The sequence below is a fragment of the Erpetoichthys calabaricus genome, chromosome 7, assembly GCF_900747795.2.
Source record: "Erpetoichthys calabaricus chromosome 7, fErpCal1.3, whole genome shotgun sequence".
Classification (NCBI taxonomy): domain Eukaryota; kingdom Metazoa; phylum Chordata; class Cladistia; order Polypteriformes; family Polypteridae; genus Erpetoichthys; species Erpetoichthys calabaricus.
Window position 1 is genome coordinate 115,494,951 of NC_041400.2, and position 72,089 is coordinate 115,567,039.

General features: G+C 38.1%; 1 protein-coding gene across 1 annotated transcript; it reads left to right on the forward strand.

Moving 5' to 3' along the window:
• Nucleotides 1–7,539: 7,539 nt before the first annotated feature.
• Nucleotides 7,540–53,471, forward strand: cdo1 (cysteine dioxygenase, type I). Its single transcript, XM_028805268.2, has 5 exons — nt 7,540–7,777; nt 31,227–31,304; nt 35,046–35,203; nt 44,216–44,385; nt 52,792–53,471. Exons 1-5 carry the CDS (start codon nt 7,608–7,610, stop codon nt 52,819–52,821), a joined length of 606 nt encoding a protein of 201 aa, XP_028661101.1. The 5' UTR covers nt 7,540–7,607; the 3' UTR covers nt 52,822–53,471.
• The last annotated feature ends 18,618 nt before the right edge of the window (nt 53,472–72,089 follow it).

Below are 72,089 nucleotides of genomic sequence, written 5' to 3' on the forward strand. Positions count from 1 at the left end.
GAGGGTTAGTATCCAATTCTAACTATCATGTTACTTATGTTTTAGTGCTAATGACTAACAGCAGAGATGCAGCATGTACAGTTAATCAGCAGCTCTAGTCAGGATATGCTAAACTGAAGTAGTGAGTCTTCAGCTGGGATTTAAAAGCTGAGACCGAAGGGGCATCTCTTATAATAGCAGGCAGACCATTCCACAGTTTAGGGGTCCTGTAAATAAAAGCTTGACCTCCCATTGTTATTTTATTAATCCTTGGAACTATAAGCAGACCAGCATCTTGAGATCTTAATGTGCACTCTGGTTTGTAAGTCATGATAAGTTCAGACAAGTAAGCTGGACCTCGGCCATTTAATGCTTTATATGTTAAAAGAAGGATTTTGAAATCTGCCCTAAACTTATCCGGGAGCCAGTGTAAGAATTTAAGAACTGGAGTTATATGTTCGTATTTTCTTGTTCTTGTAATAATTCCTGTAGTCGCATTTTGTATTAAACTGGAGGCTGTATAAAGAACAGTTTGAACATCCAGTGAACACTGCATTGCAGTAGTCAATCCTACTAGAGATAAATGCATGAATTAATTTCTCAGAATCCTGTTTATTTAGAAAGCGCCTTAATTTCCTAACATTTTTAAGATGGAAGAAACATGTTTTGGACAACTTTGTAATATGTGCTTTAAATGACATGCTAGAGTAAAAGATAACTCCTAGATTGCGGGCTGATTCAGTAAAATTAATTGGGATTCCAAATGAGTTAAAAGATGACAAAATATTGTTATGATCAGCGTCATTCCCTCCAACAATTAACATCTCTATTTTATCTGTATTTAGAGACAAGTAGTTCTCATTCATCCACTCCTTTAATTCGCTAACACAACTAATTAAAGACAACATCGGAGAAACTTCATCTGATTTAAATGAAAGGTATAACTGGGTGTCATCTGCATACGAGTGAAAATTAACATTATGTTTCCTAATGATAGATCCCAGTGGAAGCATGTAAAGTGAAAACAGTAGAGGTCCCAGTACTGAGCCCTGCGGGACACCATATTGAACTTCTCTGTATAATGATGGAGTACTGTCAGCACATTTCTGTACATATTGGAATCGATTTGATAAATAAGAACTAAACCAAGCGAGCATGGTGCCTGTAAGCCCAACATCATTTTCTAGCCTGTGTAGTAAAATAGAATGGTCGATGGTGTCAAATGCTGCACTTAAGTCCAACAACATAGTTACAGTGGAGCTTCCTTCATCGGAGGATATCAGAATGTCATTTACAACCCGCGTTAGTGCTGTTTCTGTACTATGACCAGTGTGAAAACCAGACTGGAATTTCTCAAATAAATTGTAATGTGTAAGGTGTGACTGAAGCTGATTGGAGACTACTTTTTCTAGCATTTTAGAGAGAAATGGTAGATTTGAAATAGGCCTATAATTATTTAGTATGTGTGGGTCTAGGTCTGACTTTTTAAGTAATGGTTTAATGACTGACACTTTTAGTGTATCAGGTACTGTGCCATGCAATAATGAACTACTGATAATGTTTAAAATAGGCGCTGCAAGAACATTCATTGCACTTTTTACTAGTTTTGTTGGCACTGGATCTAGGGAACAAGTAGTGGGCTTCATTTTAGAAATTAAAGTTAAGACTTACTGCTCAGTTACAGGATTAAAATTACTAAAGTGCTGAGTGAAATGTGAGACAGGGTCTGCTAAGCCAGTATTTGGTTTGTAGTGTGATGCAGAAATCTGGGATCTTATATTTTTAATTTTCTCATTGAAGAAGTTCATAAAGTCTGTACTGCTAATATCTGTTGGTATTTTGCACTGTTGATCTGAATTTCCATTTGTTAATTTAGCCACTGTTCTAAACAGTACCCGAGGATTTTTATTATTGTTATCTATTAATGTAGAATAGTATTCTGAGCGAGCTTTAAAGAGGGCTTTTTTATATTTATTAACACTCTCTGTCCATGCAATTTGAAAGACATGTAGCTTTGTTGTTCTCCATCTGCACTCCAGTTTTCAACACTCTAATTTAAGAGCTCGAGTGTTTTCATTAAACCAGGGAGAGTTTCTATGTGCTTTTATCACTTTTGTTTTAAGGGGAGCCACTGTGTCCAGAGCATCTCTCAATGTCACATTATAATGTGATGTTAGCTGATCTAAATTGTTTTCCATGTTTACATTTGATGTTAACTGATCTGAATGGTTTTCCGCAGTTACACTCGACTAACTCAAAGTATCTATAAATTTTGAAGCAAAATTACAATCTAGATGTCGCACTGTCTTTGTTTTAATCTGGGAGTGTGTTGACAAGGGCAGGACTAAATCAAATGTAATTAAGTAGTAATCGGAAATAACTTCATTTAATGGAGTGATATTTAAATTTTGAATTTCAACTTTGTAAGTTATAATTAAATCTAATGTGTGGTTATGATTATGAGTTGGACCTTTGACAATCTGACAAAATCCTACTGAATTTAACAAATAAGTAAAACATTTGCTAAAAGTGTCAGTTTCCACATCAATGTGTACATTAAAATCCCCCATCAGTACTACGTGATCATAATTTATAGCCAAATCAGATAGAAGGTTGCTAAATTCAGTCATGAACAATGAATACGGCCCTGGTGGTCTGTAGACTAGTACTATAATTGTGTTGGAATCTGTTTTAATATTTAAAATGAATGCCTCAAAGGATGTAAAGTTGCCTAAATTTTTAGAAGTGATTTGCATTTTGTTACAATGAATTATTCCAAGGTCTCCTCCTCGACCAAAATCTCTAGACTTATGAAGGAACGAGTAGCCATCGGGTGACGCCTCAGCTAGGGGGACAGTGTCAAATTTACTAAGCCAGGTTTCAGTGAGTAGACACAGATCAGATTTTGTACTTAATATAATATCATTTACCAAAACAGCTTTAGTGCCAAGAGAGCGAATGTTCAATAAGCAGCATTTAAAACTGCATGGTTCTTTCTGAACTGCCGATATATTTTTTGTTTTAATTTGAAGTAAATTTTTATTACAGATGCCCCTGGTGGAGGGTCTGGTTTTATCCCTTGGTCTAATTATACACCTTATTTTTTGGTTATCAATTAATTTAAGGCTTGTATCAAGACTAAATTTACTGGATGCCCCATGACAAGGATTATGGGTAACAGCTTCAGGAAAGTAACAGGTGGGATAAACAACAGCCTATGATTTAAGATCACATGACTGCGGCCTGGATGGTGCTCTGATCAGTCAACTCAGAGGACTTGCAGCACAATCTCTGACCAGAGCCTTCAGCTCACTGAACATTTTATGGCAGGGGAAGAAAAGAGCCTTCCCTGATGCATACCAAAAGCAGAAAAAGCCTCTCAATGGCTATGGCTCAAGAGAAGCATTGGGGGTAAAATAGCTAACTGGAGTCTGACCAGACCCTGATGGGTCATCTGGAGGATGCATGATGTTGAAAGATGCGAAACACCCAATGATTCCAGGAACATCACTGAAGATGTGTCCAAATGTGAATCAGTAGATGTGTTAATAACCAATTTATTTTATATTTACATAATTTTTGTTACTTATGGTGTATTATAAAGTGTGCCACTGGAATTTTTCCTATCTGTCGCTATGTTATTGATTTATTAGTTGTTTATTTTTATCATCCCGCAATAATGGATTACTAGCAGTGAAGCATGATTAAAGCAGCAATGGTTCTACAAAAGAGTGTATTCCTTTCTTTATGATATAATTATATTAAACTCATTTGGAGAATCTTAAACTTTGTAAAATTATTTTCGTTTTTTGAGACGACGCATGTCCCTACCACTTCAACGATCCTTTTAACTGTTTGCGCTTCATTCGCTAATGGCGCAGTGAACTTAAGGTGATTTCGACAGAAACACGAGTCGATGGTTAATCATTCATTTTGTGTACACAGTGTGCGTGAGTTAAATCAGCAAATCTGGGTGGTTTGTCCACCCCTTCTCACTGTGTAAACGTTTTAAAGAATACGGTTAACTGTAGTATTATATACAGCACAGCTTTATATAAGTAAATCAAAAACAGCACCATTGTGTCTGATCGCTCATTCACGATCACTTCTCACAGTTACAAGTCTTACAAGTTCCGTCCTTCCATGCAAGCACGACACGGAGAAAGACTCAGCTCTGTATCAAAATTACAGATTTAAGTAAAACGTCTATGATTTGATGAGAATTGTATACACCGTGGATGAAAGCCAAACGAATTTGTACTTCTATACGTGATATATACTATTACGACTGCTGAAATCTTAAAGTAAACCAAGATTTTTCTTTCGAATTATCAGCAAAGGATTAGAATAATTTTCAAATTACTATTATTTATGCATGTGGATGATGTGCAGGAGTAACTATAATGCAAAGGTCCTTTGACCCTGTCATTATAGTCATCATTGGTTCGTCTTCTTACGCGGTTTTCAACAGAAATGAAGAGTTTGCCTGCTGTTGACATTCTCATTCCGTGGGGGAAAGTTGAAAGTGGCGAAAGATGAAGTTAAATACCTTACCTTAAATATACACGTCATTTTCTTGTTACACTGTCCTCCTTCTTACATTACATATTTTAAAATGCGTGATAGAGAGTTATCTCGTATTATTGTTTGCTAGTAATTTTAAGAGTAATGTCTCTTTTGTATTTTGTTATAATCAATGCGTTTTTTCAACCTGATTGTAGTATTCGGTTTCATTTTCCGAATGAGCTGCTTACGATGTGTGCTCCACCATGTTCGAGCTGTTGAAGACTTAGCTTTCTTCCATAGTTCCAACTCTTGCTGATAGGCCTAAATTACAGTTCCACACTGGCCATTGATTCTGGTAGTACCTTCGATGGTCATGTCCAGTTCCGGGTTGGTTTCGGCATTGCTTTTTATTATAACAGCTTCACGTAAGCAGTACTTAAAAAGCAAGTTCAAATGAAGATGAACTGGTTTGTCTTCCTGGGTCAGATAAACCGTAAAATAGCCGCGTCTCTAGCTACTTCATCCACGCGTAAATCCGAGATTAGATTTGTCAATTAGGAATACGGGTTTTGAGGACTAGCTACAGTGAATCAATTTAACTCTTAAAGCTGCTCCCCACAAAGCTTTTATTAAGTACTTTTTACACGGCACCAAAGCACTAGATTCACTATAACTTGTCCTACTCTAAATTGCCACTGGTGCTATTATATTTTCGATTAAGTCTAAAGAGTATTTATTAAGATTTTGTTATACAGAAATATCTGACTACTCGATGAACTTGGGTGGTCTCATTAAATAGTTATCTTAATTTATTTTTCGTTGTTTCTACTGCAATTACATGTATTTAGGTGCGCGCTTCTTTTTAATGTATACTTAGCTATATACAGTAAACAGATTCGGTATGAATGTAGAAGTTCGCCAATGTGCCCCCCATATATTTTGTTAAACTAGCTAAATAAAAAGCAATCCATAATAAACTGATCACTTAGTGGGGACTATTCAAAATAGTTCCATTAGTACTGCTAACTACAGCTAGTCAAAATGCTGTGAAATTACTTTTATGTTAATTCATTTAGTTCATTCTACTAAAAATTAATTGGTCCAGCAAAGTAAAATGATGTTGAGATTGTGTTAGTTTAATTTGTTGAACATAAAAACATAACTTCATCTAATTTGACCACATTATGTTGACTGAGTGTAAGTCGTTTAAGTAGAAAATGCTACAAAATATTATTCTCAGTTTACACAACTCAGTTGTGTGTAAATTGTTGACATAACTCTGTTGAGTAAATTCAGCAAGACATTTTTTTGAGTGCAGTAAAGGACTTGCATCCCAATCACGGATGTCTCAAACCTTGAGCCTAATGCTGCTGCTGCTGCCTGGTATGGTACAGTGCGAAGGGTGGATAGATAAAGAATGTGTCTGTCCTGCGTGCAATAATAGAACATTTGGCAAATCAATAAAGTATATAATATGTGTGAAGTTCATTATGTTAGTTAAATTGATATGGAGTAAATGTAAGGGCGTGCGTCTGTGTCCAGTAATGGACCAGCGCCCGGTCAAGTGCGGATTCCTGTTTGGGTAGCGGTGAGGAAAGATGGAAAGAAAGGTATTTTGTGTGAAATCTACTACGGAAACTTCCAAATTTCTGGAAACAATTAACAAAGACGTTATTAAAGTTAATAAACAAAGCGAACTCCGCTTCGGAAAGAGCATTGCACTTTGTACACATTTTTGTTTTATTTGAAATGAAATACATGTTTTTAAACACTTCTTGATTGAAAACGAACCCAAACCTGCTACATTAACCAATTCCTCAAGTTACTGAAGGGTCGTCTTACCTATGTCGGCCTCAAATTGGGTACGGGAATGCTTGTGTTTGTATCTAGGCATTGCTTTAAAAACTCCTTTAATTTAGCGTTGCTTAACTTTCCGAAAAGCGTTATTCACTAAGTATGAGACAATCGGGTTAAATCTAAATATTCATTGTTCAAACTATTTGTTATTTTTTAAAATAAATCTTTGTAGTACTAGGGTGTTGTACCGTGTTAGCCATTATGAATGTAGAGAAAAGCCAAGCAAAATGACACCTTTTATTGGCTAACTAAAAAAGATTACAATATGCAAGCTTTCGAGGCAACTCAGGCCTCTTCTTCAGGCAAGATGTAATCAAAATAAATCTTTGAAAAGCCACGTTTTGAATTGCTGACATACTTCAGTAGCACTCTGGTCAACCGTGTTGCGGTAACTATGAGGCAAAGTAATCGCCAAGTACAAATGATTTCTTCTGTTAATAAATGTACTCGTAGCCCATACAAAACTAGAGCGTGACCGCTGTTTGCTCGCCATCAACATAGAACTGAATCATTTGCTTTTAGTTACTGCGGTCAACAATAAAGTTACGCTTTATAGATATAGTCTTGTTCGAAAATGTTATGTAATATCCTTAAATGTTTATCTCTGTTAATTGTTGAGTGTAAAATCAAAGCACTTTCTCTTAATGTATTCTCCAGATGAAATTCCCGAATTTACCACAAATAGCGAATAAACGCGCATTACAATTTAAAGTGTGGACACTGTACATTGGCCGAAAATTCAGAAGCGCTGAATTATGACCACAGAGAAATGTTTTAGGGTGGTAAATAAACCTAATGGATGCATACAGCAAAAGCTCATAGTTAAAAGAAAATATGCGACAAGGAATGAATATGATCTCATTGAAAGGAAAGCAAAATGAGACAAAAATGCATCGCTGATGTCAGTCGGCTCTCGCCAGACCCCTTTGCAGTGCCTCAAGATATTTCACTCACGCGGCGACCCGAAGGGAGGAACAATTTGCAAAGTTAATATCCCAGTAAAATCCATGCAATTATTTCCCAAGTGCTGGCAGTAACATAACTGAATGCCACATATAATCATCTACGAGGAGCGTAATGTTACTTTTATCAGAAGAGACCACTATGTCCCTAAGCCTTTAGAGTTGTTCCTTTCCTTAAGTGTGAGTTGGTACAGTCCAATTAAACTTTCAACGTCGATTGTATAAATACAGTGCAGCTTAGCTTTCTTTGGACTGCAGCGAAGGCGCCCGAGTGGGTCAATAAAGATTACCTGCACATTAACTATGGAGCACACTGAATTGATTAAACCAGAAACCTTAGATGACTTAATTAAGGCTTTGCATGAAAAGTTTTCCGGAGATACAGTGAATGTTGAAGAAGTGCAAAATCTTATGGAATCGTATGAGAGTAACCCTCATGAATGGATGAAATACGCCAAATTCGATCAGTTCAGGTAGTGTTTTTTTATCAATAGTGTAAATATTATACTAACTTGTTAGTCGGGAAGAGTGTTTAATAGAATTAAGCTGCTTTACAATCATACTATTTTGAGAGACATTACAATATAAAAATGTTTGCTTATTTAACTGGTAATAATGTATCACACTTGTCTAGATGAGTACTTTTATTACGGACAATGTTTTCTGTACAGTGAAGTAATTGGTAACACGTTTTTCACTTTTTGTCATAATAAATTGTATCAATTTTGGCATCCCGTTTAAATATACAGCAAGACACATTCTTATTTCACCACTTATTTAAGTGTTGCTGTTTGTTGATGTTGCTGTTTTCTGATACGTATTTTGCAGCTGGACAACCAGGGATTCTTATGTGAACAACTAGGTGACATGAATATTTAAAACAGAATGGACTCTGACTACATGCTACGTGCGCACTTTAGGATTCTCGCTTGTTCTGTATTTGCTGAATACTTCATAACTACTAAAGAGAGAGAGAGAAAGGGGAAGAGTGAGCAGGAGAGCAGTGAGTGCACAGTCCTCTCACTCCCCCGCCTCACTCGGGCAGAAACGAGGGTGGGTCCCAGAAGACCAATCACGATTTAGGGTAGGCGCACACCCTCAACCCTGGTTAGTGACCAGTTTAGATCAGCTAAAGGGAGTCGATTTACTTTTTTAGCAAGACGTTCTTTTACAGGCGCAACACGTTTTTGTGCTGAGCCAATAGTTCTGCAGTGTTAATCAAATAGGCTGAGGTAACAGTCGTTAGTTTTAAATTCCCTTTTATTCTTAGTAGAAATGTGATTGTAATGTCACAGATACCGTAATTTTGATTTACTTAATCTCATATTTCTTGTTTTAGATTGCTATAGTTGCTAATGATATTTTTCTCAGGTGATGCATACCCATAGGCTGTTGTTGCATACCATAGGCGACATCTGCACATAACTCTTAACTGCAATAAAAAGTAAATAGAGGGCTAGTTATTTCCTTACCTTATTATTTCTTACAGATATTTGTTCTAAGAGTTGCACAGTGGTGCAGAGGCTAGTACAGCTACCTCACTGATTCAGTGCTCTGGATTTGAATCCTGCACCTGGATGTTGTCTATGTGGTGTTTGTTCTTCCCCTGTCTCTGTCAGGTTTACTCTCGGTAATCTGGTTTTACTCCCACATGCCAAAGATGTCTGGGTTAACTTTACTGGTAGTTGCACATTATTTCTGTTGCGTGAGTGGGCTTGCGATGGATCAGTGCTCTATACAGGGTTTGTTATGGCCTTGTACCCAATAATGCTGGACTAGGTTTCAGACCTTTACAATAATAAATTTATTTCAATTTGAGAACAATATGTCCCTTTATAATTTTCAATTAATATACTAGGGGGCTTCGCCCCCTGCTCGCTTTGCTCGCCAACCCCCGTGTTTGGTTTTCGTAAACTTAAAGTTAGGTTTTTTTTGGAGTAACCCCCTTTACTTTATACATTACAATGTCCTAACTGTAATTCAGATAATGTCCTTTAAACACTCCTTTTTTATATTTGTTCTAGTAAGCAAAATTTTGTAATAATTTAGTATTGGATTCCTTAATATTTCATCTCTCCATTACAAAAACTGGTGGCACGACATAATAAAAAACATAAAAAATAGTTTTTGAGCAGTATATCCAGAGATGTTTTGTAATATATGTGCAGTCTAAAATTCATAATTGTTTTCATTATTTATTTTTTCTTACACTTTGCTGAAGTGATTGGGACAATCTACACATCTTTTGTGGATTTTTTATAAGCAAAGACTTCGATTATGATTATGACATTTACTTTTATGATACTAGGGGGCTTTGCCCCCTGCTCGCTTCGCTCGCCAACCCCCGTGTTTGGTTTTCCGGATACACACTTTTAAGATTGTTTTTTCTTTGAATTGTTGCTATTTCATTAGTTTCACTTTTATTTCTGAACTTCTTTAAAAACAATATTTGGAATCTTTAGAGTCCCAACATGCTAAATCTTTTAAATGAGGTCCGTGAGACGTGTTTAATGACTTTGTACCATAATTCAGGATAGGTTTCTGTATTTGAAATTTCAGCACAGACAAAACGATCTACATCATCAGCAGTTAATTTTTTTTGCAAAGTAACCAATAAATGCATGTAAGGTAACCTCCATTTTTGAAATTCTCTGGCTTAAACTTCAAAGCCTTACTATATGTACATACTTCAGACATATCATCACAGGGTAACGGGGGTCTGCTGGAGCCCATCCCAGCCAACACAGGGCGCAAGGCAGGAAACAAACCCCGGGCAGGGCGCCAGCCCACCGCAGTCAGACATATCACCTATGTCCATATATTCGATCTCTATTCGCCTTTTTGTTATTTCTCCGAGTAATTTGTGTTTGTTTGCGCTAATGCGGTGTTTACTTTCTTTGTTTTGACACTTTCGTTTTTTTCTACTTTCATATTCTGTATCTTGCTCTGCATGTGTTTCGAGCCTATTTTTTCTTTAGGTCTTTTGAATTTCACTGTTTTCATTATCTCTAACCTGCTCTGCATGTGTTTGGCCCCCTTGTTTTTTAACCTCTTTATGACATTTTACTTTGTTTTATACTCTTTGTCTTCTATTTCTGACCTCGCTTTGTCCTGCTATTTTTTCAGTTACACCTAGTCCGTGATGATTATTTTCCCCGTTTTCAAGTAATTTCCTTTTGTTTGTGCTAATGTGATCTTTACTATTTTTTTTTTGATACTGTAGCGATCTCCACCTCCGGCTCGAAAATAGAAGTAAAAAAAAAAAAAAAAAACACGTAGTAAAGTCTCACAAAAGTTTTACTTGAACAATCAAGAAAAAGAACACCGACTTCGTAACCCCAAACACAACCTTCTAGCACCCTCTCCAACCCCCTCCTCCCATCCCTGGCCCCCTGACCACATCAATCAATACCCCGCTGTCAGTCTTGCGTGATGTACTCCGCCCTCCCTCAATCGAACCTAACAGTCACTCAAAAAAAAATAAAGGCTTCAACCTGGAAGAGACGCTACAATACTTTCGAATTTTCCTGCTTTCATATTCTTTACCTTTCTCTGCATGTGTATCGTGCCATTTTTTTTTCTTTTTTGCATTTTTTTCTCTCCCAACGCTTTTGAGTCTCTTTTCTCCGTGCTGCTCTTTCTTCTTCACTTAGTCATTGACGTTTCATCTAGAACGTATTGTCCTTATACGCTCTGTATGCTCTGAGAGCCCTGGATCTGTGTGTGCTCAAAGCCTTGACACGACTGTGTGTTTTGCTGTCCATGGTCTTATTTGATATTGGTTGTAAGTAGGGCATGTCTTGCGAGAATCTCGTGATCTATGTTCCCGCGAGATGGTCCTGGGTCAATCTCTTGGCACAAAGTCTCATGTTTAAGGTCCCCGCGAGATGCTCCGTGGCCAATCTCTTTCATCTTGTGGGTCTTTTAAGTGTCTTCCATGATCTTCACGTGAAGATCACGTCTTGTCTCCCTAGTCATTCTCTCCCAGGATTTTTTTTATAATAGAGAGATATAAAATTGCATGTTCTGCACTATGTTGGCAACAAGGAGACCACTGTTCAAGTGCCAGGTGCTCACTGCATAGAGTTTGCATGTTCTACCCTGTATCCATATGGCTTTCCTCCAGATGATTGAGTTTCCTGCCACAGTCCAAAGTCATGTGGATTGAGTGGATTGCTGTTGCTAAATTGGCCCCAAAGTGTGTGTGTTCACCCTGTGATGGAGTGGCACCCTTTTATGGGTTGTTCGTGGCTTGCACCACATTGTTTGATAGGATAGGCTTCAGGTTCCCTGTGGTTCTGAACTGGATAAGTGAGTTTGGAAGATGGGTGAATGTAAGCTACATGATTGTGACTGCATCACAGACTGAAAATAAATTCTTGGCTGCCTGCAGACCATGAAGCCCCGAAAAATCCAGTCTCACCAAAACATTAATTTACATATGAAAAATTTGGAGATAACAATGATGCTTTGCAAACAACAGTCAGAAAGAGCAGTCTTAGTGCCGGTCTGCAGATGTTGCAGAATAGCATTAATGGTAACATGTCTGTCCATGATTTATAGATAGATAGATAGATACTTTATAGGCATCATGGTTCCATTCCCGCTTGTATCCTTTTTTTGTCTTCATCTTATTTATGTTTTCAATTGAAAAAAACATGATCTTTGAAGTTTTTCTTTCCTGTTATCTGTATTCTGTCATTTAAACTGATTGTTACCACTGTTCTTTAAGAAATCAGAACTGTCACAGTCTCTGCCTATCCTGTATTGTTTTTTGTTAGTTCACATGTCTAACTGGTTTGTGCACAATTATTTAGGTGGGAGTTCTTAAGTATGTCATTAATGTTCTATTAATTTCTCTGTTCCTATAAGTAGTATCATAACTGTATTATTCATTCAATGAGAAAAAAATAAAACAACCATTATTAATAAAGGTATTTAACTTTTTTAAGATTACCTACTTACAACACAAACGTTAAAAGCTGAAATTTCAAAATTTAATCAAAATGCATTGGGAAATGTTTTGGAAGTAAGTGTTCTGCACACGAGGGGCACAGTAGTAGGCATTGTGAATTTCCCCTTGGGATTACAGTAATAAGGTATCCTATCTATCTATCTATCTATCTATCTATCTATCTATCTATCTATCTATCTATCTATCTATCTATCTATCTATCTATCTATCTATCTATCTATCTATCTATCTATCTATCTATCTATCTATCTATCTATCTATCGTCATCCAGCAGACTCCACATTTCACATGCAACACTTGGATTATTTGGCTTTTGAATTAGCATTTTTTTTTTTTTTTTTCCTTTCTCTTAGTTGTTTTTCTTAGTGTTTTGTCTTAGAATTGTTTTTTTTTTTATAGTTTTTACTGTTAAGACGCGGCTTTGGCGGTTATCGCCATGGCCGTGTCCAAAGGCAGGGCTCCTGGTTTGTTACCAAAGGCATTTGAAAATCTTTCACGCCGTCATGGCGCAAAGGTCCTGGTGGACCCCCAGGTTTCTGCCGAAGCATGTGTGGTGGGAGTAGGAAAAGTTGTCGGCTATAAAAATGTCCTATCCGCCTCCAGAATGAACAAGGCTGTGGTTGTTTTTTTAAACGACGAGTCTCTTGTAAATACACTCGTTGAAGAAGGGGTTGTTATCAATGGCGCATTAGTTCCTGTCCTGCCGTTATCAGCGCCTGCGAAGAAAGTTATTGTTTCTAATGTTCCACCTTTTTTAAAAAATGATATTTTACTAAGGGAATTGAAACGTTATGGGCAGATTATGTCTGATATAGTATTGATCCCACTTGGCTGCAAGATGCAGGAATTAAAACATGTGGTCTCCTTTCGGAGACAAGTTTATATGATTTTAAATAACATGAATGAGGAAATAAACGTGGCGCTCAGGTTTAAGGTAGAGGGCGATGATTATGTAGTATTTGTCACTTCAGATACAATGAAATGCTTTAACTGTGGCAGAGCTGGACACAAGGCGGCACAGTGCAAACATGAACCTGGGGTGCTGCCGGGCGGCTCCGCTCCGATTAAGGAGAACAATGACGGGGTTAACGATGAAAACTGCGAGTCTGAGTATGAAAGTGAGGTGGACAATATGGAGGATGATGGTTCTGAGTGTAATGATCGGTTGGAGGGTGCGGGTGTTGTGTGTGATCGGCCTGCAAGTTTTCTGTCTGTAGACGCTCCAGAGAAGAGCGCGCTTCTTGCTGCCGATGAAAAGCCGGCTGAAGCCGACAGTGCAGTGTGTAAAGTAAGCACAGAGCCTGAGACCAGTAGCAGTGAGGGGACGACATTGAACGCTCTTTCCGAGGGAGCTGCGCCAGTCGCCACTGCTGTGAACGGGTCTCAGGTAACCGATGAAGCTGCACAAGTTCAGGCCGCTGAGAACGCACTGCTGACGAAGCAGAGCTCGGCGCAAGTCGTGGAAAGGCAGATGAGTGAGAGGCCGATGGACGAGGTGTGTGCCGTGGAGAGTGGGAGTGCAAGTGTGAGCGAGAGGGATGAGAGTTTCAAAGTGCCCCGTCATAAGCGAAAGAATAAATCGGAGAATACGAAGTCTGCAAAGAAAAGCCTCGTGTCCAGCGAGCCATCCAGTGAACGCAGTCACTTGTTTAAAAGTTACAATGACTGTGATGTGGGTGACAGGGAGGATGAGGGCAGTGACACTGACGCCTCCGTGAGAAGCGAGTCCTCATCAAGGTATACACTCGGAGGCGGATACAGCACCGCAAGTATTCGGTATTTCTTGGAATTTATTGAGGGCAAGAGAGGAGTTAAAGTGGAGGAGCACTTCCCAGATGTTCAGCTCTTCCTGGTGTCAGCACAGAGGGTGATGCGCAATGCCGTACAGCTTGGCATGGACCAGAAAGAGTCCGTGAGATTAAAGAATCTGATCAGTAGGGTTAGGAAATCACTGCTTTAATCATGATGGAGGTAGCTCTACGTTGCTTTTATTCGTTTGTGTTGTGTAATTTATTGGTCACTCCCTTGTGTTTTGTATTAATGGACTCTTTACATATTGGGAGTCTAAATGTAAATGGGTGTAGGGGAGACGCAAAAAGGGCTGCTGTTTTTGATTATTTAGGGCAAAAAGGCCTTCACATAGCACTACTTCAGGAAACACACACCGATACTAGGAATCAGTCGGACTGGCTACGTGAATGGGGGGGTCAGGCTGTGCTTAGTCACGGATCCCATGTCAGTGCTGGGGTAGCTGTGCTGATTTCCAAAATTGTAAATTTACAGATTACTAATATTAGTGAGGTGGTGGCTGGGCGCCTGCTGGTGGTGCAGATTAAAGATGGTGATCAGGATCTCGTGTTCATTAATTCTTATGCACCAACAAATGGTCGAGAGAGGATCTGTTTCTTTGATTCATTGAGAAAGGTGGTGGAATCGTTTATTAATGGGGAAATCCTTCTACTAGGAGGGGATTTCAATTGTACAGAAAATGCTCAACTGGATCGAAATGGTGCTGAGCCTCATCCAGCTTCTGTCAGAGTATTACATACTTTATTACAGCAGTCAGATCTGGTGGACGTATGGCGGAATAATTTTCCTACAGATAGACAATACACCTGGGTAAAAGGGGGGGGTGGCCGCATTTCAATGGCACGGTTAGACAGGTTTTACTGTTCACGGCATCTTCTGAATACAATCACCACTACTTATATCTGTCCTTTCGGTCTTTCTGATCACTCGCTAGTAGCATTAAAGCTCACCTTTTCTAAAAAACTTTTATTCAAGTCTTTCTGGCAATTCAATGTTTCCCTGTTGGATGATTCGAACTTCCTTCAGTGCTTTGAATTTTTCTGGCAGCAATGGACCCTCACTAAATCCAAATTCACTTCCCTCAAACAATGGTGGGATATCTCAAAAGTACAGATCAAAGCTTTTTGCCAACAATACACCAAGCAAGTGACGAAGAGGAACGTGGACCATATGAAAAGCCTGGAGGAGGACATCACTGAACTACAGGCTACTCTTCAAAAAACTTTTGATAAGGATACTTTTGAAATTTTAACAGCAAAAAAACATTCACTGTCTCAGCTTCTGGAGTTGCAGGCTCAGGGGGCTTTAGTGAGGTCTCGCTTCCAGAATCTGAATCACCTGGACGCACCCACAAGGTTTTTTTTTAGTCTTGAAAAGAAGGAAGCACAGAGCAAGACAATCCATATGCTCCGTGACACCAACGGTCAAGAACTGTGTACTACAGGGGAGATAAGAGACTTTGCTGTATCGTTTTACAAGAATTTATTCAAGGAGGAAAGCATCGATGAGGCTGCAATGTCTGAGTTCTTGGAAGGTATGCCATCAATTTCGAAAAAGTTAAAATTACATCTGGACACCGAGATTACTCTGCAGGAACTCTCTGACTCGCTGTCTAATTTAAATGTTGGAAAGACTCCGGGGATTGACGGGATTCCAACAGAATTCTATAAGCAGTTTTGGCATCTGTTGGGACCAGACATGCTTACAGTGTTTCTGGAGAGCATTACGGTTGGTGAATTACCACTGAGCTGCAGAAGAGCCGTCATCGTTCTGCTACCAAAAACAGGGGACTTGTGTCAAATCAAAAACTGGCGTCCTGTGAGCCTATTGTGTACAGACTACAAGATCTTTTCAAGGGCCTTGGCCAACCGCCTGAGGAATGTAATGTACTCTATAATTCACCCGTGTCAATCATACTGTGTGCCAGACCGGTCAATACATGACAATATATTTGTATTGCGGGATGTTATCTCAGCCTGTAATCTGTGTGGGGTTGATTTGGGGATTCTGTCTCTAGACCAGGAAAAGGCTTTCGATCGAGTAGATCACCGATATTTGTTTAATACATTGAAAAGTTTTGGTTTTGGGGACAGTTTTATAAATATGATAAGGCTGTTATATACTAATATTTTTGGAGTTTTAAAAGTCAACGGTTCGCTGAGTGCCCCGTTCTCAGTAAAGAGAGGAATTCGACAGGGCTGTGCTTTATCTGGAATGCTATATGCTTTATCAATTGAACCATTTTTACGTCAGATAAGTCGCAGACTGCAGGGTGTGGTTTTTCCTATGTGCCCAACTGTTAATTTTAAATATTTGGCCTATGCTGATGATGTTGTCATCTTTGTCACATCAAACGATGACATAAAAATGTTAATTTCATGTCAACAAGTATTTGAGAAAATATCTTCAGCAAGAATCAACTGGGCCAAAAGTACCGCTTTTTTGGTTGGCTCCTGGACAGCATGTTCACCACCAGATCTGCCCTTAGAAATGAGGTGGGACAGAAGGTGTTTTCGATATCTCGGGGTGGTGATGGGTGCTGAGGGGGTGGACAACAGTAATTGGGAAGGATTTTTAGATAAAGTAACTATGAGACTGAACAAATGGAAGTGGATTGTGTCTAAGCTGTCTTACAGGGGACGTGTGATTATAGTTAACAATTTGATAGCCTCAATGCTCTGGCACAAACTTGTGAGTGGGGACCCTCCTCCTGGGCTTTTACACAGAATCCAGAAACTTCTGGTTGATTTTTTTTGGGGGGGCCTACACTGGATTAAACAGAGTGTACTGTTTTTACCTTTGGAAGAGGGTGGTCAGGGGCTCATTGATGTTGTCTCTAAAGTTGCACAATTTCGACTTCAGGTTCTGCAGAAGGTTTTTTTTGTTTCTCATCCTCTGAGTTGGAGAGAGATGGCGATGGGTTTCTTCCGCCGAGTGGGAGGCTTCGGTTTTGATAAACAACTTATGGTGATGAACATTCACAAAATGGACCTGTCCAGCCTACCCCATTTTTACAAGGGAGTCTTATTAACGTGGCACTTTGTCTTTAAAAGAAACTTTGCTACATCTGGTTGGTTGGCTGATGAGCCTTTAGTTTTCAACTCTGTTTTTTCATGTCCTCTGCTGTTAAGTGATAGTTTTGTTAAAACACTCATCACACATCAAATACTTACACTGTCCCAAATTTATGATGACAGCAAGAAGTCCTTTATTGACCCAGCAGTGCTATCTTCAATACTGGGGGTCAAGTCAGTCAGAATGCTTCAGAGTTTTTTATCATTCATGGCCAAAGATTATCATCGGCTGAACAACTCGATCAGAGCAGTGAACACGGAGATGGAGGTCTGCCCTGCTGTTGATCTGTCCTCACTCACCGATAATACAATCGTGTCATTCCATAAAGGGGAAGTCGTGAGTTTTAAGTCTCTGTCAAAAGGGGACCTTTATAAATATTGTGTTAAAACTGTACACTTTGCAGCACTAAATACAGCATGTGACACACCATGGAGAGAATATCTGGGGGTGGAAGGTGGGTGTGCACCTGCTTGGAGGGAGATATATAAGCCCCCGAATAAGAAAAGAACAGCAGACTTACAATGGAGAGTCCTGCATGGAATTGTTGCTACCAATTCCTTTTTAAAAATAATTGAGCAGAAAGAGGATGATACTTGTGTATTTTGTGGACAAAAAGAAACTATATTCCACTTATTCTTGCAATGTATGAGACTTAGTTTTTTTTTCATTTTTTTTAGTGAAATATGTAGTAGGTTAATGGGGAAATTTAACAATATCATGTTCATTTATGGAACAAAATATAATAAGGAAAATCGTCAAAAAGTTCAACTATTAAACTATTTATTGGGTGAAGCAAAATTAGCAATTTTAAAGAGTAGAAATAATAAACAATCTGGGACAGGGGCTACTGATGCTGTGATGATTTTCAAGATAAATGTACGCTCCAGAATAATAATGGAATATACGTATTATAAATTGATGAATACATTAGATTTGTTTAAAAATGTGTGGGGGATTAAAGGGGTGCTTTGCTCCATTGATGATGGAGAACTAAAAATGATTGTATGAGAAATTATTGAAGTTCTCCTTTTTTGTGTTTTCTTATAATGATGTAAAATAGATGAGCTAATCGAATGGTGTAACATCATAATATTTCTGTTGAAGTTATGATTTGGGACTTTTAAGTGCTTGTTTGTTACGGGCTCAGGGGGTTTAAATTGTAAATTAGAAGAATGGAAAAGTTTTTTTTGGGTCATTTCAAATTAATATAAGAAATAGTATATCAAATATCGACTGCAAGGGAATTGATTCTCATTTGATGCAGCAACCTGTAAAATATTGGTTATTTGTTACCTGTTATATATTTGATTTATTGCTATTTGATCAATAAAGGTCTTTTAAAAATAAAAAAAATATCCTATCTATCTATCTATCTATCTATCTATCTATCTATCTATCTATCTATCTATCTATCTATCTATCTATCTATCTATCTATCTATCTATCTATCTATCTATCTATCGTCATCCAGCAGACTCCACATTTCACATGCAACACTTGGATTATTTGGCTTTTGAATTAGCATTGGGTATGCCAAAACCAGAAGGGAAGTGTCATTTGAATTTTTAGTAATACCATATTACCAAATAATTGAAGCACTGAAATCTTATTGATACTGTTGCCAAATGAGTTGTACCTACTTTTATTTTAAATGCACGGTTAAAAAGAATGTGCAGTTAATGAGGCTCCTCAGCAGTGCTAGGAAAGCTGGCAATGCCTAATGAGCTCTTCTTTTTCAGTTCCTATAATGCCATTTTGGAAACACAGTATTTTACACCATTTTCAGAATTATCAATTAAAGTTGGTGTTTTTAATTTTTATTTCTTCATTTTTCAGTCAGCACTGAATTCTGAATTTATCAACTACTCAGATTCCTTCTTTCCATTTATGTAGTTTGAATGTTCTTCTCGTGTCTCTATGGGATTTCCTCCCCACATCCTAGAGGATAAGTTGGTTAGGTTAACTAGCACCTCCAAATGTGCCATGTGTAGTGGTGAATATGGGTGTACATATGAATGAGCACTTTGATAATCTGGCACCCTGCTTAGTGCTAGTTCCACCCTTACGCCTGATGCTTCAGTGAATGGGCTCTGCTCACCCAGCCATTCTGAAGGAGATTGCAGGGATTTAGTAATGCTATATTACTACAGATATTTGTAAATTTGAAATATCAGTATTGGTAAATATTTACTGTAATCTCCCCTTCTTCCCTGTAGTGTTTAGACTGCAACCAAAAAGCTTCCAGATTATGCCACAAACACAAAACTAAATGCACTTCTAGTACTCTTTTACATTCTAACAAAACGTTTTGAAGAAAATATCAAAAGGTCTTATATTCTTTCCTAAAAATATTAACATTTTTTTTTTTTTTTTAATGTGTATCAGACCTGCTCATGGACAATTTAAGAGGCACAACAGAAATCACATGTAAAGTTCTGTTAAAGAAAGCCTGGATACCCTTTCAGACAATACTGTGTATTTTTCATGTTGTAGATATTTTTCCAACCTTTATTATTCTTATTCTTATTATTATTGTTGTTATTATTATTAATATCTCTCTATTATATAAAAAAATCCTGGGATCAGGCAAGACTTTTTTCAAGAGATTTTTTGAAGTCCCACGAGACAAGACTTTGGCCATGAGATTTTTTTAAAGTCACACCCTCCTCTCAACCAAATTCAACCACGCACATGGTACTCTTACCTCTCATTTGTGTGAATGCTTTTGACAGACAGTCTCAGCTCTTACAAATTTTAATGTTTTCCTCACTTTAAGTTCCCAATTAAAGAAGATGTATTATGTCCAAATCTTAATGAAGAATTTCATCACAAAGGGTTATCAACAGAAAAAATGAGTACACGCGCAATCCTAGCAGCGAGAAACTGCGAAGTCAAACGAATTAACGCCAAAAATGTTGATTAATTACACGGCAAATTGGTTAAATGCGTATCAATAGACTAAACTGAAACAGTTGGTGGTCATCATGCGGAAGATGAAAACATCAATTTACAATATCCCGAAGAATATCTACATCCATTAACACCAGCCGGTCTTCCACCACACGAATTACTGTAGAAAGAAGAATGTATCCAAGAAAGGTAATGTAGTACATCTTCCATGGATAACATTAGAATTTGAAAAAGTCATTTTATTTAATAGAGAGAGAAACAAAATTCAGTCACGGACAGTTATACATTGCTTTGTCGCGATTAAAGTCCAAACACAGAATTAAAATTCAATGCGATATTGATGAAAATTTAATTCAAAAAATTGTTTTTACTGAAGTTTTACAGTAAAAGTGTAAGTTTAGAAATTATTTTCTTGTTAATTTCAAAGCCAAAAAACAAAATTGTATTACGCAATGAATAACTCGTAACGCAACATGAAACATAATTTACTTTCAAATTATTACATTTTACTATTTTTAAATATGGTTAATTACTTGCTATAATGTAAAATAGTTAGTTCTATTGTGTATAAGTAACACTTCCCATGAAAATAACAATCTGTTGAAATTGTGCATCCAGAAATGCAAAGATGCTAGCGAGTAGCGCAGGCCCGGGGGTTGGCAAGCAAAGCGAGCAGGGGGCAGAGCACCCTAGCTGTTATATAAATATGAAAGTTGATACCATTTATTGTTTCACAGTTGTTAAAGTATGGTTTTACTCCTCTTGGAGAATTTTCCTAATTCTGTCTGTGATTATTGCAGAGTCCTCCTTGGATTCCAGTTTACCACCTTGCGCCCATTTTTGCCATGTTCTTGCTTTAAATGACTTTGTTCTGACTTAAACAGATCAAAAAATAACACAACCTAACATCTTCAAACCTCCTGATCCAATTCAGAGTCACTGGTGTAGTCAACAAGGACTACAGCCAGGCATAGGATTTTAACACAGTTCACTATATTGGCAGCTACATAACACATGGCACTGATTTTTAAAGCACTGCATAAAAGTGACATTCATGATATGAGACTTCTTGAAGTCCCACTCCTAAGTATGACTGCTTCATGTCACAGTAGCCAAGCACAAAATGGTACCACTTTGAAAAAACAAAATAGCTTTGTAGAAAAATACCAAACATAACATTAAGAAAAGTCAGCTTTGACTTACACGAAATATTCCTAAGTAATTATTATAAATGTATTCTCTGAGATTCAGAATCCATAAATGAACTATTTTGAACCTCAGAAAAAATGTATGTACTGTACTTTGTAAAAAGTTTTAAAGTTTGTCTAGACATAACAAACATAATGATACTGATCTTGATATTGCCATATAATGTGTTTTGAGTGGCAGGAAGAAGCATCTTGAGCATGGGAAAGATGCTATATAAATAAAATATATTGTTTTTATAGTTACTAGGGGGCTCTGCCCCCAGCTTGCTTCGCTCGTTCACCCCCGGGTTGGTTTTACCAGATTTACAATTTAAAGAGATTGCTATTTTCGTGGGAATTGTTACATATGCATTATTTTCACTTTTACTTTAAAACTTTTGTAAAAACATTACTTGTCCTTAATTTCCAGCCCAGGGCATGGTTAAATCTTTCTCGCAGGACGTATAATAATAATAATAATACATTTTATTTATACAAGGCACCTTTCTGAGAACTCAGGGACACCAAACAAACAATAAATAAATAAATAAGACCCATTATAAACAACTTAAAACATCAGAAAATATAAAAAATAAAACCAAACAAAGCCACTGTAATCATAAAGAAAAAGCCATTTTAAACAGATGCATTTTAAGTTTACACTTTGAAGGATGAAAATGATTTGGTATTTCTAAGCTCGGTAGGTAATGAATTCCAGAGCTTGGGAGCAGAACGGCTGAATGCTCTGCTCCCCATGGTGGTCAGATGGGCGAGAGGGACGGTGAGATGGATGGAGGAAGAGGATCTAAGTTTACGGGAGGGAATGGCAACATGAAGAAGGTTGAACAGATATGGAGGGCAAAGGTTATGAATGGCCTTAAATGTTAATAGCAGAATTTTAAAATCAATTCAAGACTTAATCAGGAGCCAATGAAGCTGCTGCAAGACTGGAGTAATATGGTGAATAGATGTGGTTCGAGTAATAATGCGTGCTGCAGAATTCTGGACTAGCTGAAGCTTTTGGAGAGATTTATTAGAGAGACCAAAGAGGAGTGAATTGCAATAGTCGAGACAAGAAGTAACAAGACTGTGAACAAGAATGGCAGTGATATGGGGAGTGAGGGAGGGGCGGATGCAATTAATATTACGTAGGTGGAAGTAAGCAGACCAGGTGATGTTATTAATGTGAGATTGGAAAGATAGAGTACTGTCGAGGATGACACCCAGACTCTTGACCTGAGGTGAAGGGGAAACAAAATAACGCTGCTGGTGTTGTGAAGGGGGGAGGCTAAACGCATGCTAAGGAGATGCCGTCAGATCAGCTGCTGTCTTCCTGCTGCTGCTGCTGGCAAGCTGCATGTTCTGCTCGTTGCGCTGCATGTCGATCATTTAAAAGCCTGTACAGCAGCTGTCCTTTTGCCAATTCGCGTCTCTGCCGCTCGCGTTGTGAAGGGGGGGGGGGGGGGGGGTTGTTGGGGGGACTGAACGCACACTAAGGAGAAGCGGTCGGACCATCTGCTGGCTTGCTGCTACTGATGAGCTGCATGTTCTGCTTGTCGCTTGTCGATGTTTTAAGAGCTGGGAGCACATGAAGTGTGTCTGCCAAAAGCATTACAACAACTGCCAGGTTAGATGTCCGTGAAGTTGTTTTAAATGTTGTTTCACTCCCTTGTCTTGCGTTATGTTAAAGTGTCTCTCACGGGACATCAGATTGTCTTCCGAGTAGATCACGTGTCGTCTCCCTAGTCTCCCTCCCAAGATATTTTTTTTATAATAGAGAGATATAAATGAAAATTTGATGCTGATTTAAGAAAGTGTGGGTATGTGCTTGAACAGTTACTCCAGACTGGCCCTGTGTAAGTTCAGTTGAGCATTTGAATGTGACTGGCTCCCATCCAAGTTTGATTACTGCCTTCTGCTCAGTATTGCTGAGATGAACTGGATTAGGCAGGCTTGATAGTGTATAGCTAGATGTATGGTTGTCTGACATCTATCTTTCTTATCTTGTTTGTTTTTGGTTCATTTTGAGTTTTATGTCTAACATCAAATGACCAAAATATGTGTGTTTCTCAACCATATCTAGTATACTTACTTAATGATCAGTGGTTTTTAGATATAGTTGCTTGGAAAATACACTCAAAGGACTTTAATTTTACAGGAAGAACATAGTCCATGGTGCTCCTTTATGTTAAGACTGTCTCTAAAAGACATCTTTTCCTGAGAATCTGTTATCATTGTTGATTGCCATTGATGAACAGCTTATTGGTATGCAAGATTATCAAAGATGAAAGAAAAAGTGCTTTGTGAACTGACCCTGTATGATATCCAAAAAAGAACTTCTTGCTGACCAGCTGTAGAGGTCTGATTATTCTTATCAGCACTGATGAAGGTAATTGAGTGTTTTAGAAGAATATTGAGATTTAACCATTAATGTTACATAACTGAACGTTTTCCTTAAAAAGCAAAAGAACAAATGAAAAATTTGCTATACTATAGAACTGTCATCGTGTAATATCAACACATATTGGAAGCGATCCCTTTTAGGGGTTTATTTGAATATTTTATTTGTGACATGAGTTAACAGAGCTAAACATCACACTAAATATAGTTTACATATTACATGAATGATTAACTTAGATGACTGGTAAAAATAACATTTGAATTAGTGCTGTCTTCCACCCATTCTATGGAGAGGTTTGGACTGTATACAAGATAACGAGTGAAGATGCATGTCTGCTGTACTTCTCAGGACTGTCCTAAAATGGGCAATCTGTGTAAGGGCTGAGGCTGATAGTCATGGGTTGAGCCTGTTAAGAATGCCTGTTTGGATAAATGGAGCAGTGGGAGCTGAAGTTGACATGTACATGTTCAGATCAGCTGGAGGTACTGAAAAAGCCACTTCTAAATAGTCCAAGTTTCAAAAGTGAACCCATGAGGAGGAGAAGGAATTAGAATAGAAGCTGAATATTGTATAGGGAAGGGTGGGCAAAGCAACAGTCAGCACTGTAGTTTCAGAAGGCTTAAGGTCTGTGCCTGATTCCTAGCTATTTTGGTTCATTTTTAGTTGACTTTGCTTGTTGTTCCACATGGTCATGTTAGTCTTCTTCAGATTGTTTGGTATCCTTTCAACAGTGCAAAAACAAACTGCTTAATTGATGTATTGTATGTGCCATAATACCACTACATGCCTTCGGTTGAGCATCATAGAATGTGCATGTTCACTTAGTGAAAAAAAATATTGAGCAGATGACAATTGAGAATAAGCAGGACTAGATTTGGAGGTGAAAGAAATATAGAAGATATGCTGTAGAAAGTATGTAACAAATATTAAAAAATCAAGAAAGTGACAGAATACATTGGAGTGAAGACACCATTGGGAGCTTCCTGTCAAGCAAACATTCTAAACTGGTGCTTTTTGATAGTAGCTATTATTACATCTCTTCATAATCCTGAATCAGACAGAGCAGGACATTATTAAATCATTTGAAAACCAGTATTCTGTGAATATTTATGGGTTGTCATGTGTAACCAGTAAACTGTGATATATTTTGTGTTTCATTATTTGATTCTCCATTTCAAAAAAAAAGAAAAAACTTGGTTGTGAGTTGTGGTGGTCACATAGATGGCTACTGTATATCCATACTGTATTTAAATTGTTTATGGAACCTGCAATCTTGAATTAAAATATAGTGTTAAACTATTCACAATAAGCAAATACTTTGCCACAGGCTTTCCCGGATTACTGTTGTGTAGATTCAGTCTTAGAGAATATTGGAAGCAGCTTAGAACAGTTAAGTAACATGAATTTAGTTTCAAGTTGCACATGTTAATTTGATCAGTTCCAAGTCTACTTTTTTTTGGCTGTTGCTATTTTTACTTCTAGTAGGTTAAATAAGGAAAGTTTTTGAAATTTGCAAAAATGAGTAGAAGACAATCTGCTAAGTTTCCTAATTTAACATATTTTCCTAGCTTTTCTATAACCAAATGAAGCAGGATACATGAGGCCAAGGTGGCCAGAATATTAAAAAATACAAATTTTATTGGAGTAAAAGTGAGAGAGGGATGAATAAAAGAATTAAACACAATACAGTTGCACAATGCGAAAACAAAAAACCAATTGACTCCCTTGGAGTATCATAAAAGGTTTTGTCAAACCATTGGGTTGGCTGCCTACTTACCCAACAAAATGTTATTTCTAGCATCATATCAATCTGTCTCCCTCCCCTAGTTCAGGCCTCTCTTATTTCCCGTTATTGCAGAACTCCCCAATGAATCACAATCCAAATCTGTTTTCAATTAAACGTTAAAGACATGGCTTTGTGCTGCCATCCTGAGACCACTTCTGGGACAACTCTGGGAACCACGTGTAGGCTCATGTATACTGTGCAGAAGCCATGTGGCCATATGGCTAGAACTCCTTCTGGTAGACCCAAGTGTTCCTGCACTCAAGTCCCAAATGAGATTTAAAGTAGGTACAATGTCCACTATACTGGGCAGCCAGCGTTCTTGCATAATATGTTAGATCACAAAGCTGTCCTCCAAGAGATGTACTTCTATCCAACTGAATGTCTTCAAAGTACTATAAATACTATGCAATACTATAAAGTACTGTATATATTTAATGCATAGTTGGCAGACTGACTCAATCACTCACGTACTCATCAACAAAAACACTATTTCCAATTTATTTAAAGCTGAAATTTGGTAGAATGGAACATCTAGTTCACTAGGTATCTGTTAAGAAAGGTTATTTCGATTTATCAGTATTTAGGGGTAAATCCTCCTCCAAGATTAGAAAAATAAAATACCTGAAAATCTCAAAAATACTTTGGCAAATTTGGTGAAGGGCTTTATTCAAATAAAGCACACAGCAGAAGTGAATGGCGGGCTTTGTGAATACCACCACTAGCCAAATGGGTGGTCAGACAGCTGAAGACGGGGTAGTGTAATGGACAGGAAAAAAAATGTGATGACATTCTAAAATGGAAAGAGAAAGTATGGTGAAGCTCAAGGAAGAAGCATCGCTCAGCACTGTTTTTTGCTGTTCACTACTGGCACTCTTAGAGTACTGGCTTTCCAGCCTTGGGCCCGGTCGCGGCACTCAAAATTGAAATGGTCTTCAATTGTGGTGCTGCACACCCCAACGGAGAAATGTCAGCACTTGAATTTCTAATGTGAAATGCTCTGAATTCCTCAATCTTCATGTTAATACATCAGTATAACACATAGGCTATCGGCACTTATGTACTGTATACCCACTTCAAACACTGCTTTGCATATACATTGAAATCTGTGGACTTTAAAGGGGGGCTACATACAAATGATGAACACAAAAAGAAATACTGTACTTGAGTGAACAGTATAAACAGGTGAAAGCTGTAAACATATAATAATAATAGGTAAACCTGAAATGCTTCCTTATAAAACGGCATTATGAGATGCTGGTCAGCAGTGTTGTTCTGGAGGAAGTGTTGAGAAGGATGGCTAGTGGGCATGATATATGCAAATATTGGCATCCAGAAAGTTCGAAGGATGGAAACCTCCACAGGAGACTGCGCAAAATGTCAAAGTATACTGTATCTCTCTGCAGCTGTCAATTAAGTTAACTCCACCTACTTGGAGGTCCAGGGTAAAGGCTCAGGGCTACAGAGATACCAGACTCTAAAGTGGCAGATCGGACTGTCGCAAGGAAGAAATGTCCTGTGGAGAATGTACCATAAGAGAAGGATTGCTGTGCAGTGAGATTCGTAGGTAGAACTTTCTCTGAGAAGCATGTGTTTTCCAAGGCCCAAACATTGGAGCAGACTTGAGGAATTAATGTTACTATGCTGTGGGTTCAGAACAGCACAGCGGTGGGCAGAGACATTCGAGACATTGTCCGATGTCAGAACACCAGAGCAGGTTGCAAAGAAGCCTGTAATGTACTGCAGGATTGGAACAGTGAAGTAGGATGCAGAGCCATTTTAGGCTTGCTCCAAGGTGGGGACACAAGACTGGATTCCAAAGGCATTTGTGGTGTGCACCAAGGCTGAAATATCAGAGCTTCTAAGTGGTAACTTTCCTCACCCTTCCAGGAAGAAACCTCAATAAATCTTTATGCTGTGTTTGTTTGTTTTACCCCACTATGGCAGTCCATTACAATGTATACTCAAATTATACATCCAAGGTCAATTGTCATACAAAATTTCCCAGGCGTAGTATATTTATATACAGCTAGTGCACTGTGTGTATATATACAGTGCCCTTCATTATTATTGGTACTCCTTGTAAAAATTAGTCAGAAGGGTAAGAAAAAAAATCAATGTTTGCTGAAGAACCGTCATCTTGGACTTTTAATTGAAACAAGTTAATTCAAAGAAAAATAAAGCCCTCAACATATATATTATGTATATATATATTGTGTGTGTGTGTGTGTGTGTAATATATAATATAATATAATATAATTTATATATATATATATATATAATATAAGAATCTTGGGTCGAGACGTGGTCATCAAGGAGAGACACTTTGACATCACGTGAGATGTCCCCGCACCTCCAAAAGCCCCGAACCCCCCCCCCCCCTTAACAACGCGAGCGACTAGAGACACGAAGTGGCAGGCACTTAGCACGCCTGGGCAGTTCGCTTAGAGTGGGGTAAGCGAGCAAAGCAAGGACAGCTGTTGTACAGGCTTCGAAATGATCGACGTACAGCGCGAGAAGCAGAACACACAGCACGGCAGGAGAAGCAGTAAGCAAGCAGGTAATCCATCCACATCTTCAAAGTGTGCGTTTAGCCATCCCCTTCACAACGCAAGCGGTAGAGATGCGAAGTGGCTTGCCTCTGGGTGGCCCCTAGTATAATATGTAAAACTATACTGGCTAATTTTGCCAATTTGGTTCTATTAAAATTTATTCATTCTTTACCTGCATTCCAAGTACTACTTTGCCTTCTACGTTAAACCTTTTTCCTGTTCTTGTCAAGGTATCCTCAACCTGCTTGTGGAAGAGAGGTTAAAAGTGCAGGCAGGGTGGAATGGAGTAATTTGTGACAGACGGGTATCTGAAAAAGTGAAAGGGAAGGTCTACAAGATGGTAGTGAGACCAGCAATGTTATATGGGTTGGAGACGGTGGCACTGGCCAAAAAACCGGAGACAGAGCTGGAGGTGGCAGAGTTAAAGTTTTTAAGATTTGCATTGGGTGTGACGAGGATGGACAAGATTAGAAATGAGTACATTAGAGGGTCAGCTCAGGTTGGATGGTTGGGAGACAAAGTTAGAGAGGCGAGATTGCATTGGTTTGGACATGTGCAGATGAGAGATGCTGGGTATTTTGGGAGAAGGATGCTAAGGATAGAGCTACCAGACAAGAGGAAAAGAGGAAGGCCCAAGAGAAGGTTTATGGAGGTAGTGAGAGAGAACATGCAGGTGATGCGTGTAACAAATCAAGATGCAGAGGACAGGATGATATGGAAAAAGATGATTCACTGTGGCAACCCCTAACGGGAGCAGCCAAAAGAAGTCAGTTCCCTTACATCAGGACACTCTTATACTGTTCATAATGCTCGGATTTTTCAATATCTATTTAGACAAAGAAAGCAAAGGGAGCAAAGTGTGTGCAAGCTGACATTTCGAAGCATGAAGCAACTACCTAAAGAAGCCAGAATCAGGCTGCCTATTCAGGGAGGAACTTGGGAAGAACAGGCAGAATTCCAGGCCTCTCCCACTTTTTAGGAGTTGCTGTTGTTATTAGCAGACAGCCTTGAGTCTTCCTTGGAGAAAATGCAAAGCTTATTGGGATAGAGACAACGGGGGCTGATATGCTAGTGCCCTTGAAATAAAACTGGGACTGCCCAGAATCCTGAAATGGTGTTGTGGTTTGTTGGGAAATTTCTCCATGATGGGGTTTAAAGTTGTCTCAATCCAGAAGATTCCCTTTATCTAGAGTGAGGAGAGTTTGGGCCAGTCTCTTAGCTGTTATGAGGCATGAGCTAGAGAGAGATGGGAACTGAGAAATGAAGTGCTATAGTTTTTGAGCTAGTTAGATTAGTAGTTGAGTAGCCTTATTAGCTATAAAGTGTTAAAGGACAGGTAGTATTTCTTCACAAACATGGCATATATACATTTGCCACAATCAATTGTCTTATAGAATTTTTCAGAAATATGTTGTCTGCACTGAAGTTTTGTCATGGAGGCTATGGAGCGCAGAGCACGAATGGAAAGAAGCATATAAACTTACCAAATCTCAAAATATACATCGAGTTTCATTTTGAACGTAGTGTTGTGCTGAAACTCAACACTTCTTTTTTTAGATTCCTTGTGCAATTTCTCTACTTGACAGTCCTCTTACTTTCTTAGCCCTTTTCCTGCCTCCACATCTTTGCATCCTCCTGCAATCACCCATTATTTCATCACATCACATTATGCTCTCACCATTATCTTGCTTTTCAGTTTTGTTGTGTTATGCCTTTGAATCAAGTGGGATTATTTTATGAATGTTCCTGACAGAAGAAAATGTTTCACTAGTTTCAGCAACAGAACTGCTCATTATCTACATACTCCCATTTTTTAATATTTCTAAGACTGTGCCACTGTAAAAGCAAATCAATCTGCTCTTGCCCTTTTGAATCTGTTGCATATTTGGTCATTTATTGAGTGGAAAGGTTATTTAAAATAATGGTGAATTATGCAGTAAATGTTTGCTACAATAAGGTTTTAAAAGAATACGGGAATAAAACGGAGTTGCCTCTGATTCAAGTGTCATTTATTATTTTGTGAGGCATAATTGAACAATGACAAAAGCTGTTGTCTCACCAATTCAGAATATGATTTGCAGTATGTTAATTTAGTTGTCCAAACAATTTAAATCTTTGGTATAAACAGATCAGCAAAATTAAGTTTTATATGTACGTAAAATATAGAAGAGTATGAAATACAATTGGTAGAACTGTTGCTTCATGAATCCACAGTTCTTGGATTTGGTTTGACACCCTGTCATTGTCAGTGTGGAATGTGAAAGTTTGTCTACGTGTGTTTTCTTCCGGTTACTCCTGTTTCTCTAACACATCAATTTCAAACTGGTCCTGTGCAATTGTGAGTGTGGATTTGTACATGAGTGCGCCTTGCAGTGTATTGGTGCCCTGCCCTTTAACACAGTGCTGCTAGGATAACCTGTCAGGGGAGGAAGATGAAATTCCTGTCAGGGGAGGAAGATGAAATTCCTGTCAGGGGAGGAAGATGAAAAAATTTCATAGTCACTGGCCTTCTGTTGTATCTCACTCAAGTTAATCACTAGTTGTATTGTATTAAGAAGATCTTCTTAAATCAGTTCTCTACCATCTTAATCACAAACTGTGCCAGAATTGAAAGGATGAGAAAGAAGAAATGCTACCTCTGTTCCTCCACAAAATTAAAAAAAAGATGTTTTGGGATGCACAGTTTAAGGGTAGTCCACAACATTCCTATATTTATCGTTAATAAAATTGTGAATTTTTGCATTTAGAGTGGTCCAAATACTGGTTTGTAGACATAACAATAGTTATTTTCAGACTACTTCACCTGTAAGTGGCTAAAAAGCTGCTGAAATTTAAATAGAATAATGTGACTCAATGTTTTTTAATGTAATGTAATGTACTCTGTTTTATTGTATAGGTATAGGTGTTGCTGCAAGACTAATTGTAAAAATAATTCAAATGACATGAGTAATAGTAAACTTCCTTTCTAACATATATACTGTATGCACATTTTTAAAGCATCTGACTGACATAAAGGAACAAATTAGCTTCTCATATTAGCTAATAAGACATGTTTGATATGGTCTCCTTTCATTTCTTAAACATCATCTCTTCTTATGTTGTTCCAAAACATATGACTTTCCTTGAACCATCACATTTTTATATTCTAAATTTGATAAATCAGCATGAGTAGCTAATTAATGAATAATTTTTATTTATCGTTTAATCCAAATGATTGGTTATTTCTCCAGGTATACAAGAAATCTTGTGGATGAGGGGAATGGAAAATTCAATCTCATGATTCTCTGTTGGGGGGAAGGTCATGGCAGGTAATTTTTTAGTTTTTTTCATTTTCTTTTGGTACATGAAATTTCATTTTTTGTTGTCATTGTACTCTTTGCCCTGAAACTATTGTAACACATACTTTGCAAAATATAATATTATAACAATATTTGCAGTCTTTCATGTCACTTTTCCTAATATTAATATTTTCCTAAAAATAATATGGACTTCATTGCTCTACAGCACTTATGACATGATGGTTATGTAATATTTTCATTCATTTATATATATATATATATAGATAGATAGATATAGATATAGATATATAGATATATATAGATAGATAGTTAGATAGATAGATCTTTGTGCGAACATGTATGGTGAAACGTATCAATTTATGAAAAAGGCATACTATCCCAGCATGCCTAGGGCAAAAATAATGAACCCTAACAAACGCTGTGCTGAATGTACTACAGGATGAGTTCTTTTGATTTCACAGTGGACCCACTAAAGCAGAGCAGCTAATGATTACCCTTGTTTACACTGGCTTATTTCTTTTTCAGTTATATTAGAAAATGAAAATATCATCTTTACTGAAAATTAGGTTGCTGGTTTATTTTAATATATTTTTGAGAGTTTGCAAGTTTGTACTATACGTAATTACATAGTATGTACATCAGTCTCAACATGCCTAATTTTATGAAATGTGCACAGCACCAGCACACTGACAAAAAGAAGAATGTTCTTTTATTTTTTACAACTATGCAACTATGTTTTCTGCTTTCAAAACTTTGTGCTTGATATTAGACCTAACGCACAGCATTATTGTAGGCAGTAGGTCTGGAATATTACTATCATAAATTCTCTATATTCCCAGAGTAAATTTATGATTCGCAGAGTGAAGACTTTCTGTAAAAAACATTTAATTCCTCTCTTATTGTTCAGATAGAAAATTAAGGTCATGTTTTAGAAATTTAAGAATGTAGCATTGCTCAAACAAAGAAGAAATTGAATGTAATAAGGGGAATGTTGCTACTAGAAAGAAGAATATATATTTAATATAAAAACTTTTTGAAATGTGTTACAATTCCTTGGCTTGTGTAGGAAAAGCATCTGTTCTAATGGGAATGCAATGCATGGTCTATTAGTATTAAAATTTAAAATTTACACATGGTTTATCCACAAATAGCTTTCTGACGATATGGTCACCCCACTGAAAATTTATATATAAAAGTGACTACTTTGTAACAAAAAACATTGAATATGACTGAGAATGCTGGGAGAAACTTAATATAGTGTTGGAATGTAGAATTACTAAGGTACTCAAGGACACTGTTAGAACAAGTAGTGTTCTGCTCATTGGCCATAATGGACAGTTGTTTACTGTAATGGAGAATCTCTTAAAGGGACCAAAAGTTGGAGTGGTAGTGGCCCAGCAGGTAGGCAGCCAGCTGTGCGTGATGAATTGTTTTTTGGGTTGGTGACTTTGGGACTACAAAGAAAGCAGATGGACTTGGGAGCTCTCTGGCTTTATCTAAAACACTTCTCTGTGATTCCTTTGCCTTATAGATAGGCATAAATAAATATATGTGGACAATCACACTCTTGAAAAATTACTCATTGAAAATGCAAAATAGATCAATATATTTAAATATTTGCTACCGTCTGAAGTAATGCATAACACAATTTTTTATTTATTGATCTTCACCCATTCAGTCTGATTTTCTAACCCACTCTGAACTTTATGGCTGTCCAACGCATGGTGCACACTTGAACATACCTATACTCATTAATTTCAAGCCTAAATATGAATTTATCAGTTAAGCATACGTGTACATTTTAGGCTAGCGGGCAGAAAACCTGAATTCTTGAAGAAAAATTCCTCACAATCATGGGGAGAATGTGCATGTTTTATCCAATCAAAGAACAGGCCTGATATTTGAGTCTTTATGAGGTGTTAGGCAACAGTGTTAGCTACTGTGCCACCCTTACAAAAGAGAAAGGCATAAATGTTAAAATGCTCACCCAGCTACATTTCAGTACCATGGACACTGTCAGTGTCAGTGGCTCCTAAGCTCAAGTTCAAGGTTCCAGTGTGGCCTCGTTTTATTAATCAAAGGCTTGTTCCTGCCCTTTATCATATTTGTGTTCAGTTAGTTCATATCTCATTTAATGGGTTAAAATAGACTACTGGCCAAATTACATGCCGGCAAATAAGAATGGGGAATCGGCATATTCCTGACATAGTGCAAAACATGTATTTTTTTTATTATGAATTTAAGAATTAGATACATTTTTAACCATATACTCTCTTGATATCTTCCTTTAAAAATCAATTCACAAAACCATGCACATTCCATTATACCACTCTGTTCATCATCTCAGGACTGCTTTGGCAATGGATATTGGGAAAGAAACGAGAGCAAAATGTTAAAAGATATGCTTGGAAAAAATAAGCTATGCCTGTATGTAAAACTTCAGATTATTTGAAACAAATCGTTAGAAATATGAAACAGAGTATTCATAGATAACACATTAAATACAAAAAACAATCCTTGTGTTCAGTAAAGCTAAGAGTCCAATTTTGAAAAATGCACCTTGGCCAAGTTTATAGAGCCACAGATCTATACAATCAAAATGATGGCTAGTGTATAGAAGATGAAGAACTTTGTGGTCTTTTGTTCTTCCAACTGTGTCAAGCCTGAGTTTAAGGTGTTCTGAGAGTCACTACACAGGCATCTATACTTATTTAGGAAAGCTTAACATTTTTTTCATATTTTTATTTTAGATACTCTATGAATAATCAAATATATTTTTTTCCTATTTGTAGCTTCTGTCTGCACTGATTAAAAGTGGAAAATTCTGACATGTGAACTAGTTTAGAATTTTCTCTATATACAGTGGAACCTCGGGTCACGAACGTCTCGGACCATGTACAAATTAGGTTACGACCAAAAAGTTCGCCAGACTTTTGTATCTGTTCATGACCACACACTCGGGTCACGAACAAGCCAGTTTCCCTTCCGGTTCGTACGCGCCAATGATTTACGCGCATGTTCAGTCTCTCCCTGTGCATTCCCTGTGCAGCGAGTGAGTGAGAGCGTGAGAGAGAGCGAGAGAGCCCAAGCAGAAGTAAACATTACAGAAGAAGTAAGTAAACATTTAGTTTACTATTACACTATGCATTCTATGGTATAATTAACTATTTTTGTGCTTAAAAATCTTTAAAAATATATATTTAAATACAGCTCGTACGGTCCGGAACGGATTAATTGTATTTACATATAATCCTATGGGGGAAATTACTTTGGGTCGCAACCAAATCAGGTTGCGACCAGAGTTTTGGAACGAATTACGGTCGTGACGCGAGGTTCCACTGTACTATGGTTTATGATGCTATTTTATAATAGTCATAATCATGTATAATCTTAACTTGAGATCAATAAAGTATTTATGTAATTACCATTTTTATCTTTTACTGATCATTTTTATTTTATTGTATATCTTGACATCCAAGCAGAGCTTTGAATCCACCTTTTAAAAAATTATATTATAAAAATAATGTGGATTGGACAAAATAAATTGACAACTAAAGTGAAACATTAAAATATGCTAGAGGTAATAAAGTGTTACATCAGTCAGTTATTGTAAATGTTTAGTATTTACTGTATATATACAATGCATACAACATGCTCTGCCTAGGGATGATTTGGTTTTATCAGCTATTCTGCATGTTTTCTCCATGCCATGTTTTTCCTGAGTTCAGATTTGTTCTTACCCATATATAGCAGCATCCATGATCACACGGATTCTCATTGCTTCTTGAAGCTTCTTCAAGGCCAGCTAAAGGAAACGCTTTTTGATTGGCCAGATAATAAAGTACGGCAAGGAATGACCAAAAAATCAGAGCGAATTTTAAAAGAAAACCAGTGTGCTTACATAAACGGTAAGTTTTTTTTTTTTTGCATTTTTGTGTTCCAAGTTTTTTTTTTTATGGAAAGATATGGATTAACTTTTCCCAGGTACTAAACACTTTTTCATTACAGGATGGTAAGGGTTGTGGATTCAGTCTTAACAGTCTATCACTTTGGTGTTTAATCTAACATGCATATATTAAAAAAGAGGAGATTCATTACTGATCATGGCACCAGAGGGAGATATGTGCTTTGTATTGGTCAAGCATGCTAGCAAATATTTAATTGTACTCTGGAAATAAAGTTGAACTTGAACTGACATCATCAGTGAACATCCATGCAAAAATAGAATGTACAGACTTTATAAAGTCAAACATCTCAGAAACCGAGCTCATTAACTAATCAAAATAGATTTTTTTTGTATGGTTAAAAAGATATTTATAATATCTTCTATTAAAATTTGTCATTTATAATGGTTGTTTTTATTTGTGCAGTAGATCTCTGGCTCAGAAAAATGTTCTAGAGCTGTGTTTCTCTGATAGCAGTCAGAAGAAAAGATTATAATGTTCTGTGTGACAGACAGTCCTCTAGTATAATATTAACTTCTCTAAAGAGACAATGAGTTGAGCCGTGAAATCTGTCCATGGGTGCTTTCATTAACCTTTTAAACTTTCACTTGAGATGGAGAAAAAGCACAGTAGCTGACGCAGGAGATATCTCATTTTTAAGTCGTCTGTTGCAAGTTGGATCAACAGTGAATTTAATCATTAGACCCCGCAATCAACCACTAGGTAATGTACTGCATTTCATCAGTAAGCTTTAATGAAAGGATATAAAACAGTATTATATTCATTGTTAGGTTCACAAAATTGTATTGTAACTCTTTGATGTACCTTTTACAGTCTGTGTAAACAATGGGAGAGTTCAGTTTCAATAAACCGGTATGAGTTTAGAAAAGAGACACGTTTTCCTTGTCAAATACGCCTGAGCCTGCGAAATGCCCAAAAGAAAAATAGAAAAGTGTTAATGAAACCAAAAGAAAGTAAATGACCTCGTGTACCAAATAATGTCAGCTTTCTTAAGTATTATACTTTTGTTTCATTCTGAATATGCTAATCCTGGTTACAAATAGTAAATTGAGAACTCAGACTATTGCTTGTACTGTAAATAGTACAAGCAAATTAAACTTAGAAATGTATGGCAGTACTTTACATTGAGTTTGTGTGCATGTTAACCCTTTTCTCATGTGACAAATGTGATTAGTTTTGGTTGGTTGCAGAAAGAGATCTCACTCTGCTGGTTTAATCAACGTTTTTGGGTTGACCTTGGATATTTGTTTGCTCCCAAACACTGAGGTTTATTGGAACAGAAAAGTTAGTGGTCTGATACCTTCCTAGAAGCCAACCTACTGCAGCTGTCTTTTCTGTTTATTGTGTGATGTAAACTTTAAACAAATTTCTTGTAAATGAGTATTTAATAACCCATGTCTGCATTAATTATTCTCTAGATTCCTCCTACACCCCCAAAGATATGCACATTAGGTTAAATACCAAGACTAAATTGTGCCTGTGTAGGTGGAATAGTGTGTTTGTGTGTGTGTGTGTGTGAGAGAGACAGAGAGGTCCTGGAAATGGATTAGTATTCTATCCAACTGGAACTAACCTTACACAACTCTGAGTTGAATTAGATGACTTTAAAAAGCTATGTTGTGAATACTTCACTATCTCCACTTATTGTTTATTTTTAGAAATGTATTTTTTTTTTCTCTTCAGTACAAAGCTGCAGGGAACCAACGCTTAGTTCGGAAGAATCCAGCTTTATAGCGGACACCAATCCATTATACACCTTGTTAGTTGGCTGCAAATAACAACGCCATATTTTGGCACTTATATTCCTTGTAAAAACTTGATATACTGTAAGTGCAGATATAACATAACATGCAAGTTCCACTCCTAGGACATCAATTTTTCAGACAAACTCAGTATTAAGTATGAGGTATCAGTACTTGCCACATAATAACAAAAATAATCTGCTTTAGATTAACATCTAATCCACATACTTTTCTTATCAGGATGTCTTTTCTTAGTGTTTAGTCCCTGAGGGAAATTGTCTTTTCGCATGACCTTTGGGGGTCAGAGTACTGGGTCAGCCATTGTACAGCACTCTGGAGAAATTTTCTTGTTAGGCTTGTTTCAGGCTATAAGTTGCTTACTCAAGTAAGGCTGAACATGCCATCCTGACTCAAAGGACAGCCAACTGACACTGAGCCCTAGTCGTCCGCTTGTCACATTCTCTGGTTAGAAAATAATTTATGAAATAATAAACTGTGTTATAGTTGTTGCTGTTTTTATGAAAATGAACTGGTTAGTTAAGGCAATTTTAAAACTCTAAAGAAACTGCAACATGGCAACTGCTTACCACAACACAAACATGTTTTTATTTATATTCTTACTGCTTAGTTTCAAAGAGATCACTATGAAAGTCTTTTTCTCACGTCAAACACATCACAACCAATTGTTTAATTTTATGCAGTATTTCATCTTGTAGGTATCACTTTCTGAAGTAAAATTATGTTGCTATTAGGCATTTGTTGCATCCTTGTAAAGATCTGGAGCACTTTGTGTAATATTCTTTGTTTAATCTCATAAAAACTTGTCTGTAACCTTGTCAGATTTGTACTCGGTGATGAAGTGACCTCACTGCATGTGAATCATGGGTTTATACCCTTGCCTAGTCATCATCTCAGTGATTTTTGAATGTTGTCACAGTGTCTCTTTGACATTTCTGTTTTTTTGCTTTGGTTCCCTCGTACATCTCACAGTTGTGTATGTTAACTAAGGTAAGGAACACTTGGTCTGCTATGAGTGAGTAGCCCTACAATGAACGTATTCCCCAACTAGAGTTTTTTCCTGACTGTAGGGCCACCTGTCGATCAGAGCATTTTGCAAACCTCTTTCCAGCCACCATTTCATTGAAAACCTTAACCAAAAAAAAAACACAACTGCTGCTATTATAGAGCAGCATGCATTATACAGTCATTACAGGTTTATTGTTTCATTACTATCGCATGTATAGTGTGCTATGAAAATTCTTACTGACATTTGTATTAAAAGGTCTGCCAGCCCCTAGGGTCCTCTCCCCTGGCATACTGAAGTGCAGTGTCCCCAGCAGTGTGAGTCACAGATATTTCATTTGAGAAACCTACTGCCACATTGGGTGCGTCCTCTAATGTCTTGCTAACAGGGCACCCGTTTACAACGGATGTAAGGATTTTAATGCAATCCATATTACTAACCGAGAATGGTAAACCGGATATGGACGCAGGGACCTGCCCGTGGACGCAGGAGACATAGTGCGCAGGCGCCACACAAAGCCCCCCTCCCCAGAGCGAAAAGGGAGAGATTACGAACGTGCGCAGGCGCCACACAAAGCCCCCCGCCCCAGAGCGAAACGGGAGAGACTACGAACAGTCTGACATGCCGCAAGCAGGATAAAGCGAGGTCAGAAATAAAAGACAGAGTAGGAAACAAAGTAAAACGTCATAAAGAGGTTATAGAACAGCGCCAAACACTTGGAGAGCAGGTTACAGATGATGAAAACTGGAATTCAACAGCTTCAAAAAAACCTAGGCACGAAACACATGCACAGCGAGATACAGAATATAAAAGCAGAACAAACGACAGTTAAACGTCCACACCACACAGCAGAGGCAGACCCGGAAGGTGCAGGCGCCTACATCGCGTGTCGGGAAAGTACGAAAGGCAAAGGCGCCTACACAGCATGGTAAAACCTGACATAATATGGAAGGCGCAGGCGTTGCCGCCATATTGTGAGTGGTACTACTGCGTAGTGAAGGCGCAGGCGTCACCGCCATATTGTGCGTGGCACTACTGCGGAGTGAAGTTAGGAATAATGTGCTGCTTGGGATCGTACAAAACGCCGAACGCGACCCACCGTCTGAAACTGCGGAGGCAAAGCAGGCACGGGTTCAAACCGAGCGAGCTCGACTGACGGATATACACCTACAACGCGCGTCTCAAACCGCAGAAGCAGGGCAAGCACGGATTCAAAACAACGCAAGCTCCTACAACGTGCGTCTGAAACTACGGCTGCCCAGCGGGCACGGGTTCAAAACGCCGGGGGTAGGCGAGCGAAGCGAGCAGGGGGCAAAGCCCCCTTGTAAATGAATGATTTGTTTTTCTAGTGTATGTTTGATGAATGGTTAGGCTTTCCTGTTTTATGTCTGTTTCTTTTAGTTATTTTTCTCATGAAACTCTTCATAAGTAGGAACATCATCATACTTAGTCATATGTGGTATACATCTCCGTACAAAAGACAATAATAATCCTAGATAAATCTAGAAAAGTGTTTCACAAAAACACTGACAGACAACATTTGTAGAAAAGGTTTAAACAACCAACCAACCAACATTTAAACTGCAGTTAAAATAAAAATAAAGGTACTGGTATTAGGCTTGACTATCATGTGCCTGTTCTGTTTTGTGTTGAAATACAGGACAGTCTGTGCTGAACCTTACAGATCACATTTTAAAAGGACAGTCAAGTTCTCATTAACATATTTACAGCTTACCTGTTGAACAAGATGTGCTGTAGTAAGTAAGCCTGCCTGACAACTTTTTGAGACAAGTGGCAATATTCAGAAATGCTTAGTCAAGTGGAACACGGGTTAAACAATCAGATAAACAAGAGCAAGACACAGGAGGACTCATCCAGTTGCAAAAAATTGTTTCAAATTAGAGTAGAGACAAGGATTAGGACCTATTAAAGGAGAACACTTACTACTCTTGTGAATTTCCCATTGGGATTAATAAAGTATCTATATCTATATCTCTATCTATCTCTCTATCTATCTCTCTATCTATCTCTATCTATCTCTATCTATCTATCTATCTCTATCAGTCATTTTAAAAATAGGACTTTAGAAACCTTCAAATCTCAATTTGATATATTTGGGAATAAGGATGGATGAGTTTCTTGGGTTGAATCACCTGTTCTTATCACTGTTCTTATCACAATTCTTCTGATGTGAATTAAAGACATTTAATTATTTTAATTAACTTTTTAGAATGAGGTAAGGAATCAACTTTAGCACAGACTTTGGCTTTGGTGCAAACGCACTATAAATGCTTATAAGCTTTTATTTGGTGGAAGCACTAATATAAGGTATAACTAAATAATTGGGATTGGAAGTTACTGTTCACAGTATCCAATGTATGTAGGGAGCTACTGGACTCATCACTTTCAAAAATCAAACTGATAAAAAAAATAAATAAAAATAAAATCCTGGAGTGCGTAGGTCACAATTCTAGAAAATAAAGCTTCAGCATTTATTTACAGTAAGTTTGGAACAAGATAAACTATATGGAAAACTTATATGTCTGCCTAACTACTTATCGGGTGTTTGGGCCACGCTAAAAATGACAGATTGTTTATGTGACTGAGGAGGAAAGATTGAAATCAGGAATTAAGTAATATGATAGCAGCAAATGCTTGATAGTACAGGGTGAGTCAAAATTATATTAACATTTGAATGGCGGAAACAATTCCATCCATCCATCTTCCAACCCGCTGAATCCGAACACAGGGTCACGGGGGTCTGCTGGAGCCAATCCCAGCCAACACAGGGCACTAGGCAGGAACCAATCCCGGGCAGGGTGCCAACCCACCGCAGGACACACACAAACAGCACACACTAGGGCCAATTTAGAATCGCCAATCCACCTAACCTGCATGTCTTTGGACTGTGGGAGGAAACCCACGCAGACACGGGGAGAACATGCAAACTCCACGCAGGGAGGACCCGGGAAGCGAACCCAGGTCTCCCAACTGCGAGGCAGCAGCGCTACCCACTGCGCCACCGTGCCGCCACGGAAACAATTCACAAAACATATTTCATATGTGCAAGATGATGTACAGGAATGTCTCAACCTGTTCGCCATCATGTTCAACACATGTACCATATGTGTCACATACATTGTATACAAGTATAAACATAGTAGTACCTTTAGTGTTAACATAATTTTGACCCACACTGTACATTACCTAACTGAAATATGAAAGGATAGCTGTGGCACTGATATTGTGTATCCAAACATTAATATTGGTGTGACTGATGAATTAGATTCGGCTGCATTCTTTCAGCTTAATGGTGAATCACATACTGGATAACACCAATGGAAATTAAGGGGAAGTATGTTTAGGACTGAAGCCAGGAAGCATTTTTTTACTCCAAGTGCTGTGGCAATCTAGAGAAAGCTACCAAGACATGTAGTTGTAGTTGAAAGAGTAATCTTGACAACCTTTAAGAAGTATCTGGACGAGATACTGGGACAGCTTAGCGATTAGTTAAACAAATGAGCCTGATGGATTGAATGGTCTCCTCTTGTCTGTCATATTTTATATATTTTGATGTAATTTTTTACCCAGTGTAATTATGTAAAAATTAAACTACTGTTATGTGAATATCAGTTTAAACACAGAAAAAAAATTCAAAGGCATTCTACTCTAAAACTTTGGTTACTAATACATACTGTACATGTTCCAGGTATGCATTAAATGTTTATTTGATAATAAATCAAATATAATTTATTATATATAAGATGGACAGTTATATGTATTCAAACCTGACCATATCTATAGTACTGTATAATAAGTCCCTTAAGTCATATTGTTTTTTATATTGTTTTTTTAATCATCATTGTTAGCATATTGTGTAGATTTTATATCTTGTAAATTATTTATTATTTTGATTTCATTATTACTGTTGCTCACTTGGGTTCTGAAACTTTGTAACATTTTCTTTGTGTTAAAATCTCATTGTGATACGTCCAAGTCTGATTCAACAATAATATGCAAAATGCTGTCTATGGAGTATTTTGATTTGCACATTCGCTTCGCTGGAGCCTGCATGAAGACAGTCGAACAAATATTCAGCCCTCAAAAAGTTAGACTATGGGTTGCATATGAATAATGTCTAACGTCTGTAATGTTCTGTAACCTCAGAGTCTTCTATTTCCACTTTGTTTTATATTCTCTATACCTTGTGAGTTTGTATCTGCTGGAGTCAGTTATCCATCATACTTGTTAAACTACTGGGTCTCCCATTAACTTACTGCTAGGTTCAGGTTATTTAAAGTAACGGGACCTTTCTCCGTGGTTCCCAACACTACAGGCAAAGTACTGGGTATTTATGCTTTTCTCTAGCCTTATAAAAAGAGATTCTTTCCATCCTGCACTTCTTCTTTACTGCCAAGAAACTTTAGCAATTTTCAGTAGTGCAGGATCAGAGTAAAAATTTACATGTCCAATAATTATTTCTTGATGCATTCTTCATCTTATTCCTCTTTTATAATTGTGCATTTGTGAATAGATCATCTGCATATTGCATACATCTGATTTTAAAAATACAAAGATCTTTTGGAAAGTGGGAACATTTAAATGAGTCAAGATGATAGTATATTACAACTGTTCATCTTTATAGTCGAGTTGTGAATGATTTAGTGTTTGTTCTCTTGACATTATACTGTAATCTAAGTACTAATCAGCTGTTGTAAGCATTGTCACAAGATCAGATAATTTGCTTGAAAAGATCTTGTCATTTATTACAGCTCAGTCTAGTGACCCTTACAGGCATGTCAAAAATTTGATATTTTCATGTCTTTTAAACTACAATGTAACCTGTTTATTGTTTAATCACTATATTTTGTCTGATAACCATTTAATTTTAAAAACTGCTTCAGTTGACAGAAATGAGTCCAGCCTCATGAGAAACTTTAGAACTGAAGTGAAAGTGCCTACAATTCTTTTTTTATGATAGGTAAATTACTTAGCCATCCACCATTTAGAATTTAACCAATTATATCTGATAGCACTTTTTTTTTTTTTTTTTTTTTTACTGTTGAACCATTTCCAGAATATATATCTGATAGCACTTTTTTTTTTTTTTTTACTGTTGAACCATTTCCAGAATATCAGAAGAGTCGATCCATGAGTTTTATAGAATCTTTTAACCCCATAGAACAGAATGTACAGTATTGGAAAGACTTAACATCTGATATAAGCGAACTTAGAATCCATAAAAAAGAGAGCCCCACAAGGCTACATTACTCTTTAAAACAGTGTGCCAGTATAAGAATATTTTTCTTAAGAACTCTGTGCAGTATTCTGCCAAACCTGGCTTGTCAACCCCTTTTCACCTAACTTTTGAAAATTTCCACGTCATGTGTAAAGGTCTCCAAAGTACAATTCTAATGCAAAAAAATGAAGCACTGCATTTAACATCAGCACCTGTCAAGTTTGAGTGTTGTCTTCCTTCTCATATAGTTATGAAGTACTTGAAGCAGAAATATAAGGCTGACACGACATCAAATTAAACTGCCAAGAGTGCAGAGAGGAATTTGAAAAAATTAGGCCTTCCTTTGAAATTAAGAACACAAAGATAGCATTTCAGAAGAAAAGGCAGCTTAATGTGGAAGACCTACTACTTGTGTGTGTTGTGCAAAAACAGCATTATTGATGTCATTTGGAATAATAGTGCATAATACAGAAATTCATGAAATATTTCCCCAAAAAATGTAATACAGTACTAGGAACAAATTGAAAGTGTGCACCTAAAGCACATTTCAGATGGATTCTATTACTCTTGAGTCAATGCTATTTAGACAAGATTTGGGTATGTGAAAAAAGGCCCAAAAAATTCCTTAAAGAGAGAATCCCTGCTGTTTAAATATCCATGAGCTGCCTTATTTTTGCCTTTGTAAGCTACTGCCATAATATTCTTTCAACATATTGGTTATGCACACATGGAACAAAGTTAATATTGTATCTAGAAATGCAGCACTGCTGCCCACAGTACATTAAAAGGCACACACCCCACTGTGTTCTTTAGTTTAAAAAAAAAAAAAAAAAAAAAAAGCTGGCAGTAATGGCTTGTTACACTGAAGCAATGATTGGGATGGGATGAGGAGAGGAGTGGGGGAAGGGTGCCACGTGGACTAACCTAATTGTTTTTACTGCTGCTTACAGATTCCATTGGACTACACCGTGTTGAAAATGTCAGTCACACAGAGCAGGCTGTTAGCCTGCACTTGTACAGTCCACCCTTCAACCACTGTAACATTTTCGATCAGAGGACGGGACACAAAAACACTGTGAAGATGACATTCTGGAGCAAATTTGGAACAAAAACTCCCTTTGTACGTAAATGCTTTTGATTTGGCTGTATTCACTAGTCAATCGTCTTAATTTTCAGTGCCTTCATTGACATTTTATGATTGTTATATTTAACTTCTTTCTGTAGTCTGGATTTTTCTCTGTCAGCGATTGCATTATGCAATAGTGTACATGTGGAAAAGTTTCTTTGAGAGGTCTGCTTCTAATTATATGTTAACCACATGGGTAGCAGAGTTAAAAATATAAAATTTCTGCATTTTTTAATTTAGGCTGTGTAGGTTGTTTAAAAATATATGAACATTTTTAGCAAAAATTTTTAATTTGCTTCATGAATCAGTAATGTAAAATAATTAAAGGAGCAACACTTCAGAACTAAACAATGAATGTGAAGTAGTAAAGTGCAGACATTCTATCAGGGATCTTGATGAAAGACTTGTGCACAATTGTGTCTCAGTGCAGATAGAGCCTTTTGAATTTAACCATTCAATACTCCATACAAATTGTTGCTTTTATGTTCACCAGACATAAACTTGTTTTAAAATTATGTAAAGGACATGCAGTTTATTTCATAAGATGATGATATAAGTAAGGTATAATGCGTTCAGTCTCTCTTAAATGTATATTATTAGATTATTATAGATAGATAGATTATACCTAAGTGCACTACAGTGGTATAGTACTGCCTCAGTTCTCAGCCCAGCTTCTGTCAATGCAGGATCTCCACATGTCTATATACATTTTCTTTAGGTTCTTCAGTTTATTGCCACACCCTAAATATGAGCAGTCATTCAGTCATTCTCATACATGCTGAATCCAGTTCAGGGTCACTTGGACCTAAGCCTAACCAAGAACAAGACAGGAAACATCCTTGGACAGGACACCAGTCCACCAAATTAATCCTTCACACATTCTTACCTCAGACTGTGTTGCCAGTTATCCTGACCTGCACATATTTGGTGCAGGAGAAAAGGTAAATTCCACAACCTGGACAATAAATAGTTTTGGCATTTAAACCCATGTCTAACTCTAAATTCATGAAGCAGCAGCAGTAACCACTGTGTGCCTACAAAGCCCCTAGAAGATGAGCATGTTAGGTTAATTTGAAAGAGGAATTGGATATAATTGAGTGAGTGTGCCCAGCAATGGACTGGTAGGTTCCTGTCTGGCAACTAAGACTTCTGGGATGGGCTGTAGCTCTCCATGACACTGTGATAAGAGTAAATGGTTTCAACAAATGGGTCAGCAGCACTGGGGCAGGACAGGCAAAAATTGCAAATAGCCCTTATCACTCTCAATTACAGTCTTCTATTAAATTTGTGGAAATCAGATTTTTTCAAACTTAACAGAAAGGAGTTCTAAATTATTTGTTTACAGGTCCAATCAGAATGGGCCCATAACATAAATAAGTGCTTACCTTTGTTGTATCAATTTGGCCAGGATGTATTGGAATTCTACAAAACTATACCAGTTTTGTTGAAGAATTACTGAGAAGGGAACTCCCACATTATGCAGTGTAAGGAAGTTGCTTTTGTAGGGGGAGAGGGAGTTAATATATAAATCCTTGTCCAGTTTGACAATGTAAGGTTCAGAGAGTGCACTGCAAAAAATTAAATCAAAGCAAGTGAAAAATATTTACATCGTGACATTAAATAATAATAATTCATTACATTTATATAGCACTTTTCTCAGTCTTGTTTTCCTTATTATAAGAATTATTGACTTGTTAAAAAACTTCTAAAAAAACATTTACAATTATTTAGCATGCTTTAAGAAATCTTATCAAGTAAGTTTTGCTTACCCCATGGACAGATTTTTTTGCTAAATAAAAGCAAAACAACTGTCAAGTAAAGTTTTTTTTTTTTTTTTTGTCCAGTTTTTGCATATGCATTTTTTGCAGTGGGGGATCTCACCCTGACTCTTCATTAACCTGCATGCCTTAGCTATTAAGAAAGGCTATGGAACAAGTAGCACTTGAGCCAGCTCTAAGTCCAATAGTGACACCTCTGAACTTTCTCCAGCAGTGTTTCACATTATTTCTTAGATATGATCTTATCTACCATAGATGTACATTATGTAGACAAACTTTAAACAAATGCTTAAGAAAGAAGCATCCGAGTAATATTGCAGACTCACATTGCTAAAGCCCAAATTCTTGTATGGCTACAGTCTGTAAGTGTTTGGGCATTTCACCAATGTCTGTATGGGTCTTTTTCTGTTTCGGTACCAAATCAGGTGTTTTTTTGGTTAAACAGTGAAAGAATCAATGTGAGTGTGTGCGACTGTGTCCCGTGGTGGACTGGTTTCACAGCCAAGTTTGGTTACTGTCCTGTACCTAAAGCCTCTTGACTGACCTAGGGACTGTAGAAACCAGAACTAGAGTATGCATGTTTGTAAATGAAAAGATGGGTGGATTGGATTTGAGTAACCTGCCACCACTCTTTTGCTCTTTTATTCTCAGGCTGTCTTCCAGCTTTCTTTAACAGTAATGGTTTCCCATTGTTCTTGAACATTAGTTTCTGGTCCAATCTATTTACCCTTGCCTATTATGTCTTTTTTTCTAGTTGCTATATCCAGATGCCGTACTCGGCTTTTGGCCTTAACAAGTGCCTGAAGCTCTAACAGCAGTATTTTATTGAAGTGGTATAACATAGGAATGGTTTTACAAGTTTAAACACTTGCCTCTCAAAATATTACAAAACCATTATGAATTTATCCCAAGGACAATTCTGCATTCCTACAAAAATCAATAGAATAAAAATGATAAAGTCACACACAAAGGTGGGCCAATTTTCACCTTACAGCTTACAAAGGGGACTCTGCTACCCACCAATTCATACATATTATGTGTTGTGGCCGGGTGGAGGAATGATGAAGCAAGGAAATTTGGGGTGTCAACTGGGTCGCCCTGTTTATTGTACGAGGGCATAAAAGGCAAATAAAAAAGAAATGCTCTCTAGCATGTAGTTCCAGTTGTGTAGTGTATCAAAATAAACAGAAAAGGCTTGCTGATCTGGTTAGCCAAGGTTGCAGTTATAGCGGAGCTTCTTTCAGCAGTTTGCTCGTGCCAGGAATGATGCTTCCTTCTGAGAGGGTCGGGCTTTTATGGAGGCGTCACCAGAAGGCACAAGGTCAGTTGCCTTCACTAGATAGTTTTTCTGCACTATGAAGAAAGAAGGAGATGACAATGTTAGCAATAGCATCCTCTCTCATCCCATCAGGTTATTACATACAGTGGAGAGCCTGTGAGGAGGTCCTCTGATGCATAGTGACAGTGTTACTTTTCACGATTCAGTGCTTCATGAAAGCAATGGTACAAATGGATCTCCAGAGGTGGTTGTTGTTTCAGTCATCTAGCACAATTATTGTTTACCTGATAAAGATTTGATTTTGATAAGCTTATAATGTGCGCTTGTTAAGAGTAGATTTCTCACAAATGTTACAAAGTGTCTCTTCATGTAGATAACTACAGACACATGGAATAAATTTCCAAGTAGTGTGTTAAGTAGAAGTGCTTTTGGGACTTGATGTTTTTTTGAAAACAATTGGGAAATAGGTTTGGCAAGCCTTGTTTGGCTGAACAGTCTGTTCTAGTCAAAAATGTTCTAATGTTTACCGGAGCTGCCATCCCTTTTACTTTCACTTTGTGTTCTTAATTATATCCTATTCATAGAACATGACAGTGTACACCAGTAACAACCTCCTGTTCATTGAAATCCACCCCACATACTTGTCATTAAAAAGAAGAGCTTTATTTAAGTGTCCATGGAGATAAAGAACAATAGATACAAATGTAGAAGGAAGGTAGAATATTTTGACATCTACTTTCATTGTTCACCTCCATAAAAATAACTGCTAAATTGCATGGAATTACACATAGAAATGCATCATCTTCAGCCTTATCATTATCTAAGCATGTCTGTGGTAAGACAGTGAGACTTTAAAATGTATGTAAAAAAATTGATTCCTATTGATGGAACTGTTAAAGTGGAAAACTCCCTTTTCTATGTTGTGGCAGTGTTCCAAGACCCTACTCTCTGGGTGAAATTAAGACTCTTTGCATACCCAGTAAAAGTGTCAGGATGCATAATGTATGAATGGCTGGTTTATTCTGAACTCACAACAATGATCTTTATACAGTTGTGGTAGGCCAAATTAGAGAGGTGTAAGCTGCCAAATCTGGTGGGAAAGCAATGTAATCGCGAACAAAAACAAGGCGCATGATGCTTGGTAACTTGGGGATGCGCTAGGAAGCTTAAATAACATTTTGTTTTTTTTGGGAAGTGCATTCTTTCCAGTAGCTTTCTTCTCGAGCTGTGTCACAAAGCAGGGTATTTAGAGTTGCTGTTGGCTTTGCTGATTTTTTTTTTTTTTTTTGAATTTACGAGTTTACAGTTAAGATTTGTACTGTTTTTGTTCTACTTTGTGAGTTGGTACTTTAAAAAATTAATAGGTTAGGCTTATTTTGCAGAAGTTTACCTTTTTTTAGAAGATTAGCTGTTTTTTTTTTCAAAATAAATGAGAAGAAAAAAAAAATCATAACATTTCTTTAACTTGTATACTTATTTTTATAAATGTTCCTTACTGAATGGCCGGAGCAGGTAAAATTATGATGTAGAAGTGCCTCATGACTTTAATGATTTTCTTTTTACCTTTATTGCTGTACAGTGTTGTCAAACTTAGAGAGCAAGGTAGACTCCTCAAGCACAAAAAATATAGAAATGCCAGTTCAGTGTAATGGAAACAAACACAAAGCCTAAAAACAGGCAAGAGACCCAAACTGCTTTGCCAAGCAACTATAACTCACCTATTTTCCGACTAGGTTCTAACATGGGTTGGTATTGTTGTGTTTTTTTGTTTTTTGTTATATTACAAATTTATAAAAGCTAGCTGGTAATACAAAACATGAAGTGCAAATTCCAAAAGAAACTTAATGTGGAACAATTCATGAGGAGTGCACATCAGAAGTTTAAAAAGAACTCTTGCAGATACAAGAAACTGTGTTTTCATAAAGTATTCACTTCATATTCTACCAGTTTGATTAACTGAAAACAAAGCAGCAAATTAAATGCAAGCAGACATTTATTTGTATACACAAAAGAAACTCCTTTGCCATGATCTCTTCTGCACTTGTCTACACAGCTTTTCACTGATCCATGGTTAGCTCATGTAGCAGAGCAGGCAGTGGGGGATCCAACTTGAAACCTATTAGTTACAGCCCCAGTTTACCTGGGTAGGCAGTCTGACACTAGGCAGAGTTCTTTCACGCATTAACTTTCATCAGTAAGTGGGCTGACGTTCTCTCAGTGTGGGTAGGCATTTGCATGTTGTAGGAAATTACAAAACAGGTTATCAGTTGAGTTTCTTCAAAGCTACAGTAGGTAGCTCCTTTAACGTTACTGTACTTTTTTACAACCTGAGTTAATGCAGTCTTACAAAGTGAGTTGACCTTCAACCAATCCAAGTACAGTATGTGGTTTCATACTTTGCACAGTTACAGCCTAGGCTAACTCATATAGGAGGGTGGGATAACCCTGTTTCAGTGTGGCTAGGCACAAATTATGCAAAGTTAACACTCATGGTAGCTGGCAGCAGTAAGTGGGTTCATCCTTATCCTGCACAACTAGACACTTTCACATTAGGTTACAAACCAGATTGACTCACATAAATTATGAAGAGTTTCTCTCGCCTCCAGCTAGGTTGATTCTTAACCCGAATAGTAATTTTATCACTATGGAGAATTACAAGTCAAATTAACTTACACTGATAGTGACACTCAGCCTGAGCAGACACACTTTCACTATGCAGAATTACAAACCAATATGCCACACCAAAGTAGGTGCATTAACCAACACTCCATCACAATTGACAATATCACATTATACTGTACATGATGTGAAAGGATCAGACTCAACACACCTAAAGGTTTGGGACAACCACCCGTATATTATATTATCCCTGGCTGCAATGGGTTTGTTTTAAGACAGAAAGTGCCTTTGATGGAGTCCAGATATGAACTGACTGAGGTCTGATAAGAGGGAGGTTTTAACTGAAAAAAATGTAAGTGACGTGTGGGGTACCGGAAGTGACCTTCTTCTGACGTTGTCTGAACCAGGAGTGAAGTCAGCCTAGGTGCCAGAACCGGAAGTGCCGCCTTCAGCGATGGGTCGGACAGGTTTTCCCGCGGCTGGTCTGTAGAGATAACAGGAGAAGGTGTAGCGCACCCCCTGACCTGGCATGGAATTACCTTCACTTGGTCCATACAACGTCCTCCTACTCGCACATGCATGACAATGGTTAAAACCCATTTTAATTCCATTCATTAGCCTGGCAGGTCCTCTTCAAACCTTTGAAAGAATCTGGAGCTGCAGCCTAGGCTGAAGTGTTAGTGTAAAACCACTTTTAAGATGTTTATCTGGTACAAATAACCACCTTCATACCATAACACAACTTTTTTAGCTGTGCTAGATAGATAGATAGATAGATAGATAGATAGATAGATACTTTATTAATCCCAAGGGGAAATTCACATACTCCAGCAGCAGCATACTGATAAAAAAACAATAAATTAAAGAGTGATAACAATGCAGGTACACAGACAGACAATATCTTTGTATAATGTTAACGTTTTACCCCCCTGGGTGGAACTGAAGAGTCGCATAGTGTGGGGGAGGAATGATCTCCTCAGTCTGTCAGTGGAGCAGGGCAGTGATAGCAGTCTCTCGCTGAAGCTGCTCCTCTGTCTGGAGATGATACTGTTCAGTGGATGCAGTGGATTCTCCATGATTGACAGGAGCCTGCTGAGCGCCTGTCGCTCTGCCACAGATGTCGAACTGTCCAGCTTCGTGCCTACAATAGAGCCTGCCTTCCTCACCAGTTTGTCCAGGTGTGAGGCGTCCTCCTTCTTTATGCTGCCTCCCCAGCACACCACCGCGTAGAAGAGGACACTCGCCACAACCATCTGATAGAACATCTGCAGCATCTTATTGCAGATGTTGAAGGACGCCAGCCTTCTAAGGAAGTATAGTCGGCTCTGTCCTGTCTTGCACAGAGCATCAGTATTGGCATTCCAGTCCAATTTATCTTCCAGCTGCACTCCCAGGTATTTATAGGTCTGCACCCTCTGCACACAGTCACCTCTGATAATCACGGGGTCCAGGAGGGGCTTGGGCCTCCTAAAATCCACCACCAGCTCCTTGGTTTTGCTGGTGTTCAGGTGTAGGTGGTTTGAGTCGCACCATTTAACAAAGTCCATGATGAGGTTCCTATACTCCTCCTCCTGCACACTCCTGATGCAGCCCACGATAGCAGTATCATCAGCGAACTTTTGCACGTGGCAGGACTCAGAGTTGTATTGGAAGTCCGATGTATATAGGCTGAACAGGACCGGAGAAAGTACAGTCCCCTGTGGCGCTCCTGTGTTGCTGACCACAATGTCAGACCTGCAGTTCCCGAGATGCACATACTGAGGTCTGTCTGTAAGATAGTTCACAATCCATGCCACCAGGTATGAATCTACTCCCATCTCTGTCAGCTTGTCCCTAAGGAGCAGAGGTTGGATGGTGTTGAAGGCGTTAGAGAAGTCCAGAAACATAATTCTTACTGCACCACTGCCTCTGTCCAAGTGGGAGAGGGATCGGTGTAGCATATAGATGATAGCATCCTCTGCTCCCACCTTCTCCTGGTATGTGAACTGCAGAGGGTCGAGGGTGTGGCAGACCTGTGGCCTCAGGTGGTGAAGCAGCAGCCGCTCCATGGTTTTCATCACATGTGACATCAGAGCGACAGGCCGGAAGTCATTCAGCTCACTAGGACGTGATACCTTTGGGACTGGGGTGATGCAAGATGTTTTCCAAAGCCTGGTTGACCTTCATTTTAAAATCCCACACAAAATTTGTACAACGTGCACTGTGACATATGTCTTAATATATCATCCACACAAAAAACTTGTCCTCCTCATATTCAAGGTCTTGAAGTCACTCTCTCAGTCTCCTACCTTTAGTGACACCTTTTGCCTGCCTCTCTTCCATCCATATTGTGAAGCTGTTTGTCCCACTACCTCGCCCTAGGGAAGTGAAGCCTCTCTACCTTCTTGCTTCTGTTCTGTAGACTTTATGCATTTTGTGTCAAATAAATATGAATTTTTGATACTGTAATTGAAAATAATGTTGAGGTGGCTATTTGAGCAACTTGTGCTTTTGTTCTTAATCCTTGAGTGTTGTAATATTTTTACAAAATTTTAACCAATCATACTAAACCAGTACCTAAAGCCCATCCATAATGAATAATGAACCAGATAGGCGTTTGAAAACAGACTTATAACTGGAATGCAATCATTTAAAAAAAAAAAAAACTCTTTGGTACAATGCAGTGATGTTTCTCTTGATGCCTTTGTTCTTTGTTTTATTTGTCTTTTTTTTTTTTTCTTTTAGGAATCCACCGTTGCACAAGAAAACAATTGAGGAACCAGATGGAGCTGTCCTTTTCCAACAAGCAATAACAGAAATTTAAATCCAGAGGAAAAGAAAGTGTGCTTTATGAGCAGTACAGGAAAAAAAATAATAAATGAAAGAGTAGATCTGCAAATCCATGGCGATAATTAGAGCAGCGTTATTACATCACTTTATAATCCTAACTAATGCTGATTAATGGACACTGTCTAACAAAATAGTGGCATTAGGATCAGCAGAGAGATAGATCTACTCTTTGTTTTTTAAGCTCTAAGAAACACTCTTGTCAATGCTAGAATTCTTTTGTATCTCTGACCTGTATAATTCCACTTTTGTACTGTAACAGGGAACAACAATATTCAGTCAGTTGATTGTGCCTCCCTCCAATGAAACAAAGTCCATGAAATGTTTCACTCAGTTTACGTTAAATTAAACAGGGCAATACTGACAAACGCCTTTGTTCAGAAAAGGGATATACATTATGTGTTTCTTGTAGATTTGTTGATTGTGTCAAAACATTAATATACTGTACTTCTGTATTAAGAGAACTGCATCAAAATAAACTGTACAGGTTGATTATGTTACAACATCATTTTTAAGTAAAATAAAGTGTAATTTTTTCCAATGTTTTAAATTAGGTGTAATAAAAGTGATGGAATACACCTTGCCTTTGCAATAAAAAGATTTGTCCTTTTCGTTCCATTTTACTTTAACTAGGTGCATCCTCATTAAGGGTGGCACAGCGGCTAGTATCGCTGCCTTATGGTCCAATTGCAAATCTCTGCATGAGTGACCATATGGTGGGCACTCTACATTGGCTTTCTTTAAGTGACGGTGTGTGTGTGTGCGTAAAGGAGCCTTGTTATTAAGTGGCATCCCATCCAGCTATGCCTCCTTTCATTCACGCAACATTTACATTTTAGTGGTTGTCAAGTATATACTATATCCTTTTATCAAACATTTTTAATGCCAAAATGTTCTTTTGTAATATAGAATTATGTACCCTTTTATATTATGGCTGTTTTGCCTGAATCAGTGAACATAACGTATATTAGGCTTTTAGGTATAGCAATGTCAGCAGGCTAGGCTAATCATTCTAATTATTTTTGAAGATCTTATGATTTTGATTTTAGCTTAGACAATGTGAGTGGCACAGTGGTAGTGCTGCTGCCTCACAGTAAGGAGACCTAGGATTTGTGTTCAGAGTCCTCTGTGTGCAGTTTGCATGTTCTCCCCATGTTTGTGTGTGGTCTCCTTGTTCATCATGTCCAAACACATGCATGTTAGGTGAATTGTTGGTGCTAAAGTGTGTGTGTGTGTGTGTTCATCCTGCGATGTACTGGCACCCTGTCCAGGGTTTATTCCTGTCTTGCGTCCTATGCTAGCTGGGATAGGCTCCAGTCCATCCCACAACCCTGGTCTGGATTAAGCAGTTTTGAAAATTACGTGGCATTTAGATGATGTGTTATAAACAAAAGGACAGTAATGTTTTGTACTGATAAAGAAGAACATTTGTTCTTCATATATTGTGATCTTTGGAAATGATGAACCTAGGTGTAAAATTTATTTGCGGAAATCTCTGCAAAAGTACATAAAAGTTTAAGTGCCATTATGTGTTCGTTTATGCAATTGACAACTGATCAAACAAATGTAACTGTGTACGAGTATTTACAGCTAAATCACAATGTGAACATTGGGAGGAACTCTAGACCTGTACCTGAGCCCAGAATTATCCAAACAAAGGGTATTTTTATTAATCTGAGAATACAGCACACAGTGAAGGGTATCTGTCAGGATTACAGAAATAATGCTTAAATTATTTGAGTTGTATATTCCCATTACCATGATTGCAGCAACTTTGTGGCTCTATTTTTCATGGCCACCTCCATTTTGGAACACCTGTTCACTATAATACCGAGTGGTCACTGGATACATGGTTTACGTGACACTTGACATAATAGTGGACATATCGTCTAAGATCACCCTGTAGTTTTAAGAATGTTCCAACTTTGTAAATAAAGAAAAGACTTTGGGTCCTAAAACTTAATTTTTGGGAAAGTTAATTTGGATTCTGGTTTTGATTTAGCTTTGTCATCTACTTTAAAGGGCGGCACGGTGGCGCAGTGGGTAGTGCTGCTGCCTCGCAGTTGGGAGATCTGGGGACCTGGGTTCGATTCCCGGGTCCTCCCTGCGTGGAGTTTGCATGTTCTCCCCGTGTCTGCGTGGGTTTCCTCCGGGCGCTCTGGTTTCCTCCCACATTCCAAAGACATGCAGGTTAGGTGGATTGGTGATTCTAAATTGGCCCTAGTGTGTGCTTGGTGTGTGTTTGTGTGTGTCCTGCGGTGGGTTGGCACCCTGCCCAGGATTGTTTCCTGCCCTGTGTTGGCTGGGATTGGCTCCAGCAGACCCCCGTGACCCTGTGTTCGGATTCAGCGGGTTGGAAAATGGATGGATCTACTTTAAAATTAGTGTTGCCCCTTGAACTTTGGATTTCATTTGTGTGCCAACCTTGGCTATGCCCAATAATTTTTCTGAAATTCTATTAAAAACCAAACATTTCTAACCCTCTCCATAAAACTGCCCAAGAGGATTAGGGCAAGAAAGTTCATCACGGTAGCCGCTAGAAGCCATACAAAGTACAAGTGAACAGGAAAAGAAACCTGCCGTGCCTCCTCTCTGGGCATCCTTACCTGTCTTTTGGGATGGTTTCTCTGCTTCTCCAATAAAGTACCACATGAATAACTACCTTTGTCTCTTCACTAGACCCTGTTCTCACTTCTTCCCACCACTTGAGCGCTTGCCCCAGGTTTTCTATCCATTCTGCAGTCAACAGGCTTCTGACTGGAAGACTGTAAAACCCTTCTTAGGATCAGTTCCATCATCAGAGACCACCCTGTATTTGCCCTGGGAAGACCAGGCCAAAAGTCTGACTAGTGGCCTTTGGTTTTTGTGCACATGTAAGGGTCATGTCTCCATGAGTGCCCACAATGCCCAATGTTTTCTCAGTGGGGCAGCACAGATGCATATGCTTACTAGAGGAATTGTGTGCCCTCTATTAGTCTGTCTACGCTTTATAAATATATTTGATGGGACAAGCAGGAGGTCCGAGGAAATCAGTATTGTAAGAAGAGGTAAAGATTTCTTACAGTCTTTATTTTAGGAGTCTGTAGGGGCCTAGCCTGTAACATTTAGCAGGGTCGGTGCAAAGTAATTATTATTTGCACTCTTTTTTTTTTTGACATTACAAAAACTACTCCAGAATCAAAACTAAACAAATCAGGCCAGTAATTCTTTTTCTGCAGTTATTCCATTTGTCGTTTGTTCCAACACTAAATTTTTTAAAGTGTAATTGTGTCGGCATTATACGCTACACAGTCAAGTACCAGTGTTGCCTGGAAATGCACCATATCCATGGAAACCAAATGGGCATTGGAAATCATCCGGACGATAAAAATGAAAACAATTTAATAACCTATTGAAACAAAAACATACACAATACATTAATCAAGGACATGGAAGGTTTTGGTTAATTTATAACCTTGTGTCATTAAATTCATTTCGAAGGAAACCAGACTGCTGTTTCTATTAGAGTGAACTTTCCATGGCAATTATAATTTATAGTGTAATTAATTATTTTTCTACATAATAAAGGTACAGATGTTTTGGTAGTGGTGACTTCTTCACCTTGTCAGGGTGAGAGAGCTCGGCAAACGTGTTCAAGAACCTTATTTTTGCTGCTTGCACTTAAGATCTTATTGTTTCACTTGGCAGCATTTTTCATCCCAAGTGTCCACAAATGTGTTGTAGGACAAAGTGGGGACTGCCCCTTTTTGCTATTTTCAGTGGTATACAAGACCTGTTAAGACAGCAGATTTAACAGGGGTTCAGAAATTCAGTTGCATACCCCCACCCCTCACACCTGAATTCGATGAATTCCTGTGAACACTTCGGTCCGCTCTGTACTTCATCTGATACCAAATATGTACATCAGAGTTGAGATGACACTTCTTTAAAGACAAAAAGGCACTGAGATGGACAGTAATTTTAGGCTTGTAACCGCAAACTGAACTCTACCTGCATGTGATGGACAAATTAAGGAACCTATAATCAGGTACAGGATCTATAGCTGGAAGTAACTTTGATCCAATCACCAGAGGTTACACCTTTCATCAAAACTAGCAGTCTGTTTGGGGAGCTGAGAGCTGACAATCTGTTCTCTTTGGGAAACTGAAAGTTGATGAGCCGCAATATTTTGGGATGAGAAGCCTCCCATTAATTTGCTGGGCAAAAAGCTCATAAATTTACTTTGGCCTGGAAGCTACTCTCCGTAGAGTCTTGGAGCTGGACACCTTGAACTAGCACTAGGATCCACTTTGTCAAGCCAAGTTCTGTGTTAGTGACTGAGCCCAGTCTGAGAAGACTGAAAAGCAGCATTACTTCAAGAAACAAACTTCAGCACCTACACTATTGTGCCAGAAAGAGGAACACTTTTCTCTTTGAAGTTACAGAGGGCATAGCAAAGAGTCTAAAAGCAAGCTAAGGAAAGCAGCATCACATCACACTTCGAACAAAGGACCATGTACCAAACTCCAAGATCAAATGGTCAGATCAACACAGCATCAGACATCATACTTAAAGACTTGATATCGTAAAACTGATTATCTGTGCCATGATTAATTAGAGTTCTAAATAATAATAATAAATTTTATTTATTCATAGGCACCTTCCTAAACATTCAAGAACACTGAACAATAGACAAAACACACATTATAAACAAAACTAAAAATACAAAATTTTAAAACCAGAGAGAGCAATAAAGTCAAAGAGAAAAAGCCGTCTTAAACAAATGAGTTTTAAGTTTAGATTTGGAAAGTGAGAATGATTCAATATTTCTAAGCTCAGATGGTAGTGAGTCCCAGAGCTGGGGAGCAGAGCAACGGAATGCTCTGCTCCCATAGTGGTAAGATGGATGAAGGAGACAGTCAAGTGGATGGAAGAAGGGGATCTAAGGGTTTGGGAGGGAACGGCAACATGGAGGAGGTCAGACAGCTATGGAGGGGCAAGGTTGTGGATAGCCTTAAAAGTTAACAGAAGAATTTTGAATTCAACGTGGAACTTAACTGGAAGCCAGTGATGCTGCTACAAGACGGGAGTGATATGGTGAATAGAGGGGGTTCTAGTAATGATGCGGGCAGCTGAATTCTTGACCAGTTGAACCTTATAAAGAGATTTGCGAGAAAGACCAAAGAAAAGGGAATTGCAATAATTCAGACAAGAAGTGACAAGGCTATGAACAAGGATAGCAGTGGTGTGGGGAGTGAAGGAGGGGCGAATATGATTAATGTTACCCAGGTGGAAATATGAAGATCGGGAGATGTTATTGATGTGGGACTGAAAAGCTAGAGTACTGTCAAGTATGACACCCAGACTCTTGACCTGTGGGGAAGGGGAGACAGAGGAATTATTAATAACAAATGAAAAATTATCAGTTTTGGATAATGTTGATTTTGTACCAATGAGGAGAACCTCAGTTTTGTCACTATTTAATTTAAGAAAATTTGAAGAAAACCAGGATTTAATTTCTGCTATGCAATCAATAAGCGAGGAAGGTGAAAAGGAAAAAGTAAGTTTGCTAGTGAGGTAGAGCTGGCTGTCATCAGCGTAACAGTCGAAGCTAATGTTATACTTATGAAAGATATTGCCAAGGGGAAGAAGGTAAATAATGAAAAGGATGGGTCCCAGGACAGAGCCTTGGGGCACACCTGAAGTAACAGCGGTGGGTTGGGATGTAAAAGTTTTAAGCTGAACAAACTGAGTGCCGCCTAAGAGATAGGATCTGAACCAATCTAGTGGAGTATGGGTAATGCCAATTGAAGATAATCTATTAAGAAAAGTAGTGTGATAAATAGTGTCAAAGGTCGCACTCAGATCAAGAAGAATGAGAATAGTGATTAAACCAGAATCAGTGCCATAAGATCGTTAGTAATTTTGATAAGTGCCAGTAAACAGCCAGTCTCTTAGGTGTAATAGGTTTGTCTGTCTCGTCGGTCTTGGTTCCTGTCTTCTATGTCGATATATACTGTATATATATATTCAGTTATTATATTTATATAAGCCTTGTGTTTACCAATAAATTACATTATAATGTTTCTTACCTGCGGTGGGTTGGCACCCTGCCCAGGATTGTTTCCTGCCTTGTGTCCTGTGTTGGCTGGGATTGGCTTCAACAGACCCCCGTGACCCTGTGTTTGGATTCAGCGAGTTGGAAAATGGATGGATGGATGGATGTTTCTTACAATGAGTGTGCTTCAATTACTGTGATAGAAGTCTAATGGCTGGAAAATAAAATGGGAGGCTTACAAATTATATAATTAACTAGCTGTGTAAGCCCGTGCTGTAAAAAGCCCAGGCTCCTAGAAACTATTGAAATCGCCAGAATAAAAAATGAAATGCAGAGACGGCGGTTTCGTTATGCGGATGTGCTCGCCCCCCCTTGTCTATCAAGCGAGTTTCATTCTCATTTGTCTTTCCTTCTGCAGTTTCACTTTGGCGACAGAGTCGCTTTCTTTCAGCTTCATGCTGTAGCCTTGTAAATCTTTCTTCTTTCGACTCGTTAACTTGCCGGTTCTTTGAGCTTCATGCTGTAGCCTCGCACTTCCGGGCTGAACAGACACACACACACACTTCCATGCGTAAATGTTTATATATAAAATTACTGGTATTACCAAAGGCAAAATTGATAATTAACCAATTGATTAAAATCAATCAATTCTTCTTCTCACATCTGTACACACTTTCCTAGAGTGTCCTAGGATTGTCACGATAATACATACCAACCACCTTGCTTCCAGAGTTAATCTTTTTATATGTGGTATATTACTACAAGAAGAACCCTTAAGCTGGTATCACACTACATGACTTCAAAATTGGAGAATATGGCTTGATCTTGTTACCTTTAGGAGGTCAGATTAGTACGACTAGGACTCCCTCTGAATGATGGATTGCACGACTCCCTTACAAGTTTTCAAGTCAGTTTTAAATTTGCACAATATCTTGATCTTGCTCCATTTTGACAGCCAATACATGCTGCCTGACAGTATCGGTGGCTGTACAAATATTTTCCAGGTATGGTGAGTTCCCAGACCTTCATTTTTCTTTTTACCATTCTGTTGTGTTATGACAAATATGAGACATCAGACAAACAAGCTTCTCTTCTCTTTGCAAGGTCCAAAATGCACGCTTTTCTTCTTTCCTCGTATCTTGCACTGTATGTGTGATGGGTACTTTTATATTATGCTCAGGTATAAAAAGAAATGAACTGAGATAATGTCTGCACAATCCTTTCAGTCCTTTCTTGAAACTTGCTTTGTTAATATTCTTTTACTGCTGTGGCACTTTATTGCTGTGTATTTGTAACATCTGCCATTTTGTGATAATTGTCTGTACAAAGTTTTTAACGAAGGAAGCAACTTACTGACCGTAAGCATATGTACAAAGTGAAAAGTATAAAAAACCTCTAAAGCATTGTATGTTTTTAGAAGTGCTGCTGTGTTCCTTTTCACTGATATAAATATCTGTTACAGTTTTACTGCTGCTGCTTCACTATATACCCCTTACCTAACTCCCTGTTTCCTGGATTCTGAGTGTAAGAACCACTTTTGACTGGTTTCAGAGGTTCTGTGTTTGAGTGTATCATTTGTGAGAAAGCTTTGGCGGCACCAGATCTGAATGCGAGTTAACATGAGTATGCCACGCTGTCCTCCTGGTCTGACTGGTTTTAAGAGCACCACTCATGGTAGCTGTGTGTGAAGCACATCTATTGTTTTGTCTTGACAGAAAAAACAGATAACTAGTTTCTTGAGAAAAACCGGAAGATGTATGCAAAAGGCAAAACAAACAAAAATAAAAAGAAATGAAGAAGCCGAAACCCTGACGAGAGGCAAAAATCATAATCAATATACAGGCAATAAGTCGGAAACCAGGCAAGGCATGAAAATAATCACAACAGACTTAAAAAATGTAAAGAAGGTTTTATCTGTAGAACATATAGTGGTTACTGTAAAAGGTTGAACTTTTATCCCGTCATTTCCGCGGAGAAACCCAGGACGCGGCCCTGACAACAGTATACAAAAATGGCTTCCAATACAGGAAAAAGACTATAACACTTCAAATTTCAGCCTTAATCGTGACATCTATGACATCAGAAGTATGGATGTACAGTAGTTATATGAGTTCCTTATGTGGAAGCAAGAGTTTATGGGCTACAAGATGGCTTTTCCAGAGACTTCAGATACATAAGCCCTTCCCCAGGAAGGGATTCTGAGGAAAGGGACAGTAGGAATTTATAAGCCTTAGTAATAGTAGGACTATATAAAGTCAAATAATTAATTAACTAGGTAGAGAGAGGGGGACCAGAGAGAGAGGCCAATTTGTTTTTGTTTGTGGGACTAACTATTTGGAAGATTAAAACTTATTAAGGCCGTTCTTCTGCTTGTAGGTTTTGCTCTATTTTTTCGCCAAGACCTGGGAACAGCTAGGTCAATCAAGGGTGAGGAACACAAAATTCTCCTAAGAAATAAGCTACTGTGACAGTCATACCTGGATGAAGTCCAGGAGAAGGATACTGACAGAAGTTAGTTGACCATAGTTTTGGGTGTAAATGCCTTGCAAATGTGATCCGTATCTCTGTAAAAGTTTTTAAGTTTAAGAATACAAAAATGGGAGTGGCAACAGTAGTGTAGCTGTGAATCTACAGGAAAGAATTTGCGCACTTGATAAAAGGACATTACTGTTTGCTTCCCAACACCTTTCCCACAATAAAGCATTGTCATTGCAAGAGAGAAAGCAGGGTAATTTGATTTTATAGTGCGATAAAACAGTATACATTTTACTCCTGACTAAGTGCTCACTAGTTGTCGACTCTCACAAACACAGGAGGCCACTCATGGTGAGTCACACAGCAATATTATTCAGTCATTGGGGATCTCATACTCCATGACAGCCAGTTACAGGACTGCACCATGACTGTCTACAACTCTCTAAGATTATGTACCGTATATACTCTCGGATAAGTACTCCTGCGGATAAGTCGGGACTTGATTTTACAGTATAATTTCTGGTATTTTATAATGTTGGTTGTATAAGTCGAATGCGGAAAACTCACGCTATTGGTCCAAGAGATAATGATATGCTAACACCCACCTGAGAGAGTAACCACGGAGCACACTGCCTTTTTTTTTCTATGTGGGTGTGGCAATGCGCTGTATCAGCGTGTGCTCCTAACCTCTCTCTCTCTCTATTGTGCCTACGTGACCACACGGTAATACCCAAACTATTCCGAAACAACGTTTGCACTGATCTGTATTTTTTGTATCTCACACCCTCATACACCTTTATCATAAGAGCATCCCTTATCTACGATGGATCATTCAATCAAAAGAAAATATGAAGCTGGTTTTAAATTAAACGTTGTTGAAGTAGCGAAGGAAATTGGTAACTGCACTGCTGCAACAAAATTCGATGTGTCTGAGAAACTGCTGTGAGATTGGAACAGGCAAGAAAATGTAAAACAAAAAAAAATAAATGAAGTGTTGCATTTTTGAATGGGTGTATAAGTCGAGGTCTGATTTTATGATCGATTTTTTGGGTTTCAAGACCCGACTTATACACGAGTATATACGATATATGAAAACATAGTGTGATGTCTTATTGTTTGAACTGGCTACCTTTATGGCCAAATTATAGTTTCTTTAGCTTAGATTAAATTTTGATTTACAATTGATTTTAAGATATTGTTGAGGGGGTGGTGCAGTGGTAGCACTGCTGCCTCACAGTTAGGAGACCTGGGTTCGCTTCCCGGGTCCTCCCTGTGTGGAGTTTGCATGTTCTCCCCGTGTATGTGTGGGTTTCCTCCGGGCGCTCCGGTTTCCTCCCACAGTCCAAAGACATGCAGGTTAGGTGGACTGGCGATTCTAAATTGGCCCTAGTGTGTGCTTGGTGTGTGGGTGTGTTTGTGTGTGTCCTGCGGTGGGTTGGCACCCTGCCCGGGATTGGTTCCTGCCTTGTGCCCTGTGTTGGCTGGGATTGGCTCCAGCAGACCCCTGTGACCCTGTGTTCGGATTCAGCAGGTTAGAAAATGGATGGATATTGTTGAGATAACTCTACACAGAGATATTGAGTTAAACTTATAAATGGTTAAATATAATGTGTTTTCTATCATGAACTTTATAATACTTTCCAATGTGTGTCATGCTGGTTCGACATTACATTGTATACTGTACACGGGGCAATATTACTATTACTATTATTAAGACAGCACTGAATGAGAGTCTAGTGTTTTAGTGATGCTGGTGATCCTACAAAGAGCAATTTAGTTTTTCTAGTGAGGAACTCTTCAAATTAAAATGTTACTTCTTTTTTAAAAATATTTTTTAAATGAGGCATAATTTTCCCTCGTTTAATTTTCTAACCTGGCTGTTCAGTACTGGATCACAGGGATCAGTGAGAAAAGCACTATATAAGTGTAAAGAATTATTATTAGTAGTAGTATCAAGAGCAAGGCAGGAATTAATTGACAGGATGATGGAGGTTCATTATTGTAATCACTTATCTTGGGACAATCAGGAATAACAAATTAACCTAACATGTAAATCTTCTGGATTTGTTTCAAACCCTGAGTTCCTGAGGAACCCTAATGCCTTGATTAACAAGCCTCCTAAGAACAAAGCTCCTTCATAACAAGGCTGCATAAAACGTAAGTATGCTCATGATCAAGTACCAGTCCACTAGAACAACCTCTCTGCACACAGCAGTCGTTGTCTGTCATTAATATTATGTGTATCATGAGCAGAGGTGGGTTGAGTAGCCAAACATTGTGCTCAAGTAAGAGTAGCGTTACTTCAAAATAATTTTACTCAAGTAGAAGTAAAAAGTAGTCATCCAAAAAATTACTCAAATAAGAGTAAAAAAGTATTTGGTGAAAAGACTACTCAAGTACTGAGTAACTGTTTGATCATAATAAATGATTTATTTTTTAGAAATGTTGTAATACAGACAGACAAAAATATAAAATAATGTGCAAATTCTGCTATTTCCAAATAATAAAATAAAAAATGCGTAAAAATAAATAACATCTTTACAAAATAAAGATGCACAAATAACACAAAGTTCCAAATCTCAGTTTTTCACAACAAAGCTTTTGAAGCCAATACCTACAGTAGGTAACATGTATGTTTGAACAGTGCAAACTACTTACAGTGACAAGATAACCTGTACACTGACAGTATAATACTGCATATTCACTTTGTGGTGTAGCGGGTCCGCAGCGTCAAAAAAAAAAAAAAAAAAAGCCGTAAAAAAAATCCATAACGCCGTGTCACTCTCCGTAGGCACAATTGTACGACCACAGGGAGTTAATAAGGTAGTTGGAGCGAGTCTCACCTGCACGTGCGTGTGATTAAGGCCCACGGAGACGGGAGCGTATATATACAGGTCGGCACAAAAAAAGAAGTGGAATCAAAGAAAAGGAGAAAAGAAAAGAGTCTATAGGGGACCGGCATCATCACACACTTTACCTCCAAATAGCACAGCTGATAGAAAATAACCTTAGAACAAGGCAGCTTGTGCACGTACAAGAAGTCTCGCTTTACCATGACTGTCTGTGTCTGTGCATGTTTGGTTAAAAAGTGCTTGTTCTTCACTTAGTGAAGTGATGGTTAGGCTTCAGCAGGAGTTGGCTCTCAAGGTTCTTGCGGTGAAGCTGTGACTGTTTAGCAGTGAACAGGAGCCCCACATGACTAAAAGCCTTTCACAGGCTTCAGACGCAAGAAGTTTATGTGAGGTCATGTGACTGCATGGCTACGTCTGATTGGTGAAATGGAGTCATGTGATTATTGTTGCTATGTCTGATTGGTGAAATGTAGGCATGTGATTATTGTTGCTATGTCTGATTGGTGAAACAGTCATGCAGTAGATCCACTGGCGACTTCTCTCTGGTAAAAATATAAGCGTATCTAATGTGTAAATGGAAAAAAGTAACGAGTCGAGTGTTGCCCAATGTAGCTGAGTAAGAGTAGCGTTTCTTCTTCACAAATGTACTCAAGTAAAAGTAAAAAGTATGGTGCAGTAAAACTACTCTTAGAAGTACAATTTTTTAAAAATGTTACTCAGATAAATGTAACGGAATGTAACTCGTTACTACCTACCTCTGATCATGGGTACTATTATATCTAGTGACAGTATTATTGGAGGGTGGCTGAGGAAGTAGTTGGCAGTTTCAGCCCACCAGGGATCCGTATAATACTCATCTTTATTCCTCTTATGGTACATCAACAGTCCCTCTGATAATGCATATTTTTTATAACGAACTACAGTTCTGGAACATATCTACTTCTGTAAATGAGGTACTAGTGTACTGGTCATTTATGTCTAGCTAAAATACATAATGGGAATACATAAGTGAGAGAGGTTGAAAGCATGCACTTATACAGCGAGTTGCTACACTCACCACATGACGAACCACTTCGGGATCCCAAATTAGGACCCGAACGCAGCCGTGCAATGGGTGACACCTCAGCTCCACACTCGTTTGAATGGAATAGAACAGTGTGAGTTTTTTTTTACAGTGGTTGAAGTGCCAATCCTGCCACCCACCCCGCACGTTTTCCCTGCAAGTTGCAGGTTAACGTCATATGTTTGGAATAAAACAACACATTCATATTATTCTGAGAACTACATTATACTTTTTAGATATTTTTAATTGTTAACTCCAAAGGAGTTTAATTTTCTTAAAAAAAATTAAATGGACTCTGTTGATAAAAGCACAGTCAGTTATTGGGTTTCACTAATTCCATATTCTGAGAAAGGCCTGGTGGATCTCATTGGCTGGTCAACAACAGCAGCCACTTTGGCATTGCTAGTTCAACATTCTTGATATTCAAGAAAAGTATGCACAACATTATTGATACCTTAGAAACTTCAAATGCATCTACTCTATGTTGTGTCCCTCAAAACAATCTCAAAACCCTGTAAAACGATGTGAATTTAAGATTGCTCTCCCATTCCGAGACTGAGAATGAAAGCTTACTGTCATTGATTGTTAAAGGGGATGGAACATGGATTCATCTCTTTAAACAGGAGATGAAGATTTCCAGTTCTCGGGAGCCTGCAAAGAAGCCATTTTTGGGAAAAGGTCTGAGTGCAATGACAAGATTATGGAAGAAGAGTAGGATTCGGACTGGTAAAAGAAGAGGATACATGCTGTTGTTTCTAACTAGAGCAAGGCTGTGGAAGATGAAGAAGTTTATGTAGAAAAATGAAGAGTATAGCAAATACATGTAGCTATCCCATGAGTATGTTCAATGGATTACTAGCCCTTATGCGAATAAGGTTTCCAATATTGGTTGGTTTTACTTGTGACATATTTCTTGTATTCATTACATTGGTCTATTCCTCCATTTTCGGAACATAATTACTCCAGTTTGTATTGCCAGGGGGCTGGAGCCTATCTTAGGAAAGTCAAGTTCAATGCAGGAACCAGTCCTAAATTGTTTGAGATCTATAATGTTAATAAACTAAACACATATACTGTAATTGGAGTACTTCTGTGAGCCTGACACTCCAAAATCCTGGAAACCATTTTTTTGTCAAAAAGGGCTTATGTACAAATTAAAAGCAAGACAAGGCTAAATAGTGGAGAATGCATAGAATCAACACAGAAAGCTCTGTTTACAATGAACTCTGCAATGTGCTGCTGGTTTGTGCCCAATTATGAGGGTATGGACGGTGTCCATAAAGTGGGTTGGCTCATCCACCTGATTGCCACCCAAGTAACAGTGTATTTTTGTCTGTCTTCAAGGTAGCCGAGCAGATAACATGTGATCACAACAAAATGAGATTGGTAAACATGATAAAAAGACAGGGATGATTAAAAATTAACTATAATGAGGGAATGGAAAATGAGGGAACAGGAAGATACAAAGAATTGGCTCAAAGTGAGCTCCTCAGTCCTTTGCAGGCCAGTCTTCTTACTACACACAATTCTGAGCAAACTGCTATCTTACTTGATAATCTAGTGCTGTATGCATTTTCTTAACCTACTAATGAAATATTTGTTTTTTAAAGGACCTTCTGATAGAATTTGTGTATAAGACAGTAAGTCAAACTAAAATTTGTCCGATTAGATTTAGTTTCCTCAACTTCCAAACAATCACCTTCTGCTATTAATTTTGAAATGCTACTTAATTTGCCACAGCACATTTGCTCAAATTTTCTACTTTGGTACAGAAAACACTTCATAAATGTAAGTCAATGGCACTGTAAACATAGAATATATAAAGAGGATTTGCCATGATAAGAAAGGGCTATTTTGCAGATTTATTTCATGCAATTTCAGTTTAACTGTCTTATTGCACCATATTAGAACACTTTTTTATGTTCTCATAGTAATATTTTAAATGACATGACACTTGCCAAAGACAACTGTTTACAAAAGTGCGATAAAAGTACACTGTTTAGATACATGATGAAACTGTTGCCAGAAGAAATGTCACTTGAAGCCAAGTGCATCTTGCCTCAAGATGTGACTTCCTTTATACGGGAAAGCTACTATTACAATGTAACAATTGCCAGACATGTCTGAGTAGGAAGGTATCCTCAATGTTCAACACAGGTAAGCAATACCATCTCGGGTCAAGAGGGGGCACTCTTGCTAACAGAACCTCTCTTTCCATCTGCAATTCAGAGGAATGTCAGTCGGAAGACAAGTGACGTCACTTCCAGGCCCATGTCATCAGGACCTGCCCTTCCGGCAATCAGGACCAGAAGGAGACAGCCAGTTTGATGACTACTAGTGACTGAGTAAGACTCAGTAGCATACCTATCTTTTTCCTATTTTAGCAGCATTGTGGGCTCTTTATTTTGGCTAATTTATTCCTACTTTAATTCTGGATTAAATGGGGCCCGCTGGTTCTCCAACATCCTTTGTGGCTCAAGGTCTGCTGATATCGCACAATAAATTAATTTATTTTATTACCTACTAGGGGGCTCTGCCCCTTGCTCGCTTCGCTCACCCACCCCAGGGTTTGGTTTAGTGGATATACAATTTAAAGAGATTTTTATTTTCATGGGAATTGCTAAATATGCATTATTTTCACTTTTACTTTAAAACTTTAGTAAAAACAATATTTGGAATTAACTTTTCTTCAAGATAACATTGAATTTTGATTCCGTGTTTGGATTCACATCGTGACAATGCCACGTATATCTGCCTGTGAGTGTCTGTCGTTTCTTTCTCTCTAATAAATAAAATGACTTTCTGGAATGTTTGTCCATGCTCTTCCTTCTTCGCTTTGTTGTTGACGTGTCATGTAGAATGTATAAAATTATTGTCCTGATAAAATTTATAAGAGCTGAGAGCTCAGGAAATGTGTCTGACAAAAACATTCACACGACTGAGGTTAGATGACCGTGATCTTATTTGAAAATAGTTGTAAGTAGGGCATTTCTTGAAAGAATCTCATGTTAAAAGTCTCTGTCTCACGGGACTTCATACCGCACCAACGTTTTTGGAATCTTTTAATTCTCGCTGGCAACACATATTAGACGATCTACAAGTCTCCGACTTAAAGTTTAAATCCGAACAATATTTTCAATCTTTTTTTGCTGTTCCGTTATTTCACCGAGTAATAATTTCTGTTTGTTTGTGCTAATGCGATCTTTCCTATCCTTTTTTTTGAGACTTTGGAATTTTCATACTTCCATTATCTCTATCCTGCTGTGCATGTGTACCACACCAACATTTTTGAATTGTTTATGATGTTCTACTTTGTCATCTACACTTTGTCCTTTATTTCCATCCCCGGACGTAGTTAAATCTCTTTCTCAAGGGACGTATAATGCTGCTCGCGTTGTGGGTTGGGTTAACGCATGCTAAGGAGATGCGGTCGGATCAGCTGCTGGCTTGCTGCTGGTGAGCTGTGTGTTCTGCTTGTCGCAAGGTGCGTCAATCATTTAAAAGCCTGTACAGCAACTGTCCTTTTGTCTCGTTGCCTTGTCTCACGGGACATCAAAGTGTCTTCTGAGAAGATCATGTCTCTTATCCCTCCCAAGATTTTTTTTAATAATAGAGAGATATACAGTATATCAGGTTGAAAGACTGAGCGATCACTTAATTAAGTACACTGATCTAATAGTATGATGTTCCTCCATCATTTTCATGTCCCAACAACATAGCCTGAATTTATAGTAGCATTGACTTGTGTAAATGAACATGCAACACAGGAATACTAGTCCATATTGCCCCACATGTCACATTGTTATAATACATTGCATACGAACAGCAGGAGTTATGATCAGGACATGCTTTTCACCTAAATTTAGGTCATCGATGTCTATTCATTTAACATTCTCATAATGCCATCAAACTAAGATTAGCTGGTTGATGACTTTCTATTTTAAATGACTTGTTCAGTCTCATCTCTATGACTTGGGAAGCCACTACATTAATCTCAACCCACTCCCATGTCCCTGGAACTATTCCAGACTTGTGCTATTGTCTCTAGCTGCAGCACATCATTGTGATGTCAGTTCTTGATGTATAAAAGACAGTGGACTGCAGCTATTTTGGATTGTGAATAAAACAATTTTGTGGTAGTTAGTGAAATAAACCTCTTTATGGAGTTGGGAAATTTTGAGAAAGAGTTAGGATTTTGTCTTTTGGTTTAGACCACAGCTTACTGTATTTTTGACCTTCAAGATCATTGTATGTTGTGCTCCTTCTTATTTTAATTTGCCTAATTTCATTCAGGCTGAACAACTGCAACCCTAATTGTTGCAACACCTGATGGCCCTATGCAATCCAAAACCCTCCCCTTTTGATTTTCAATTTAATTGGTAATAATAATCCACCTTCATAAAGGGACAAGTGTCTGTGTGTGTGACTGTGTATCTGTGCGTCCATCTAGTTTCTATGTCTCTTTTATATGCCATTTGGTGTAGGATTTGTAAAAGCAGTGCTAATGTTTGTGATGTGCCATCTGTTGGAATGAAAAATGCAATGCATTTATTGCTACATGCATTGCACAACACATTCCAAAAAAGGTGCACTGCAAACATTAATGCTGAATACAACATACAGTAACTACCAGATGGACAGAAACCAGCTTATCTACTTTAATAAAAGTACAAGTGTCTGTGTGTGTACAGTATCTGTGTAATTGTGTCCATCCGGGTACTATGGTTAGGTAAGATATGGGCAAAACATGAAGAAGATGGGTCAAAAAATCAAATAGATAATAAAAATACTGAAAAGAGTCTAAAAATAAGAAAATTACTCTCATCAGCCTACTCTGTTGTCTGACGTTACATGCCGGCAATAGCAGTGTGGTAGCAACTTTCTTGCACCCACTCAGACCACGTGAACGAGGCTTATAACTGTAATTCTAATGACTAATATCTTTGTGTGGTGGGCAATGGACGAGTGAAAATAACGATAAATTTATACATATGTCCAGAGACCAAAGCCCTGATACAACTATTCTAGAGTCACTAAACCAGCCCAATGCGGTAGCGACCATTGCTGCATTTTTGACTATAACAGAGGTCAGTTTGACAAGCGATGCAAAGAAAGAAACAGCAAAATGAACCGAAATAATATTCAAAGAGGAAAAAGATGCTATGAAGGAAAGGGATCAGGTATGTATTCTTATACTAGACCAAATGGACAACCCTGGTATCAAATAAAAAACACTGAGATCTACTGTACATTGATTGGTTAGATTTCAACCCATCTTGGATGAGTAGCACAGCTAGTTTCAACATAAAGTGACATAAAAAGAGAAGAAAAAGTGCCAGCAATGAAGCTTGAACAAGAACCTAACTCCACCTATGTGAAGTATCTTCTAAAAGATCACAGAACAGTGTTTTTTTCCTTCCCACTCTCTTATCATGGTCTTCTTGTGTCATGCCCTGGATACTGATAATTTTTTTAATAATATTGAATGTATTTCAAGAAACAGTCCATACAATCATGTCAAACTTAATAAACCAGAATTCAACCACCGTCCAGAACAAATCTTTAACAACAAAGAAAGGAGAATGTCTTTTCCCCCGATATAAATGCTTAATTCTAAGATTTATTTAATTAGATCTTGACATATTTAAAAAAAAAAAGTTTTGAACAGATCCTTTAAGTGAGAATTTAATTTTTTCCAATTTCAAATAGTTGAACATCAGTTACCTTCTGATTTATAACATGAGGGCTGGGATTCTTCTGGTTAAGCAAGATAATAATAATAATAATAACAACAACAATAATAATAATAATAATAATAATAATAATAATAATAAGTTTTATTTATGTAGAGTCTTTCATACACTCAAGGACATTTTACAATTTAACAAACACATTAGCAAGACAGTAGAAATTACATACAAGAAAATGAATAATACTCATTGAAAAGATGTGTTTTTATTTCACCTTATACGATTTCTCGTATTAGAAATTTGTTAGTTTTCGCATACCCCTTGGGGTCAGAGCGCAGGGTCAGCCATTGTACAGCGTCCCTGGAGAAATTACAGGTTAAGGGTCTTGCTCAAGAGAGCCCAGCAGAGTAGGATCTCTTTTTTGGCAGTGACGGGGATTCGAACCGGCAACCTTCAGGATACCAGCGCAGATCCTTAGCCTCAGAGCCACCACTCCACCCCATAACTAGAATTTGAAATTAATAATAGATTTTTCCTCATGAAGGCTGAGATGAAGAGCATTCCAAATTTTAGGAGCTATCACAATGCCACCCATAGTTATTAACCTGTATTTACGTACAGTGAGTAACTTAGCGTCTGATGATCTTAATGCACAGGCAGGAGTGTAAGGAAGCAGCAGCTCAGACAGATAATGAGGGGCTAATCCATGAAGGGTTTAGGTGAGAAGAATAACTTTATATTTGATTCTTGAAGAAAGTGGTAACCAATGCAAATCATAGAGGACAGGAGTGATGTGAGATTTTTTAGTGTGTGTAAGTAAACGAGCAGCAGAATTCTGAACATACTGTAATCTATTGAAATATTTAGTCGGGACGCCAGAAAACAAAGCACTGCAATAGTCCAGAAGGGTAGTGATGAAAGCATGAATGAGTGTTTCAGTATCTTTCACACTGAGAAAACAATGCAGATGAGCAATGTTACAGAGATGAAAAAAGGCTGTCTGTACTATTGAGCTAATGTGAGATTGAAAAGTAAGAAGCTGATCAAAGATGACTCCCAAATTACGAACTGATGATAAG

What these genes read in the sequence shown, in the direction of transcription:
- cdo1 (XM_028805268.2), top strand. Translation starts at nt 7,608, where the DNA reads ATGGAGCACACTGAATTGATTAAACCAGAAACCTTAGATGACTTAATT. An exon ending in GCCAAATTCGATCAGTTCAG is followed by an intron (nt 7,778 to 31,226) that starts GTAGTGTTTTTT and finishes TTATTTCTCCAG; the next exon opens with GTATACAAGAAATCTTGTGG. An exon ending in TTGGAACAAAAACTCCCTTT is followed by an intron (nt 44,386 to 52,791) that starts GTACGTAAATGC and finishes TTTTTCTTTTAG; the next exon opens with GAATCCACCGTTGCACAAGA.